The sequence below is a fragment of the Xenopus laevis genome, chromosome 4S (assembly GCF_017654675.1).
Source record: "Xenopus laevis strain J_2021 chromosome 4S, Xenopus_laevis_v10.1, whole genome shotgun sequence".
Taxonomy (NCBI): domain Eukaryota; kingdom Metazoa; phylum Chordata; class Amphibia; order Anura; family Pipidae; genus Xenopus; species Xenopus laevis.
The window spans coordinates 60,714,210-60,786,298 of NC_054378.1; positions in this window are offsets into that span (position 1 = coordinate 60,714,210).

Genomic DNA, 72,089 nt, shown 5'->3' on the forward strand with positions numbered 1-72,089 from the left:
TATAAAAGTAGAAATGTAGCAACTCTGTCAGTGTTGTTGTAGAAACACTTTATATAGAAAACCTGCTTCTTATATAGAAGATTTCTCCTACTATACCAACAATGACCACTACTGGATTTTCAACAATAATTGTGATAAAGGTGATCTCTATGAATTGCTTCAAGCCCTTTTATTCTGAAGCATTACTCAAAGTTAAACCTTGCTATATTCTTTTCGCAAAGCATCCACGTGGGGCTCACTTATTGTCCTCGAAATCTTTTCTTCCTTTGAATAAAATCATTTTTGTTCACGCTCTGTATGTGGCACATTAACGTAAAGGCCTGGGAAGCACATAAAAGTTTTCCATAGAGCAGAAAGTAATCATCTCAACCTAGGTTCTACAGTAAGTGTTCGCTTTTACAGGACAAAATAAAAGTTGGACTGGGTGAAGGCTCTGAACTGCATCTTTTTATATCCAAGGAATGCTTGATCTGAAGACGTCACTGAAAAAAAATGAAGCACTATTGAACTTGTTTCTTGAGGCTGAATTATCTATAATGAGGATTCAGAATAAAAAGATTTTTGCAGAAATCTTACCTAAAAAAGGCACTGTATAAAAAGAAATGAAATGACTCTGGTGACTCTACACTACACATGTGCATTAGGTAACTGTTGTTGCTTCAACCTTGAAATTGCTATGAACTGTTTTATGAAGAAACTTTATTATATATACTGCATGTGGGGCTCTGATGTATTGACGTGACTTTTTATAGCCTGGAACATTTGGGGAGCTGAATAAAACCATTGCTATCTGACATGAGGTGAGCACTTTCATTTTAAGGACAACACTGCCCTCTGCCTGATATATCATATTTTGTATTATAAATATAGTTATAATATAAAACATACGCAGAAATGGTTAGCTCCGATTAGATACAGCAATTTCATATTCCTCATTAAAATATTTCGTTGTTTATATTCCCATTCTATGTGTATGTATAAAAAGAGGTTAGTCAAATTGCTGGACATGATATTTATTATTAGGATCCAGTTGTACTAAAAACAAACACTGATTACCTCAATTTTCCAATTTTTTTTTGACTCCCTTTAACGTTTCCTATTATTTTATTTGAGCAATAAAGACATGGCAATAGATAAATTCAAGAAAAATGTAAGCAAAATTCCTATGCCCAGAAAAGGGTTTTAAGACGTTAATTTACATCCATGTACTGTATATTGTACTTGTGCATTAAGGCAGATTTTTCACGGTCCCCAAAGGAAGTGTGGCGCTATTAGTGTGTATACAGTACTGCTTATTTTTTCTTTGTTAATTCCTAAAGAATGTGAGTTTTGTGAGTCAGCTTTCAAAAATGTGATTGTGGCTGGCAGGACGTTTTTACCTGAAACTGTGCATGTATACATTTACGTAAAGATGTTACTGCTAAAACATTTTTATAGCGAAAAAAAAAGACACTTACAAAAAGTATACAAACCACATTATTCATCCAAACAAACAAAGGATATAGATTATATTGGCAATTACAAATCCAACAGAATTCTCTTCAAACCTGGGAGCTTTATAGATATGATACAGAGTTGAGGACACCCTTTTGATCCAGCTCTGAATGGATTATAAATCAGGAAGACCAGAGACAAAACTTTAGGGGTCTAGGCCCCCTTCACAAAATCGTGGGCGATCTACAATGCACGCAAAATTGTGGGTTGTCCACAATTTCATAGGTAATATGCAGCTAAGGTTGCCACATGGCCAGTATTTGGCCAGACTAGCCAGTAAATATCAGCCGAGACCAGTATTACAAATATTCCAGGAATGTATTACAAATCTCTGCTTTCCCTGACCTTGACCACTCCCTGATCAACTGTTATATGCAATCAGCTCCTGGCCTCCAGACAGATGCTCCTGTGCCCTGCCTATTTCCCTGCACCTACCCAGTCATGTCACCACCCCCAAAGACATCACTGCCTTGACCATCAGCTGCAGGGTAGTAGTTGACAGTGAAAAAGGTAACAATCCCATCTGCACACTTTCCTTCACCACATCTTACCGGCCCTCCTGCTCCTCAGGGCTTCCTGGGGATCCTCTAAATTCTGGAGAAGTTTTCATTTTTGTTATAAATCCACTTGTATGGGGAAAAAATAACACTTGTTTTATTAAATGTAATTTTGCAGCAAGCCAGAGCAGTAGATTGCTGAAAAACTGGATCAGCAACTCACGCGCCAATCTGACTGAAATAACGAAGCATAATAGCATAGAATAGCATAAAAACAAAGCTTTAGTAGACATTTAAATTAATATAAAAATATGATATTTCAATTACTAGGGGTTTTTATTATATAATATTTTGCTGGAGAAGGAAGTAGTTAAGGGACTGGACTCTAACCCAGAAAAGCATTGGTTACATTTTGCATAGCCTTGGTTACTCTCTTAAAATGTATCACTGGGCACAAATATAAATAAATAATTAACACGTTAACTATACAATCAGTACTTCTTCAATCTTCACATATTTGTTCAAGAATTGATGTATCTAACAAAGTAATATTAACGTGAAAAATATTTATTTTTATTTCCACCTTCCTGTTGGTTATGTCACAGGCCACGTGTCAGATCCTACTGTACTGTATATAGTGGCAGATCAGTACAGTTTCCTCTTGAGCCACTGGAGGCTTTTTGAGCATGTCCTTGTGAACAGCTTTGATAAGCTTCTCAGTACAGACTTTGTTGGCTACACCTCCTCATTAGACCAGCTGCTGTTAGTTGCTTAAAGGGGTTGTTCCCCTCTGAGATAACTTTTAGTATGATGTAGAGCAGTGATTCCCAACCAGTAGCTCGCGAGCAACATGTTGCTCTCCAACCCCTTGGATGTTGCTCTCTGTGTCCTCAGAGCAGATGCTTATTTTTGAATTCCAGGCTTGGAAGCAAGTTTTAATTGCATAAAAACTAAGTATAGTACCAAGTAGAGCCTCTTGTAGCCTGCCAGTCCACATAGGGGCAACCAAATAGCCAATCACAGCCCTTATTTGGCACCCAAGGGACTATTTTATGCTTGTGTTGCTCTCCAATTCTTTTTACATTTGAATGTGGCTCACGGGTAAAAAAAGGTTGGGGACCCCTGATGTAGAGAGTGATATTCTGAGACAATTTGCAATTGTTTTCATTTTTTATTATTGAAGGTTTTTGAGTTATTTAGATTTTTATTCAGCAGCTCTTCAATTTGCATGTTAAGCAATCTGGTAACTAGGGTCCAAGTTACCCTAACAACCATGCATTGATTTGAATAAGAAACTAGACTATAAATAGAAGAGGGCCTGAAAAAAATGATTACTAATAAAAGTATCAATAACAATAGAAAAAAAAACAATTGAAAAGTTGCTTAGAATTGAACATAATAAATGTTACCTTAAAGGTGAACCACCCCTTTAAAGGCCTGTATCAGCCTTCATTGTGTTATTACCAGCTGCTTTGTCTTTAAGCTCTCCTGCTTTAATCCAGTCAACTGGTATCATCTGAAGCTCCTGAAAATCTTGCTTTGGCTCCTGAAGCCTCTGTTGTGGATTTCCATGGTCTTAAATAACAATTTGCTTTGTGATTGCCCTGGCTTGGGAGGTTGTTGACATAGGATAGGAATAAAAAAAAAGTCATTTTAGCAGAAATGAGACTATTTATTGAAGCATGGCTACACAAACTTTACAGGATTTCTACAATTGTAGGATAGCAAGCTTGCCCTTAGCTGTTTTGTCTGTGAAGGATGCCATGGTTGGGTACTGCTACTTCTAGTCACTGGTTTTCCTTGTGGCAGAGCACAGCTTGGACTAATGCCCTCTATCATCTATACCAAGACTAGCAATTGTCAGGAGCTCCCTATTGTGCTCCCGTCTCCAGCGGCACAGCATTCAAAATGGCGGCATCCAAGACTGATGTGGATAACCCCGCCGGCGCTTGGACACCGACACAATGACATCACGTGCTTGGGGTGAAAATTCAAAATAAGAGGACGCCGAGGTCCTGGGTGCAATGCCCGATTATAGGAAATTGCTGCTTGTGTTCCTGGGTATTCCTTAATTCATACCTGATTGATTCCTGGACTTTTGACCTTGCCTGAAATTATTGACTTTGATTTTTTCCACCTGCCTATTGATCTACTGCCTGAATTCTGACTATGATTACTCCTGATCCCTATTAGTTATCGCAAACTTGAACTTTGTCCTGAAGATTCCTCCTTGGTCTGGACTTCTCCACTAGGAGCCAATAGGTCCCTGACAGCAATATAGGTTTCTTGCCACCTATTTATGTGCAAAAAAAAAGCATCAGCCCTAGCTCTAAATGCAGGATGGGGTGGGTTGGTTTCTTTTTTGGAAATCACACAGGTAGTTTCCAGAGAGAACCAATCATGTTGCATTCCAAGTGGGGCATCACAGATACCGCTCTGGCTCTGAACTGTGATGGGGCCTATCAGAACTAATATTGCTGGGCCTATACATCTATTGTGGAGGGCTAACCTTACAGAGGGGCTTGGCTTTATTTGCTCTCAAAGCAGGAGTCAATGATTTCATTTTGTACATAGAGAAGGCCTGCAGAGTGAAAGTGTAAGAAGGTAACGAATGATTTAACTGCATCTGGTTGCCAGTTTGTGACCAAGAAGTCTTTTCATCCTTTTAGGCTCAATTAGCAGCATGCCTGCTGTGGATTTTTTCTAACTTCGCTTTGGATCAACTTGTGGAGAATTGTATAAATAATAATAACGTGATGCTGCCTGCATAAATATATGGAATAGAGAGCTTAGTCAAGTAACATACAGCACTTGAAGGCATTAAAAGGTGATTGAACAAGTGATAAATATTTATTTTAGACCCTTTTAAAGCAATTTACTTTACTTAAGCTATGAAATGAACTAGCTTTTCTGTATCTAAATATATTGCTAAAACCATAAAGCAAGACCAGGCAGAAGAAAAAAAGTCATCATGATAACATCTGATAGAGTGGTATAGTTGGCAATTGTCACACAAGCCACATACTATACTACAGAAGAATAGAAAAGCACATCAGTTCTAGGTAACCAAAATCAAAATATCTAAATAACTGTGAAGACAAAACATGATTACTGGAAAAGCTTTGATTCCCACATATGCAGCAATGTGAAAAGGCAGTTGAAGTGTAATATCACTTAATAAATCAGTGTGTACTGAACAGAACTTGTATTACAGAAATAGATAATATTATCTAACATGAAGGTTTATGCTAAAGTTCTGCTGTACGATAGTTACACTGGTTTCACTGGTATGATAACCCAGGGTACAGAGATATCATAAGGCATACAATAGTATCAAAAGACCAGAAATCATAAAGTAATACAAAACATATGATACCGTAGATATCTAGAATACAGGCACTTGAAATCACAAAGAACAGCATCACAGTTCACATAAGATAAAGAGATGGCACAAAAGGGCCCTTTTTTAAAGGTCAGAGAAACAAAGCAAGAAGGCTGCAATGGACACAGCACCAAAAGTAATTTTTTTTCAGGCTGTTATATATATTTAGTGCTTGCTTTAGTGTAAAGCTTAAACCTTGACTTTAGGACCACATACCAGTATGCCCAGGCCATGGCCAGTTTTGTCCTGCCACAAGATACACTTGTTTCCAGCAAACCACATATATTTACACAGTCATCATTTGAGACTGTCCTTAAATGAGCAATATGACAATGTGATAAAATTAGATCAAATGTATTTCTGCTGCAGCTTTGTTTAGGAAGCAAAATGCTGCTCCCATAATCCTCAAAGCATATACAACAAAATAAACTCAAAGGTAAATACTAGCATATAACCATCTGACTTGCCTGCATACTGCAGTGCAAAGGCAAGCCACAGCTGAGGCAAGCAGCAGTGCAAAAGAAATGGGATCTTACACATGGGGTAGGCAATATATGATTGACAGCAGTGACTTGTAAATATGAATGTGTTTATAACCCTAATTTGGTTACTGCCTCTTTAAATAGAAATTAACCACTTGCAATCCAGGGCCCTGAATCCCTTTTCCGTTTGAAAAGTACTGGGAACTGGTATTTACAGCACAAGGCCTCCACCTAATGAACACTGAGGAGCATACCTCATGGAGGGGTTTCATTAGGAAAAATAAAACACACACAAAGTTTGCAATGAAACATTTATAACTTTATGTAAAACTGAAATGAAATTAAATGAAAATGAAAGAGCTAATACACAATGCGCTCCTGTACTGCGGACATGTGGGACCTACGTAATTCACTATTAGGCATCACTCTAGGTATGACTGTCTCTCCAACACAGTCCTTTTTGTTATTACAGTCCCAATTCTTAGTTGATGACCAATCCTTAGTTAATGACCACACGGTTCAGTTCAAATGGAATGTCCCTTCCCAAGAGCTCTTGTACCCCAGGTAGTGCTTCCTTTACCAAAAGTACCTCTCCTTTTGGAACTTAGCAGCTGCTCCCACCTAGCAGGTGAATGTACAAGACCTGTCCTCAAACTGGGGCCCCACGCTTGTTTTCTTTCCAGTATACTCCCTTGGGTAGCTCACTCACCAGGGTTCTCTCAAAGGCAGTCACACTGGAGATTACAGGCAGCTCTGCAGCAGGGTCAATCTCCACAGTGGCACTTTTCACTTCCTGAGTCTCTAGCAGCTTGGCAGGGAACAGGATGGGCTCTCTCTGTACATCAAGAGATGCAGAACTCACAACTAAAACTGCTCAGTATGAAACAGCAGCCTATCTACACTCATGGACAGTCACACACACACACACACACACACACACACACACTGGTTCTGGCTGGATGCTGCAGCAGGGGCACTTTTATAACCTCACTCTCACAATCCCTTGCAATTGGCTCCAAACCCAGGCTTTTTCTGTATCCTACTCTTTTTCCCAGATGACCTCTGGGACTTCCAACCACTCAGTCACTCCCCTGCCTGTAACCAGGCTTAGTGATGTCACAGGCAGAACAGGGGGAAATTGTGTCTGATCCCCATGTTCATAAAAAAATTGGGGTTTCATGTGTAATTTAAAAAGGACTCCAATTATATAGCTTTTTATGCCAGGGTAACAGGCCCCCTTTAAATGTCATTTAGGACTGTTTACATACCTATTCAATAAAATACTGAATGAGTGAACACATTTTCTCACCCAGTACTGCATCTAGAAACTTAATATAAGCTGTGTAAAATGCATGTTCAAAATTCTATACATTTGCCCTTGTACCTATGTTTTCAACCACCCATTGCAGCTATTACTGTGAGTGAGGTCCCTGGCACAGTGATCAGTATATTGCTTATTCTCTTTAAATAAAAACATACCCCATCCAGGGCTATGCTGAATCCTATACAGCACAAAGGGGTTGCCAAACTGTGTAGAAACCAATTCAGCCCTGTGTAGCTATATAGAAATCATAGCAGTTTACAGCACACATCTGAATTAATAGCTAGTAACCCGCTCAGAATGTGGATGGAATGAATGATCTAGAAACCATCATTTTGCATACAATGTAATACTCTCCTATATGAAAAATGCATTGTGCAGGGGTATGTTAAAATACACAAATAGCACTACACAAAAGTCCTATATATATGTACCTCTTTCAATATTCTGGATTAACATTTTCATATAATGGAAATCAAATTATATAATTTAAGTGTCTGTACAAAAACAGCAGCTATTTAAATATAAAAGTCCCTTTGCATACACTTAAGTGTTTGTAAAATTACATGCAATTAAAAAGTCAGTTTCTGTACATCTTGTTCACAACTAGCAGTGCTCATGAAATCTATGGGCAAATTTCAACAGATGCAATGACCCTACAAAGCCTATTTATCAAAATTCAAATTTTGAGGTTAAAAGTTTTTTCCTCACAATTTAAACCAATTTTTGCTTATTTATGAGAAATCATGCATACAGTTGTGAAAATGAGTTTATAGGCTTCAAAAACTTGAATTTGTGAGTTTACAAACTCAAATTTACTGATAGGTCTTTCCAGCTGACACACGGTCACCCGTTTCAATTAGAAGAAAGGAGGTTCCATCTAAATAAAAGTGTTTTTACAGTGAGAGCTGTGAAGATGTGGAATTCTCTCCCTGAATCAGTTGTACAGGCTGATACATTAGATAGCTTTAAGAAGGGATTGGATGGCTTTTAAGCAAGTGAAGGAATACAGGGTTACGGAAAATCGCTCATCGTACAAGTTGATCCAGGGACTAGTCCAATTCTTGGAGTCAGGAAGGAATTTTACCCCAAATTGGAGAGGCTTCAGAAGGGGTGTTTTGCCTTCCTCTGAATCAACTAGCAGTTAGGCAGGTATATTTGGATTTAAAAGGTTGAACGTGATGGATGTGTCTTTTTTCAACCTAACTTACTATGTTACTATGAATAAAAACTCAAATTTAAAAGAAAATGGCTTGAATTTTGCCTAGGATAACTCCCATTGACTTCTACATGAATTCACCAGCTTTTAGATGCTGATTTTTTACATTCAAGTTCTCAAGTGTTTTTTTTTTTTTTGCTTAATAAATTAGATTTTTGACATTTGAGTTTTTTCAAATATAATTCAAATTTGTGAGTTTTTGTGAAAAACAAATTCAAAAATTCAGAAATATCTCCTCATATTTCTGGAAAAAAGATGCACTGAGGAAAAATAAACCATGGAAGGATGCAGCACTTTTTTTGCACTTGAAACTTATGAAATTCCAGTTATTACATAGTTACATAGTTACATAGTTACATAGTTAAGTGGAAGCCAGGGTGCAAAAATGGCAGCTCAGTGTATTCTGCATCAGAATTTTATAATCAATCATGTAGTATCTACACTTAAATAAACAAATAATAATTTTAATACTGGAGGGGTTATAATTTACTATAGTTTCTCTATCATTTTAATGATTTAAAATGGATGGATGTATATTTTTAATTGTATAGTGCTACCTGAAAGTGAAGCACTGTACAGCCGAACAATAAATGATTAAACACATTGGGAGTCATTACAATAATAAATACAAATAAGTACAAATACAAACTAATACAAAATAAAGTTACAGAAAAGTTACAAAAAAGATTTAGAGCTAAATGTCAATGAGGCAAGAGGATGGAGGTCCCTGCCCATAGAATTTACAATTTAAATGGAAGGGTACCTTATAGATGCATATAGGAAGATATTAAGTGCTGCAGGATACAGTAGGTGACACTACCATATAACTAATGTGTAAAAGAAAACGGATCCGCACACACACCGATTAGTGCAGTCGGGGATTATCCCCTTTTATTCAGCCACCAAACATCAACGTTTCTAACTGCCAGTCCCAGTTCAGGTGTTATAAGAGTGCTTGAATGGCTCTTTGAAATACAAAATGAAAATGCAAAGAGTGAAGAACTGAAAAATTAACATGCTATTAGCATCATAGCATAAAGCATTTTGCACTCATTGGCAGCAAATATGCCTTGAAGAGATATCTGTTTTAAAGTTGGCAAGAACTGCTTGGTGACCTAAGAGACATACAGAGTATACAATTTTAGAAGTTTGAAAGGAAGTAAAAGAGCATCTGGAAAAAAATGAAAACAAATATAAAGCTCTAGTCTGTACCATATGATTACCAGCAAAAGTGACGTTGAAATGTTGGATATGCACCCTAGCTATTAGCTGGTTATTTGCAGCAGCCACATACCAGTGTCTCTGTATTTCAAAAGCGGAATAGGAGATGGAATCTGAAAGACGTTGAAGAAATCCTTTGTTGGCATAATCATTTTCTGGGGTCAGATGCAATTGTGGTTGAATTGCTACTAATAATAGTGTCTGTCTGGAAAAGAAAAATGTCATTTTAAATTCTAACAAATTATAGAAAGTACAGTATGTAGCGCTATAGTAAACTGACTTGTGCTAGGGCAGTTTAGCTACTTTCCTTTGTGGGCTGAGACCACAGATGAGTTCTCTTTCTCAGGGGTAAGCCCTCGCAACGGTGTGGAGGCAAGGGTATAGTGTAACTTTAACCTGGTGCGATAGCACAATGATGAGCGCCAATAGTTCTTTAACGGTTGAACAAAGAACGGTATTTATTGAACAATAGCACATAGATCAATTAGCACATTGATCCACAATGGAGCATAGAACATACACAGCAGCATAAAGGAAGCATATACTCACAGCACGTATAGGCTGAATCCCCACAGGCTAGGGAATATACAGCAGAGAGTCAGTTGACAGCATGTGATGGGTATTGCCCAGTTTTCAAGATATCTTCTAGTGGCAGACTAGGGGAACTCCTATCATCCCTATCTCAACACTTGGTTCCTTACTCTGGGTCAGTAATACCCTGGGATCTTAATCCCTCTAATCTCCTCGGCGGAGCCTTGAGCTGCTCAACTAAATAACCTCTCTATCACTCCTAGATTGATCTATAAAATGAGTATAGCTGTCTAATTCCTATGCCAAGGTGCCTAGAGTCAGCACTACCCATTCCCTTCCAGCCTGCTTGGTTGTGCTAAAGCAATGGACCCAGAGCACATGGTTCCTAAACCTTTTATACTCTGGCACAGTGCCATCTGGTGTAAACTGTGTGAACCGCAGGGGTTACATAAGTACAAGGTCCCCATAAGGACCTACTGAGGTGTCCATATTACTGTCTGTAAAGTGTAAGGGTGTCTAAGATTTTCACATCCCTACAAGTACATAATATAAAATATGTCACTGAACACAAAAAACTTTATTTTAACTTAAGTATAAACTAAGCAATTTTTGTTCTCTAGTTGTATTCCTTAATATAGGTATGGGATCCATAATACGGAAGCCCATTACACAGAAAGCTTTTAATTATAGAAAGACTGCCTCCTATAAACTAGATTTTATCCAAATAATTACATTTTTTTTAATTATTTCCTTTTTCTCTGTGTTAATAAAATAGTACATTGTACTTGATCCAATCTAAGATATAATTTATCAGCCTATTGGCTTTATTTCATGTTTACATGATATTTTAGTAGACTTAAGGTACGGAGATCCAAATTACGGAAAGATCTGTAGTCCAAAAAACCCCAGGTATCTATCATTCTAGATGACAGGTCCCATGCCTGTAGTTCTGTTACTCTCTGTGTTAAACATAAAAACTTAAAATATCCTTTAGAATACACTAGAGTCATTAATCCTCTTTAAATTATAACCTAGTAAATGGTACTTACTGATGTCATCAGTTATAATTGGTGCTTAGTGATGTAATTTGTGTCACATGGCTCATTGAAACTTGTGTTTTATAATAATGTACCCCCTACATGAGTTCCATGACCTGTATTACTTGCTCTTTAGTCTTGTTCCTTTATATCATCAGAGAATAACTTGGTGACCTATATCTTCATGCTGTAGGGCACATGGATTGCATAAAAAGCAACAATTATTTCCTGAAATCAATGAGGAATATAATGTGGTGGTGAGAGCATTGATTGAGGGAGTTTTTCCAGTAGCCTGAAGATTAATATAGTGGGGGAGATGTGTTTATTGCTAATAACTTATAGGGCTACTTAATTATAAAATTCACTACAAAAGTTTAATGACACCAACACCACTTGAGTTTAATTAATTTCAAACGGCAAATTCAAGCTTAATTCCTTGAACATGGTATGATGTACTTTATTAGCTGTTCTTTGTAAAGCATAGTAAACAAAGTAATATAAAACTACAACCATATAAAATTAAAACTATTTTAATTTGCGTCAGCCATGCGATTCTAATCTTTGGGGTTTAATTATAGTATTTCTATAGTTTTCATTTTAATAATTAATAATTAATTCCTTTAATAGTCTAGCCATTATTAAGTCTCATCAAGGTTCTCTACTTGTCTATGGATCGCTCATGCAAAATAGTTGCCAAATAAGTGAACGTTGCTCAGAAAAAGGCACTACAGGTAATTATTTTTTTGTACTGTTACTGGGGCTTTCCTTTATTCTTTTTCATTCTCTAGCAGATATAATATAAACTGTATCTACTTTAGAACATAAAGTATATATTTATAAAAGAACATTTCTATAGTATTTTAGTTAGTACTATTAGTTGAAATGACATGCTCTGTAACAACCTCTGAAGAGTTACTGTACGTTAAAAATTCAAATCTAATCAGACTTTTTTCTTTTCTAAATGAAAAAACGATGTTACTAATGTTGAATGAAATTTTTGATTCAAAATCAAACGTATTTCTTGTTTACTGCACTTTTATTAATTAATTAATTAAAATTAATTAAAATCCCCTCCTCTAGTGTTTCTGTCTTAGGCTAGTACTGCACTGTTTAACATTTAAAAAGCAAAAATGAACTTGTGCTGGTTTGAGAAAGTAATGGTCAGCTACCACCTGGGGGACAGTCATGGACAATGTGTAGCTAGTTAAATTTGCAGAAACCAAAAATCACATCTTTGTTTTACTCTCTGGATATAATAATAATAATCTAAGAATGCTGAAGTACTGTGAAAGCAGTTAAGTGAAAACCAGGAGCACATAACTTTTCTTCAGTCCTGCAGGGCAAACAGCTTATTTTTTATATATAGAAATCAATTATGTTTACCCTCAGTCACAGGACTGATTTGCATTGTGCTATGGCTAGATCCTCAAAAGGGATTTGCACATATTCAAATTATTTGCCTTTCTTCTTCATTCTGATGTACTTCTCACAGCTGTGCTCTTCAGCTCAGCACAGAGTTGGTAAAAATAATTCTTCTTTCATTTTTTAAGGCTATTCATTTTATTTGAATATACATGTATTTACATAAATGTTTGATGAGATGGATTAACATATTCAAATACAGTGTTGTTTCTCACACAATCTGTCATTCCATGAATTATAAAGTCACTTTTATTAATCCAAAACAGCAAGAAAGTAAATCTCCTTTGAATCCAGTGGTCAATATATGACATTAAGCTCTTCCTATTTTTGCCTTACTTTCAATAGAATAACACCCATCATATGCAGGTTATCAAATTCACTGCCATGTAACTGAAGAGAAAGTTTAAGTACCACTCAATTATTGTGCCCTTTCTGGATTTTGTAATTAGTACAGAAAAATGAATGAAGTGCAATATGTATTAACTATTTGCCTGTGCGTCTTCGAAGTTCATGTACCAAACACAAAAGGGGGTTATGTATTAAGCTTCAAATTTTTCTGGTTGGACTTTTAAAGGGGAAAATAAAAAATTTTCGGAGAAAAGAAAACTCGTTTTTTTGGGATTCATTAAAGTCTGGTGGTGTTAAATGTCTGAATGAAAAAGTACTCCAACTCGGACCTGCTGAGAACATGTAAAAGTCAATGGCAGATGTCCCGTTGATATCCTGATCTGCTATGAGTTTCGTTCAATAATCCTAATTTTGTGGTTTTCAGGCGTCAAATCCAAAAACGTCGCAGTTTTCTGTGACAAACGTGAACATTTTGTACGATTCAGATTTTTTTTCACGATTTTATCAAGTTTTATTCATGCACAAGAAATCTTTGGAAAAAAATTATTGATAAATAGGGGGAGGAAAGTCCGTGCGAAGTTGTTTTCATAAAATTGTGAGAACTTTTCAGATTTGATAAATAACTTATCTTAATGTATGCCTTACTTAACAGATACCTTATGGTACCTTATGTAGGCCTATATAAAGAATATTTAGTTGCCCCAAGCTCAACTTTTCACAGTAATCAGAATTGATAATAATGATCATTTATAAATAATACCACAATAATATTTCAAATCCTTTGCAGAGTAATGGTAAATATCCACAAAAAGATATTTCTTGGAAAGATCTGACATCAGAGATATACAATTGTTCTTTGTGTATCAACTCTTCAGTTTCTGTAATTAATTGGACACCTATTGGGGTGTAAATAAGGTGATTATGTGAAGGGATGGTGAGTGCTTATTTATAGTTATTTGAAAGACTCCAAAATGTATCCTCATGCAGGTATGTAATAATTTAAAAGTACTGAAAAATCCTCTTAAAAACCCTAAGGGCTCCATTTATTATGCAGTGTAAGACAAAATTCGCCAGAAAAACGGTGTATCAAGCTGTGTAAAATAAATGTTGAATTTATAAAGGTGTGTGTTATTTTACCCATTGCAAACGCCAGATTTGCTGCTGTTATTTTACATTGCTTCAGACCTTTGTAAGTTCCGAGCAGAAGTTGCTCAAAGAAAAAGTGCATAAAAAAATGATGCCATTTTTATGCCGTTTTTTTACACAGCAACGCCCGGTTATGTGTGGTTCATTATTCACAATTTTTTATATCACATGTCAATATGTCCCCAAATGTACACAGATCTACTCAAAATGGCAGTTATATTCAAACACTATAGGGCCCATTCACTAAGTTCGAGTGAAGGAATAGAGGAAAAAAAAATTCGAATTTCAAAGTGTTTTTTTGGCTACTTCGACCATCGAATGGGCTACTTCGACCTTCGACTACAACTTCAACTTTGAATCGAAAGATTCGAACTAAAAAACGTTCGACTATTCGACCATTCGATGGTCGAAATACTGTCTTTTTAAGAAAAAACTTCGACCTCCTGGTTCGCCACCTAAAAGCCACCGAAGTCCATGTTAGCCTATGGGGAAGGTTCCCATAGGCTTTCCAAGTTTTTTCTGATCAAAGGATTTAATCGTTAATCGAACGAACGATTATTCCTTTGATCGCTCGATCGAACAAATTGCGCAAAATCCTTCGACTTCGATATTCGAAGTCGAAGGATTTTAATTCGCCAGCCGAATATCGAGGGTTAATTAACCTTCGATATTCGACCCTTAATACATCTGCCCCTATGTGAAATAAGAACCTTATGATAAGACGTGCTGTTACTAATAGGCAAAATAACAGTTCTCATTTTACAAACTGAATTGGAAAACCTTCTATTCATGTGACTATATACAAGCTATTATAGACTATATGTTCATGTGTGGTGGTGTAGTGGTCTGTATAATGATTTGATAAAAATTGTAATGTGTTTGTACAGTATTGGTAAACTTTGAATTTTAATAATTCTAGGCGATATGAAGATGAATCAAACTCATAAACAGTGCACAGAATTCACTGTACACCTAGGAACACATGCTACAGCAAAAGTTCATGTAAAACATAAATTAAAAGCTGCAACTACAAAATGTAAGCCTTTTCTGGACCTGCTGAACTGACTAACAAGTTATAATATAACCAATTTATAACTACAGTATAAACTTGCACAATGAACTGCCCCTCTGGAGTTAGGAATAATGGAATGGTGTATTTAGATAAATGTAAAACTACAACTTCCTTCTGTTTTGACCTTTAGGTTTTGTGATGTTTTATTATGTAAGCGGAAGAAGGTGTTAATATTATATGCTAGAAAATGTTACTTTTAGACATCTAATTGCTAAAATATATCTACTTATTTACCATTTCTTTTCATCTTGAGCCATTCCTCATGTAGAGTAATATTGTTAAAGTGTTATTCCTTCTGGCTGGAGTAAGCAGCCATCTACAAAGTTATGAAAATAGGTTAATAAATGGGATAATTAGGATATTTTTTTTATTTCATATTTATGTCACAAATAAAACAGGGGATGCATTTAGTGCAGGACAGGGTGCAAAGTGCAAAAAAATAGACATAATCGACTATGTACTCTGTGCTCTGCCATGTATTTAAAAAAATTGCCATAGGTCCAATGGTGGACCCATCACAATCTAACCAGAATAAATTCAATCTTAACTCTCAGGGGCCCCTACACCATTAACACCCTATGTGAAAACTTCCAACTCCCTGAGTCAGAGTTGTATCCGGCATTGCAAATCATACATTTTGCCAACTCGCCCTGGAATCGCTCTAAGTCTCAATCACAAAGTACTACCTTCTTTGAGTGCTGGTGCCTTTCTGGGAAACCTTTACACAGAGCAATTTCAGTCTAATACTTACACCTTACCTCCCCCAAACAGCTTGGACTAATGAATTAAGAAATGGTATGGAGGAGGAAAAATGGAATAAGTTTTGGCTAAATAAAACACAGTACTATCAATAAAATACTGCTTGAAGCAGGATATAAAGTATTTTTTAGGTAGTATTTAACCCCGGCCAGGATAGTGAAATTTGCCCCATCAGCATCTGGAAACTGTTTCCGATGTTGTTCTGAATTGGGAACAATAGGACACATATGGTGGACCTGCCCCAGGCATTCAGGTTCTGGATGCGAGTATATAACCTAATATTTTCAGTACTACATATGAACTTAAGGAAAAATTGATTGGATTTTTGTTAATGAAAAACTCACCAACATACTCTGTTCAAAAAAATCTGGCAACCTTGACTACAGGTATGGGGATATGCTTTCACCCAATCTTCTGTCATTATAGAGAGAGATAGGCCACTTCTTCACATATAACACTGGCATTTTCATTATTTCTCTTATTGTGTCGTTTTTATTTTTCATTTATAATTGTTTATTTTTGATATTAGTGTTGATTTTATATATGCTTTGCACACAACTACAGATCAATGATTTACAATAGACATAAAATTGCTCTGAATGTACCCATTGCCTCATGATATAACATATAGCATACCCGTACACACCATATATGTAAAAACAATCAATAAAAATGTATTGAGGAAAAAAAATGCCATAGGTGCCTGTGCTCTAAAAGAAATGCAGAAATCTACATATCCACCCAAAATAGGGCTCATTTTGCAGCACTGTATTCATAAGAGGAGTGGGGAGGCATGCAGGCACTCCCTTCTACATTCTAACTTGAGCATCATATTGACGGGTAAGTTAGGGATGACAGTGGCACAGGTAACAAATGACCACTGTACTTATCCATGCCCTATGGACAGGGCTGCTTTGCACTGACTGGTGGATTTTTTATTTTTGCCCTGGTGTCTTAGTAAATAACTAGCTATCCTTATACTTTACTATTAAATAAACCAGTATATCTGTTGAGTCTCAACTATTCTGCTTAAATCTGGAAGCCACAGCAATTAATATGTGACAAAAAAAATAGTTTCATTAATTTAGAGAAAAAAACATGTTATATGTTTAGACAATAAGATTGCTAGCTCCATATATTTTTTTTTAATATCCATTATGTATATTTTTTAGGACACCATTAATGTTTTCTTCATTTGTTAAGCACTTGTTTAAGGTTCTCTCATAATAGATAGCTTTATGCTCTTTTTAAATGCATTAATACAAGATCTCCTTAACATTAACTCATAAGACACTACACTGTTGTACTTCTATTTACTAAGTTTAAAGAATATGCTCAAATGGAAAAATGGGGTTATATTTTTATTCGGTTTTCTCTTATTAGTATCTTTGCTATAGTGATATACAGTATTTCTGCCTGGATCTGCACTTTCTTTGTGGAAATAAATAAAGCAATTTTGCTCCTACTCCAGTAGCATGGCCAGGCACAAAGCTTACTTTATTGTATTTTTATTAGTGATGAGCAGATTTTTTTGGCAGACATGGATTGGCGGTGAAATCTTGCACTTCACCACCTGCAATTGTATTTGCTAAAACTGTGGTAAAAATCTACCGCAATAAATTTTCCTGCAACAAAAAATGTCGCCATGACAAAATTGTTAGAGACAGAAAGGTCGCCATAAGAAAAAATGCATTTGGACAAAAAATTTGAAGAGAGAAAAAAGTCACCACAAGAAAAATGCCCATTGACTTTAATGTATTTTGGAGTGAGAAAAAATTGTTGCGCATGTAAAAAAAATTGTCTTGCATAAAAACATTGACACCTATTGACTTCAATGCATTTCCCTCATCAATAATTTGTGTATGTGTAGGCTATTTAATCTCCATACAAACAGCCATGATTGTATTTTTTGGTTATGCGTTTTTTACATTTTACTAACTTCAGATTTGGTTTTATACTAAGGGAATTGACAATATATTAATGATAAGGCATTAACAGTCTACTTACTTGAACAATACTTTTAAAAAAAATGTGATTTGAGGAATATTCTAGTTGCCTAAGAAGCAAATTAAAAGGCTTGGTAAACTTTCTGTAGATGCACCATGGGAGTCAACTACAGGATTGTTTCACTGCTGGTAGTTTATGGAGAAAACATTTTTACACGCACCACTCTTTTATCCAAATGCATTATAGTCAATGGGCATCAAAATAATTCTGATGTGCGACAATTTTGATGCGCGCCAATTTTTGTTTTTGCTGCATCTAATTTTTCCACTGCGAATTTTCGCATTGGTTTCGTTATAACATTTGCAGTTGGCAAAGTGCGGAAATTCGCCATTAATCCATGCCTGGTGAATAAATTCGCCCATCACTAATCTCAATATGTACAAAAGGGATAGCCAAGAAAATACTATAATGCTATATACATTGCCAAGATTCCACCTGTTAGTAATGCAACTGCTGTAACTAGAAATGAACGATAAGATTTGTTTCAAATTTCTATGAAGTTTTGCAAGAGTTTTGTGAAACACTCTGAAGAACACACCAAAGGGTGCCAAAATTAATCAGCTCAAACTTCAAAATGTTTTCTAAGTGATAGTCTTTAAAACGAATGATCAACAAAAGTAATTTTATCCTAAGTCAGACATCAAATCCTAATGTCAAGTAGTTTTCAATGTGTTAATTGCTTGATAATTTAGCCAAGCAAGTTGTCTTGTACAGTCTGATGTTTGAGTTTGTTATAGGTCTGTATGTTTACTGGTGTTGAGGTACATTAAGCCCAATTTATAATGTAGTTGTTTTATGTTATTCCTCACAGCACAAGTCCAAATAAGACCTTCATCTGATATAGAGATTCGCATTCAATGGTCAGTTTAATTTAACTTTCCATGTGTACACATTGATTAAATCACATAAATCCTTTAAGTCTGTACAGACAGGACAGCATTTGTGAATACATTGTTCTGCCTCAAGCAGAACAGATGAATCGCTATTTTCCCCACCTTATCTACTTTTCATGATTTTTCAATCCTACCTGGAAGAGGAGGTAGCAGCAACAGAAGGTTTTGTACTGAAGAGGCAATTTAGTATGAAAGGAGCTCACCACATAATTAGATCAAACCTGTCCACGGGTATCCTGTGTCCGATAACCCAAATCAATATGTAGAACTGTAGTATGGATGTGGAACAGATCCAAAACGGCAGTCGAACTGCAGAAAATCCGTTTATCACTCCCCAATAAACGGATTTTCTGCAGTTCGACTGCCGTTTTGGATCTGTTCCACATCCATACTACAGTTCTACATATTGTACTGAAGAGGGACTAGATCCTATGGGACTTGAAGGTCACATGATGATCAGTCTGTCAAGCATAGGGCCTCCTTTGGAAGGCAGTGTATTACGTAGAGTAGAATGCCAAACCATGGGGCAGAGTCACATGATCAGAAGTTCCAGAGGATGCAAGGACTGGTGCAACTAGGACAGAAGAAGAGGCATACCTAAACAATACTCATCCAAAAAACTCATGACAACACAAATAATGGAGAATGAGAAGAATCTCAGCTCACAAGACCAATACTCTGCCTTACAAAGAATATTTCAGACAAAAGGGCATATTTATCAAAGAGTAAAAATAGAGTTCTCCAAAGCTTACCAGAGTGAAATTCTGCCACTCTCTATTGACTACTACAGGATTTTCAGAAACATATTTATTAGAGAGAGGGTGAGAAGTAATTAATTTGCAACCAGCTGAATAGAGAGCAGCATTTTACTGTTCAGCAGTAATTCCTTTATGTTACCACTTTTGTATCTGCACAGGTAGATTTGAAATCTCTTTCATTATCCAGACGTGGAGGCTTATTTATCAACATTCTCATTTTAGAGGTTTTTGAAACCACTACTAAACTCACTTTCTCTAAAACTATGTTTGTCATGGAATTTATCAAAAGATCCTCTGAACGAACCAAAAAAAATACAAATGCCTCTTACACCTCTATAAATTTTAGTTTTTTCAGACAATTCCTAGCAAAAAAAATCAGAAAAACCTCTCAAAGTCCAAATGGATTAAAATCAGTCCAATAAGGTCAGTGCAGTTGCCACTGACTTCTATAGAATTTCAACAACTTTAATTTTTGCATTAGGGGTTTTTGTGGCTTTTACACTTATACTGATAAAACCTTTCATCTCAATCTCAGATTACCACACTCTCTGGATTGGCGGCCTAGTGTTTGCTGGTGTTCTCTTTATCCTGGGGATCCTTACCTTTCTAAGTATCCTGAGATAATGCTGGCTTCCATGTGGCAGAGAACCAAGGTAATATCAGCTAGACAGAGACTCATACCCTCTGTTCATCTCTATGTTCCTCTCCTGCTCCTCAAGCTCAGACCTGTCCAACAGTCCAGTTATCTTTTAGTTGACATGTTCAAACAAAGATTCATTGCACAAAGGGCAGGCTGTGCACCATAGGGATTTCTGATGTATCCGGACTTCATTTGGACTCTGCCCTACGCTTTACTTAAAATCTCAAATGTTTCTTGAGGAGGGGTAGTTTCCACAATAGAAGAGTTAGCATGTCTTTGTACAATAACTACACCCCGGTGTTTACTAACTAAACTTAAATGTAAGTACAGTAACTATAAATACATATTTTATTTTTCATTTACAGGCAGAAAATTTAAATTCAACCAGCATCAAAGGTAATACAAAAAATGAATATCAAATATTCTGAGTTTTTAAGAAATATAGAAAAAACACCCATTTTTCAAGATTCATTGAAAAATGTAATGGACCCCTAATGTCTTTTTACCATCATAATCACAACCAGGGGATGATGCAGAAGTTAAATTTCATAATCTTTTTGTGTACCACCTTCCCTCATCCTTAAAGGAAAACTATACCCCCAAAATGAACACTTAAGCAACAGATAGTTCATATCATATTAAGTGGCATATTAAAGAATCTTACCAAACTGGATAATATATTTAAGTAAATATTGCCCTTTTACATCTCTTGCCTTGAGCCACCATTTCGTGATGGTCTGTGTGCTGCCTCAGAGATCACCTGACCAGAAATACTACAACTCTAACTGTAACAGGAAGAAGTGTGGAAGCAAAAGACATAACTCTGTCTGTTAATTGGCTCATGTGACCTAACGTGTGGTTTGTTTGTGTGCACCCTGAATCCTACGAAAATGGTAATTTTCTATTTATGGTTACCCAATGGCACATACTACTAAAAAAGTATATTATTATGAAAATGGTTTATTTACACGAAGCAGAGTTTTACATATGAGCTGTTTTACTCAATATCTTTTTATAGAGACCTACATTTTTCAGGGGGTATAGTTTTCCTTTAACTTACAGACCAGAATCTTTTAGAGGTTTTAATCCACTGGAAGGCCTAAAAGCACAGTCTAACAATAGTAGCATCCACTTCACAAAGGAAAAAAAACTCAGCAGTATCAGTATAAGATATATGAAGAGCATCTACATGGTCAAGTTTACATACATTTGCAGAAAGTTGGGCACCATCCTACAAAGATGTATTCGGCAGCAATATTCTTCAAACAGCTAATCCATAAATGTATTTTTATTTGTTTGTTTTTATCCAACCCTTATGTACTTGCTATATTCTTTTTCTGTGCTGCTTGTTAAATAATTTAAAAAAAAAATGATTCTTGATTCTTTTGATCAAACATTTTCATTTCATTTAGTTCCAAATGCAGCACAATACTACACTGTACTACTACTAAAACAATGTCATCATTTATCATCATAGTACGCAGTGCTTTACCTTAGTTTTTAACAAAATAAAATGGGAATAACAAACAAGGGTTTACAGAGTACAATATGATCAGAGGGCCCTACACTGGAGTGTTTACAAACTAAAGGTTAGGGTACAATTGTTAGAGAGAGTTACAGTTGTTAGAGAGAGTTGTCAATGGGAATGTTGAAGTCACCTAAAATGAGAGCAAGTGTCTCGCTGGAGAGAAAGTATGGAAGCCAAGCAGCAAAATGATCCAAGAAAGTAGAGTAGGGACCAGTGGTATGATATATGACAGCTACACGCAAAGAGATTGGAAAAAAAACAAACGTATGTTGTGGACTTCAAAAGAAGTGAAGGAAAGAGAAGTTGGCGTGGTTAGATTTTGAAAGCTACATTTCAGGGAAAGAAAGAATCCAAACCTAATGCTGTGACGATCTCCTGGCCTAGGGGTATGACTAAATGAGAAGGATTTTATTGTTTGATGGGTTGAGAGGGGATAAGTGAGTTAACAATGCATGACAGGGCGATGGGAGCAGTGAAGAGGAGATAAGAATTTCAGGATTGTTAGATGGATGTTGGAGTGCAGAGGATGTATGCAGAAGTATTGAGGAGAGAAAAAGAAGGCAAATGAAACAGTAACATGGTATAACCAGGCTTATCTTGTTTACAGAAGTTATGATAAGCACTGATATCTCAATGGGATGTCCAATGTTAGCAGAAGTTTCCAATCCAGCTACTGAACCACCTGTTGTCCAACTCTGTCTAACGCTATACATTGTACTTAAAATTTCTGTACTTTAAATTTCTGTACTGTAAGTTGTTAAATGTCCCATAGCTCTCCTGCCATGCCCACCCCTGCCATGCTTCCCCTTATGGTCTACATTTGACTATTAATCTGCATGCTAGTCTGAACAAACTTTGAAGATACTGTATCTCAGTGTGTGGGTCTCTCCTGCACACTTTTTGGATTGAATCAAAACTGTGTGAGGTAGGCACACAGCTCAAGTAAATTCATCACCTTTTGCATGTGCCTTTCTAGATGCATTAATAGATGACGCTCAATAAAGTTTAACTCTTGTGACAGAAATGGTATTTTTCCTGATTGAGCAATTTAATTTGCAATAATATGGTATTCCATTTGTTTGTTTTAATTTATACTGGGATAGAGACCCAAGCAAACATGTATTACTCCCAGGCAACATTGATAAAACAGTTACCATCAGACAGATTCTGTATGTTAAGGTGATTTTGTCTGTAAGGTATATTTAATATTATAATTAGTTATAAGCAAATTTGTTTTGCCAGGTTTCACTGCGATAAAGACGCCCAATGGCTTCAATGGGTGGAAAAAAAATGATTGCCCATAGAGTTCAATGCATTTGGCAAATTTTTTGCCATTTGGCAAATTTTCGTTGAAGTGAAATGGGTCAGATTCACTCATAACTAATTAAGTAAAAATAAGCATATAAAATAAATGTGTTTTAAAAAAAATTAAATAATAATTATAGAGAATAATAATTGTATTCTATTTAAATTAATTTATATTAAATGTATATATTTTTTAATTTACAAAAAATATTTGTGTATGAAAAAGCATAGTACATAAGAACATGTATCATGGTATATAGAACCAGGGTCTGACTTGTTTACATTACAGAGACAAACTAATTGCACGCAGTATAACCCTAAAGTATATATGTGTTACAGTTTTATAAGCAGAGTGAAGATAAAATTGTAAGTAATCAGTCTCTTTATAAAAATGGAAAGAAACTAATACATTGAACACAAACATATAAAAAAGATGTTGTTTTGTGTAATGGCAATAACAAATGTTTCTTTAAAGCAATGCTTTATGTTGAGGTCAAAGGCATATGCTATAACAAGAAATGTTGACAACTTCACTAAAGAATAAGTGATTCCAGTTGTACTGGCTGGAACAGAACCAAATGTACTGAAGCAGGCCTTCAATCTGAGACACATGTCAGCAGGGAAGTTACAGAGAACAGAAGTAAAAGAGAATTCAAGATCAGCAGAGAAATATACTCATACCCACTGGGATTCTATGACTCACATAAATATATATACTCACCTTTAAACTTTCTTGTATTTAAACATATGCATATTCTACTTACACCATGATCAAGACACAGGGGCAAATTCACTAAGATTCGTAGTTGCGCCAGGTGCAACTTCGCCACGATTCGCCGCACTTCGACCACACTTCGCCAGGCGTAGTTTCGCAAGCGCTCCGCAAATTCACTAAAATCCGAAGTTGCGCACAGGGGTAGCGTAAGGTTGCGAAGTTGCGCTAGCGTTGATTCGCTAAGTGAAGCGAAGTTACGCTAGCGAAGGTTAGTTTGCATAAGGCGCCAAATTCAAATTTCAATGGAGGAATACGTAGAATCACTACAAATGCCTGGGAAACCTTCAAAACATCAAATCAATTTTTTTTTTGCCCTACACATGTGCCCACTGTATAGTTAAGTTGCCATGAGTTAGGAAATGTAGGGGGGAAGGAGGGGAGCCCCAAAAAAAATTTCGATCTTTTTCAGCCTATCACCCATAATATAGAAAACACGCCAGCGTTTTTTGGGACTTAGAAAAAATTTGAACTTTTTTGGAAGCAATCCCTATCTACTCTATTGCGCTTCGCCTGGTCTGAGGTGGCGAAGGAAGTCTAGTGTAAAAGGTAGCGTTCAGTACACTGCACGCGTTAGTGAATTTGCGTAGTTACGTCCGTAGCGAAAATTCGCCAGGCGTAAGGGTGCGAAGTAACACTAGCGAATCTACGCCAGCGTTCGTTAGCGTTCAGTACACTGCGCGCGTTAGTGAATTTAAGTAGTTATGTCCGTAGCAAAAATTCGCCAGGCGTAAGGGTGCGAAGTAACACTAGCAAATCTACTCCAGCGTTCGTTAGTGAATTTGCGAAGTAACGAAAATGCTCAACGCTAGCGAATTGACGCTAGCGTTTGGCGCTTCGGCGCTTAGTGAATTTGCCCCACAGGGTTTTATGTTTCAGCTAAAAAATTAAATGTTATTTAATTTTAATATTCTAAATATTATTTCAAATGCTCAAGAACTGAGCAAACACTATTTTGTAGTGGTTAAAAATATAACACCTAACAACAGATTTGGAGTTAAGATGGTTAACAAAAACTGTTGATTTACTATAAGAAATATGTGTTTGCCTTTCATGACTAAAATGTGGCTAATGTAGAAGGTTCACCACACACCTGTCATTTAACCTACACTGGTGGTGGCCCCATTTAATCAACCACCATCAAACTGTCAATGTTTCAGAGGGGAACTGTCACATCTGGTATCCCATACCCAGAACAGACATCAAGGTTCCGGTCACAGTTCAGTCCAAAAGAATAGTCAGACAAAGGTTGGTACAAGTAGCAAATCAGCAGAGGTCAGGGACAGACAAGGTTCGAGAACAGTAAAAACAGACAATAATCACACTCAGGAACTATCTGACAATAGACCTATGTTGGACGGTGAGCAAAAGCTTTTGGCCTCTTCTCACCTTACCACCTGCCCGCTTGATCCATTTCCCTCAAAACTTCTCCGCAATACCAATCCTTGTCTAATCAAAGCCTTAACTCACCTATTTAATCTTTCACTCTCAACTGGACTGTTTCCTTCTCAACTAAAACATGCTCTTGTCACCCCCATTCTGATAAAACCCTCTCTTGATCTCTCCAATTTTGACAACCTCCGGCCTATCTCTCTGCTACCTTTCATCTCTAAACTACTTGAGCGCCTAGTCTACAACCTAACCTAACCTCATTCCTCTCTGATGATAACCTGCTGGACCCCCTACAATCTGTTTTTAAGCCACAACAATCATTTCTCACTACTAATACTGCTTGATCTCTCAGCCGCATTTGACACTGTAGATCACCCTCTCCTCCTCCAGTCCCTCCGTTCGCTTGGCCTTCGTGACACAGCCCTGTCCTGGTTCTCTTCTTACATCACCAATTGTTCCTTCAGTGTCTCCTACAATGGAGTATCATCTTCTCCCCTACCTCTTTCTGTTGGAGTTCCTCAAGGCTCTGTCCTGGGACCATTACTATTCTCCTCTATACTTCCTCCCTTGGCAAATTAATAAATTCGTATGGTTTCCACTACCACCTCTATGCTGACGATACTCAGATCTATCTTTCATTTCCTGATCTCAACCCAGAACTCCTAACTCGTGTCTCCTCCTGCCTGTCCGCTATCTCTACCTGGATGTCGCAACGCTACCTTAACTTAAACCTCTCTAAAACTGAAATGGTTCTCTTTCCTCCAACTAACATCAGTAACATCCCGGAAGTATCCATCATAGTTAACAATTCCACTATCACCCCCTCTCCCCAGGCCCGGTGCCTTGGGGTTATCCTAGATTCTGCCCTGTCATTCACTCCTCATATCCAGTCACTTATTAAATCATGTCACTTCCACCTAAGGAACATATCCAAAATACGATCATTTATCACCCAAGATGCTGCCAAAATCCTTATTCACTCTCTCAACATATCACGTCTAGACTACTGTAATTCTCTATTAATTGGCCTTCCCCCCCAGAGACTGTCACCTCTCCAGTCCATAATGAACACTGCTGCGAGGCTCATATACCACTGCAACCACTCCTCCTCTGCCTCGCCATTCTGATAATCCCTGCACTGGCTTCCGTTACCTTTCAGAATCAAATTCGAATTAATGACGCTGGCTTTCAAAGCACTTCATAACTCTGCCCCACCCTACATCTCTGAAGTCATCTCTATGTACTCACGCAACCGCTTACTACGCTCCTCTACTGACCTGCTACTCAACTCTTCTCTCATAACCTCCTCACATGCCTGCATTCAAGACTTTGCAAGGGCTGCAGCCCTCCTCTGGAACTCTCTCCCACGGTCTATCCGACTTTCTCCCAACCTTTCTGCTTTCAAGAAATCTCTTAAAATGCACTTCTTCCAAGAAGCCTACCCTCACTCTGCTTAACTACCAAATGCAACACCACATACAGTACCACATTTCTCACCCACTTAATTCGATCTTGCCCACTCCCACACCTTGTGTATTACTCCTCTCCCTTTAGAGTGTATGCCTATGCATAGGGCCTTTCCTCACCTTTTGTACCAGTATTGATTGTGATGTATGTAACTCCATATGTTCTATGTATATAATTCATGTGATTTAGTTGTATAATCACATTTACTTTACAGTGCTACGCAATATGTTGGCGCTTTATAAATACATGTTAATAATAATAATAATAAGGATGAGACACCTTCAAATATTAGAATGTTGTGACATGTATGATGATGTCAGACCTGGCATGCCGAATAAGCCATCAAACCCAGAAGAACACACGCAAGTGCACAAACCTAATATAAAGGCTGCGGGCGTCCCCCTGCCCTAATTGACCACCAGGTACCCTTAAAGGTACACCCTCCCTTCAATAGAATAAGTCTAGTGCACAACCACCTATAAGACAAAAGGAGTCCACCTCCCTATCCCAGTGTCTCTTAAAGGGATACTGTCATGGGAATTTTTTTTTTTTTTTTCAAAATGAATCAGTTAATAGTGCTGCTCCAGCAGAATTCTGCACTGAAATCAATTTCTCAAAAGAGCAAACAGATTTTTTTATATTCAATTTTGAAATCTGACATGGGGCTAGACATTTTGTCGATTTCCCAGCTGCCCCATGTCATGTGACTTGTGCTCTGATAAACTTCAATCACTCTTTACTGCTGTACTGCAAGTTGGAATGATTATCACCCCCTCCCTTTTCCCCCCCAGCAGCCAAATAAAAGAACAATGGGAAGGTAACCAGTTAGCAGCTCCCTAACACAAGATAAGAGCTGCCTGGTAGATCAGTGAGAACAACACTCAATACTAAAAACCCATGTCCTACTGAGACACATTCAGTTACATTGAGAAGGAAAAACAGCAGCCTGCCAGAAAGCATTTCTCTCCTGAAGTGCAGGCACAAGTCACATGACATGGGGCAGCTGGGAAATTGACAAAATGTCTAGCCCCATGTCAGATTTCAAAATTGAATATAAAAAAATCTGTTTGCTCTTTTGAGAAATGGATTTCAGTGCAGAATTCTGCTGGAGCAGCACTATTAACTGATGTGTTTTGAAAAAGACATGTTTTCCCATGACAGTATCCCTTTAATGTCCAATCAGTCCTTAAGTAAATTAATATTACAAAATAAACCTCTAGTAATATGTATAGAGAATATCCTCATCTTGCCTTGCCAACAACCAAAACTAAATTAAATTAGAAGAGATGCAAAAACAAAACCTGAATTATCAGAAAATATATAGATATTCATATACTCACTGTCAGTTGGATATTAACTTTACCTTTAACGGCATATTATCCCCACCAGTGGTGTAACTAGATATTACTGGGCCCATAGCAAATTATTTTTCAGGCCCCCAAACTATCTAGAGGTTGACCTGTTTTACATATATATTTATTGAAACTGTATATGCATTAGGGCCTCGTCGGGCCCCTATACCTCCTGGGCCCCCCTGCAGTCACAGGGTCTGCTTACTCTGTAGTTACAGCTCTGATTCCCGCCTGCATTTCTTATATGTGAAAGGAAAGGAAAAAGTCATCATGTTAAATAAAAGCATAATTACTATTAAAAAAAATTGAGACTAACATTTTCATACGCCATTTTGGAAATAGCATCTCTAATCTCCAATTCCAATATTAAAATCATTACCTGCATTTTTTTGTTTATCACCTCAAGAATCTGCCATCTGATTTACGACACACCATGTTTATTTATTATTTTCCTTACTGTCTTTTGTACTCACTTATTTCCTTCCGGTTTATAATTTCTTATTACATTTTTATGCTCATTAAGTCTAAATTCTGAATGCCCTGGATGTTTGGGCTATGTATCCCAGCCCACATGGGCATTGACAAGGGGATTCATCAATTGACCCTTCACTTTCAGCCATCCCACTGAACGCATTGTAACATACCTTAATGACACACCAGGAGTCAGAAATGGTGTACAATGGCCATAGTATTTATTCACATTTTATCAAATAAATAGGAGTCCAAAACTGCACTGCATACTCCAGATGAGGCCTTACCAGGGACCTATAAAGAGGCATAATTATGTTTTCATCCCTTGAGTTAATGCCCTTTTTTATGCAAGACAGAACTTTATTTGCTTTAGTAGCCAAGAATGCCACTGCCCAGAATTAGAGAACTTGTTATCTACAAAAACCCCTAGATCCTTCTCATTTAAGGAAACTCCCAACACACTGCCATTTAGTGTATAACTTGCATTTATATTATTTTTGCCAAAGTGAATAACCTTGCTGTCACGGTCGGCACCCAACACCAGAACAAATGCCAAGCACCCTGGTTTTGGCTTGTGCTTCACCTGTAGTGTGATCGCTGTTGCCCTCGGGAGGAGCCCACAGCTACTTGGATGCCACCAGGACTTAAATGAGAGGTGCAAGGCTAGAGGTTCTGGATAAGCAGAGGGGCACGACTGTTAGCAAAGTCTTTGGGCAGAAGGTCTTTGTACAAGGTGTTAAATGGAATCGTAGCCGGAACTGGACGGGTCGAGGCAGGTAGAAAGTGAGCGTAAACAAATCAGGCCAGGTCTGGGCAGGCAGCGTTCAAAGCGAGGTCAGGCAGGCAAGGGTCAAAACCGGGAGATCAATCAGAGGGATAAAGCAGAAGAGGTAGTCGAAATTCAGGCAATAGTTCAGGAAACAGAGGTCAGAATCGTCAGGAACAGGCAGGGGTCACAACAGATAATCAGGAACAAGCTCAGGATCAAAATAGCAAAAGCTAAAGGAACCAGGAACAAACCTCTAACGGGCAATGAGAATCTGCAAAATGGCCCTTTAAATATTTTCAAAATTCGCGCCATTGCACGCTGACGTCATCACACCAGCGCGCATGCGCCAATTTACACTGCAGAGGCGCATCACGCGTGCCCATAACAAACCGGCGCAGAAGGGCGTCCCCGCTGACAGGGCACCAGTCGTCCCTGCCGTCCCCCCACTAGCACACCAGGGTAAGCTATTACACTTGCATTTCTCAACATTGAACCTCATTTTCTAGTTTGCTGCCCAGTTTCCCAACTTAGAGAAATCACTCTGCAAAGTGGCAGCATCATGCATGGAACCTATAGTTCTGCACAATTTAGTATCATCTGCAAAAATAGAAACAGAACTTTCAATGCCCACCTCCAGGTCATTAATAAACAAGTTGAAAAGCAAGGGACCTAGTACAGAGCCCTGCGGCACTCCACTAACAACACTAGTCCAATTAGAAAATGTTCCATTTACCACAACTCTTTGTAGTCTATCTTTTAGCCAGTTCTCTATCCAGGTACAAATACTATGTTCCAGGCCAACATTCCTTAATTTAACCAGTAACCTTCTGTGTGGCACTGTATCAAATGCTTTAGCAAAGTCTAAGTAAATCACATCTACTGCCATCCCAGAATCGAAGTCTCTACCTACCTTCTCATAAAAAGAAATTAAGTTAGTCTAGCAAGATCTATTACGCATAAAACCATATTGGCACAAACTCATAGATAATAGATAATATGAAAACTTAAAGAAGAAAAACTCCTGATATTTCACAAAATAGGCAAAAAGAGGGGAGAGAGGGTGGGATGTTTCTACCTGCTCAGATAATAAGGAAGTGAACTGCTTCTTCCCCTGACATGACAAGCCTCTCTATCTCCACCCTCAGCCCAGATTTCCCCTGCCTTAACTCATTCCTTCTCACCCAATCACAGCTACATCTGATTCTGCCAATCTTTAAACATAAACCAGTGTAATCTGGCTGTTGGTCATTCAGATCCCTTGTCATGCAGCCCCTCCACTTATAGCTCCAGGGCTTTTCGTTCAGAAGACAAACTACTACCATCAGTGTAACAGGTTGCAAAATGTCTTAATGAGATATTGTAACCTTTATTTGGATGCTTACAAATGTTCCCTTTATCTTGCCCTGGGGACAGGAACTCTGAGTCCTCTGAATTTCCTGCTGAAGAACTGGTAAAGCTTATAGTGAACCTTTTCTATTACATGTTAGATATATTTACAGAGACTTGTTTGTTACAGCTTCTGTTGTTTAGAAGCAAATATTGCATATATTGACACCGTAACTTACTTGCGCCTAAAAATTTTCATCGCAACAAACTTAAGGACAAAGAATAACACATAACCAGCATTTTTTACTCCTGGATATGAAGTAATCCCACCCAGTTAATGGAAAACACAGCATTGTGTGTAAAAAAGCAATGTAAAACAAACCACTGATGTACTCCTTTATGTTCACTTTAGTAAAATAGATGCAAATCACATTTGCATTTTCCTTGCATCAGTAGTGATATGAATAATGTGTTCAGTGCTAGGAGTTCACTGGATCAAAAAATGTCCATTAGGCAGTTTTAGCTATGTAAAATATGATGCGGAATATCCAAATAAATTATTTTGTAGTGCTTAGGATATTGGCTTTTACAACTTATCCAGACAACTCCAGGTCCTGAGAATTCTGGATAATAGGTTCTATACCTGTGAAAATAAAGACTTAAAATATCTTATGTTCTTGAATAATGAATAGTGATGGGCGAATTTGCGCGATTTGGCGCCAGCAAATAAATTTGCGAAACGTCCACGAAAATTCGCCCAAAAAATTTGCCGGCGTCAAAAACGTCTGCCAGCGTTACATGAGGTTGCGTTTTAGAAAAGTATAGGGAAGAACACTCTATGAAGCTAGCGGGTCATTCAAAGAAAAGCCAAAGGTAGATAATTGTTTTCTATTAATAACTGTAATTTTTACATAAGGGCAATGGTTTGCTATTTCTGCTGTAATATTTGATACTCTGTAATGCAGCCAGTTGTGTATTGCTGGCAACAACATGTCAGGCTGAACCTTTGGGGTTAAAATGTTACTAACATGTTCCTAACTATGATAGGAATGTCAGGATTACTTTCAAAGGATGCCTAAATTATTATTATTTTTCAAAATCCCCCCAAGCCACCCCCAGCCTAGCTTTTCAACAACATGATTTCATTCAGATGTGCATGTATATCCCTGACAAGCAGAAATGATATCATTATTACTTCCACATTATTCATTTTTTTCAAAATCCATCATGCTGTGCTATTATATTGCATTCCTAGGTACATGGTCCAATATAGAGTATATATATAAATCACACTGCTCCCCACACCCATCATTAAACATTTTGAAAAATGAATAGGACAAGTCTATTTTGGAAATTTATACTTATATATATAATGTTTTGTATCACTTTAAACTGCAGAAGTGTGATATATTTTAGCTATCTATATGTTGCAACAAGGTGTAATCTTTTTTTTTTTTTTTAAATAAAAACGACATCAATATTTTAAATTGATGATGTTTAACCCACAGAAGGCAATGAACACAATTTTTGATGTGCTACAGAAATTTGCAGTACAGGTATGGGATCTCATTTCCAAAAAAAAATGTAATCCAGAAAGCTCAGAATTATGGAAAGGACATCTGCTATGGACTCCAATGTAAGCGAATAATTCGAATTTTTTTTTCTAATTTCCTATTTCTCTGTAATAATAAATTGTAGCTTGTACTTGAACCTAACAAGGCTGAATTAATCCCTATTGGTGGCAAAACAATCCAATTTGGTTTGTTTAAATGATTTTAGCAGACTAATATGGATTTTCAAAGTTTGAAAAGACCCCTCATTAGGAAAACCCCAGGCCCAAAGCATTATGCATAATGCACACACCTGAGCTCCAGAACAACCTGTCACAAAGGCTTAACACAGACTCCCAATGATTTCATAGGGCAACTTCCAGACTGCCCTATGCTGACACCATGTGATCAGCATCTACCCTATAAATATTCATTAAGAGAGGCTGCCCAACCCTGTAAGAAGTGGCTTCTCTGGGAGCTCTAGGTAAGTACTTCATGAAACTTTGTACAATCAATTGCACTATTGTATATAAAAGTAAAGTTTTCCATGTATACTCTTGTGTAGTAACATGTAACAAACATAGCTTTCAATAAACAATTGTTTTAGCACCATTTACATATACTGACAGCGCAGCTGAGCCACAAAGTTGGCCGCAGTTTGTTAATCAAACTAGTTTACACCTAAACACAGTATTTACATAAATTATACACATAGCTATTTACACAGTTTACTGGTCAGCAAAGTTAATTAACATAAAAAAAAAAATTAAATCCAACCCATGACACAGACCCTTTATTTTAATGGCAAATTAAAGTCCTCCTAACAGGACCTAACAACTCTCTTAGTATATTGTATTTGTACATTACATTTTTTTTTCTTAATTCATAATCGCCTTTGTATTTTCCCTTTCGTTTCTAGTTCATATGAGTATTATAGCTATATAATATAAATACTATAGGAAAAGAAAGGGGCAATCTTTCAACCTCATATAGGGCATTGATCATGAATATGTGCATTTGCCTAACAAAGGTAGTATTTCTTTTATTACAGCTCTTAATGCTCTGCATGCATTGCATACAGCCATGAGGCTGACATCTTATGTTATAAAGTGTCCCCCAGGGGCAGATTTATCAAGGGTCGAAGTGAATTCGAGGGAATTTTTGAAGTAAAAAAAATTAGAAATTCTAAGTAATTTTTTGGATACTTCGACCATCAAATAGGATACTACGACTTCATATTTACTTCGATTCGAAGTAAAAATCGTTCGAATATTCGACCATTCGATAATCGAAGTACTGTTTCTTTAAAAAATTAAACCTGCCAAAGTGCTATGTTAGCCTATGGGGACCTTCTAGACCATTTTTCTTCACACATCAAAATAAAATCGTTCGACCATAGACTAAAATCGTTCGATTCGAGCGGTGTAATCGTACGAACGTTTTTACTTCGATCGTTCCATGGCCAAATTCAGTGAAAAATTCTTTAACTTCGATATTTGAAGAACTCGAAGTATTTTAATTCGATGGTCGAATTTCGAAGTATTTGACACTTCGAAATTCGACCCTTGATAAATCTGCCCCTTAATGTTTAAAAAAAGTATATATTTTTAAAATTCCTGAAATCTTTATTTGAGGAATTAAGTGAACTGAAATCTAAAGGACAAAAAAAGCCTCAAATCAAGCATTGGTAAGCAGTGTAAAGAAAAAATGGATAGCCATCAATTCCAGCATAAAGACAAAGCAAAAACTTTTTAACCTTTGTACAGACACAAAGGACTGGTGTCATGATGAGTATGATCATTCTGGTGTTAAAAGAAACACTTTGGATCTTGCCACTGCTATAAACTGGGCAAACCGCAGCAAATGCCAAAGCTGCAATTTTCAAAGCAACAGTAACAGTGAGAGTGCCCATATTGGTGGCAAAAGTCCTTCAGACTGTAAAAGCAGCAAATGTGAATATAGTAATAATCAAAATACCAACTATAATGCTTGAAATTAAAAATAACCCTTTCTCCTCATTCCTGTGAAAAGTCTAAGAAGAAGCTTCCATTATTGTCCCAGACACAAGGTCATGAAGCAGTTTGTGGTATTCTTCCAACTACCATGTAAAGTTAATAATGACATATAATATACACTATCTTGCAAAAGTATTCATCTTGCCCATTCATTTGACTGAAATACAAATCCTACATTGGAATGTTGCTATCATTTGTAGGAATTGCATTTCAGAGAAAACTGGAAGAGGAACAATTCCTACAATTGTGTATTATTGTACCATGTAATAAAGCTATTTTCACATAAGAAAATGATTTCACTTGCGTCCCCTCTGTGTGCTGCGTACTGCGCAGAGGTACACTGTGGGTTCACTGTAATGTAGGTCGAGCAAATAAAGCCCTTTAAACAGGACGACACAAAGACATCCAACAGCAAGGTCATGTAACTGGTGATCAAAAAACAAATGCATGTATCTACAGTATATGCAGTCTGTGTCGAAATATCCGACATTTACAGCTTCCCCAAACAAGTAAAGTCACATCTTTGTACATGGCAGCACTGTTACCACTGTGACTAACCAGCATAAGATCACTGCAGTGTACATATATATCTGAGAGAATCTTTCTATCTAACATTATCAGTGCCATAGACGTATTGGGCACATGTGTGTCCACAAGTAATGCACAATTTTGATCACCAACATTCTTTTCCCAAATTCATTGTTTTTACCAGAATCCTAGCGTCATTACTGATGCAGGTGGGCCTGAGCTTGACACAATTGCTCTGCACCTACTGCAGTTGCTTCCAATTCACCAAATTAGTGACGTCTGTGCCTGATTCTTGAGGCTCGAATGTGCTATGCCTATTGCCTCTTGTGCGAAGGGATCCCTGAAGCTACTATGTGGTCAGAAGATAGTGGTATCTGCAAGGTTCCTCTGCAACATTAGGTGCAATAGCATTTGAAACGGAAGGCAGGAAGGACTAAGCGGCGCCTAGCACAACGATATGGAAGTGTAAGTATCTTTAATGAAAATGGTGCAGCTGCACTTGTGGATGTACAAGTGCACTTCAGTAAAGTGAAATGTATCAATCTTAATCAAGTGAGAAACTGAACTTGAGGTTTAATGCTGCCCCTTCCACTTAAATAAATATTCCCTAATGGGTTTTACTAAAGCACATAAAAAAATTTTTTTTTTGGTTTATGCAATTATATTCCCTACCCCAAACCCTTCCCTTTCTTGCCTTTTGTACCCCCTTTCCCTTTTAATGTTGTTCAAAATAATATAAATAAAGAATTGTAAAAAAAAAAAAAAGCACATTCTCTGAGGTAAGTAAGATCATCAAGGCTACTGTATGTCACACAGCTGACAGGGCCACATAAATAGGGTTATAGAAAACTGGACAGGGCTACAGAGAACACTTACCATCCCTCTCCTCCATATGCCAAGCTGCAGATCCCATAATGTTTAAGCTTTTTCACAAGTGAGGCATTGGAAATTACAAGAGTCTTTATTCTTCTTCTGACAAACAACAGTAATAGTAGTATGAAGAATAAAACAATAATACTAGTATAAAGAATAACACCAATGTTAAACACAAATGTACACGGTACCTGCCTACTGCTAAGCACACTTAAGGATCAGGATAGTATTCATTTCAGATTCTAATCAGGAACTCTGTACCACACCAGAGAATAAATGTGAGAAAATAATGGGTACGTGATGGGTAAAATGCAGAGTAATAATCTCTCACCAGTACAAACCTTTTATTCTCCAATCCATTACAATCAATAATCATGATCTTTGCAGAACCATTATGAAGCTGAAATCACAGTAAATTCCCTGGCAGGTTCTGAAACCTACATGGCGTATACATTCCCTTTATGCTCATACAGAATTTTGCCAAGCGGTGTCTAGGAAAATGTTATGTTCTCCCCTCAGGATGATAATTATATAAAAGATCAGTAAAAGTGCAAAGCATTAGGCTTCTACTATTCTTTGTCAGGCACTTAAATATAGGGCATAATGTTCTTCTACAATTTTAAAGGACACTTCAAGTCAATAACTGTAGGCTTTGTGCATTAATACAGATCACAAAACTCCAAGGTGATTTCAAATATCTTTTAGCAGAAATTATATTATTCTGGTTAAAAAGAAAATAAATTCCATTATTCAGTATAATGTACAAACTAAATTAGAATAAAAAATACCCTTTAACTTCCCTATCCTGAGATGAAATTGTTATAAAGATTTCTCTTCAACTGACATCTGCTACTACTACTGTATATAAATATTTTAGCTAAAAGTTTCAATCACATAATAGGACATTTTATGTAAACCGTTTGCATTTGAAAACAGGTTTATTTAGATACACAATTGATACTTATAGTAGATACATGCTGGCTATTTAGTCTTCATATACTGTACACTTGTCATAGCGGAGACGGAATGTAAAGAAGCGACAATGTAGGGGGTGATTTATGATTTAACACAAGGAACATTTATACCTGTGTAGAAATAAATGGCAATGAATCAAACATTGGCTTCCATTGTTCTGCTTGCTCTGTGTTTATAAATGAGCACCCTGAGTCTATATCACTCACACATATCTTGTCCCTTCCCTTTTCCTGTTTTTCTAAATAAAATATGCAATGTTTTTTTTAATTTAATAACCAATGCAAAGAAGATTCAAATAATATTATATGGGGGTTATGTAATAAAAGGCACTAAGTTTGCCCAGGAGCAGTAACCCATAGCGACCAATCAGCAAGTAGAATTTACTGGACACCTGTTCAAAAGAAAACATCTTATTGGTTGCTATGGCTTACTGCTTCTGGGCAAACTTAGGGGTAGATTTACTAAAGAATGAAGTGGCTAACGCTAGCGACTTTTCGCTAACGTTGCCACCTGCAGGGACATCGCCAATTTACTAACAGGCACCAATTCGCTAGCGAACAGGACCATCGCTTTCACACTCTATCGCCAGGCAGCTTTTGGCTCTGGCGAACGGACGTTACTCTGCAAATCCACAAAAATACAGATTTTAATGAACGTTACCTCTTTCACCAGAGTTGCCTTCACCACCTCAGACCAGGCGAAGTGCTATAAAGCAGCTAGATCTTCCTCAATCTTCTGTCACTTACATCATATCGTGTGAGCTGAAAATGCATCAAAGTTCAAAAAACGATGGTGTCTTTTCCTTTTTTCATCGTGATTGTCTGCTAAACTCCTAACAAACTTTTTTTGGGCGGAACCGTTTTTTTCCAAACATTTGTTTTTATTAAGGTTCCCTGGACATGTATTTAAAAAGTGAAAAGTGAAGTATTTGCACCAACATTTAACATAAAAGTGTCCATACAACTTTAAATTTCCTGCCCTATGCAAATTGACCTGAGTGCAAGATCCCGAGCAAATTTTCACTAGGCAGAAATAAACGCTAGCGCATCTTCAGTTTGAAATGTTCGCTCTGCCGAAATAACGCTAGTGAAAAGTCACCATCGTTCAGTGCCCAGGATGAAACGCGTATTAGTGAACTGGCGTAGTCTGAGCGCATTGGACTTGGGGTTTTCCGGATAACCGATCTTTCCGTAATTTGGATCTTCATACCTTAAGTCTACTAGAAAATCATGTAAACATTAAATAAACCCAATAGGCTGGTTTTGCTTCCAATAAGGATTAATTATATCTTAGTTTGGATCAAGTACAATGTACTATTTTATTATTACAGAGAAAAAGGAATCACTTTTTAAAATGATAAAATGAGTCTATGGAAAATGGGCTTTTTGTAATTCGGAGCTTTCTGGATAATGGGTTTCTGGATAACGGATCCTATACCTGCACTGTATTTTACTCATATTATTATTCTTCTAATTTCTTCTATTCTATAATATTCTTCTATTCCCAGGACTGATATACTGTATATGTTAGAATCTTCAGAAATACATCATAAAAATCCATCACATCAACATGTCCTATGTGTGGCTGCCATCTCTCCACAAACGAGTGATACAATATTTAAAGCTCCAGAGGTATTTAGCACTTTACATTCAGCTCCTAAAATGTTTCATGCTTGTGTGTAGAAAGAACATAAATAATGCTACATAATTGGTAAAACAGAATTTATTTTTATGTGGAACATTAATAATAACCTTTCCACACTGACTCCTGGGAATAATACATTCCTGACATATGTGAAATGCTGCAACTTTACGAGCCTTTAGAATCCTAATAATTTAAACTAATACTGTCAGTAAAGTTTAATTAAAAATGATCCAGCGACTGGCTTCTGTGAAATTGAATTGACTGTGCGAGTTGGCTGCCCCAAAATGAACAATTTTGCCACTCTACAGAAAAAGCTGACAATATAAGTTTATCACTTTTAAAAACGGAGTTCATAAATATAATAGTAGTTTGCAATTATCTTAAATTTAACAGTGAAACTGTCAATTGCTACATCACGAAAATCATTTGCTGCCGAAATTATTCATAATGGGCTAGATGTAGCAATACATTCACACAGATTGTATGGATTTTTTTTCATGTGTGGTATTTTGGGAACATTTTCATGATAAAAATGGACCTCATGCATGAAACTACACACAAAGAAAAGCCAGCTGTTGCATTGTTTAATGGTAAAACCACATTCCTGAATTTCAGAAATTCAGCATTAATGAGTTTCAACATTTCTATCTCCATTCTACATGTAAGATGACTTACTGCTGTTTTGGGAAAATGTAGTACCCATAGGTTTAATATCCCTTTTAATACCCCCTTTATCTAGTAATCTAATTTACATATTTGTATCATTGGCCCTAAGGCCACTTCATGCCACACTTTAATATAGTGTTTGTCAAGGGTGGACCTTTTTTGGCCTTCAGTTGCTGACCCAGATGGATGTGTCCCTGGGATCAACAAGGCCCAGTAAGGGACCCAACCTCTAGTGAAGTTAAGGAGCAGGGACCCTGTAGATGCAGGATAGTTTATGTAATAGCACTTTCTAGGGAAGTGAAACAGATAGATCTAGTAAGTAAGAACAGTCTATTCTTCAACCAGTAGAGATAGCAGGTAGCTCTCCCCTAGGATCTGCTTGCCCAATGAAAGGACTGCAGTACTGAAGAGAGAATTAGGTTATATCTTCTTCGTGATCCACTTCTGCTCTAGGGGACCTGGATTGCACAAGACATTGAAAGCCTAGAAGGTGAACATTTTTTGAACACTGTGGTGCTTTAAGGGAGTAACATCCTTCTTTCATGACACCCCTGGATTGGAAAATACAAGGAAAAATGGTCTGTTAATCAAACTCCAGCTCATATGGTTCAGATCTATATCTAATATCCAGAAGTGTTCTCTATACCTAAAGTGTTGAGCGCTATTCTGTGTATTAAGCTATAGTTCCGATTTAACCAAATCCACATATCATTAGAAATAAAAAAAGAAATAAAAAAGAAATGCTTTGTACTGACTCCATGTTAAGCAAAATATTAGGATCAGGTTGTAACTTTTTGTCTATTCATTCAAAAACCATTAGAGGCACCGTATCACCTAGCTTTATACTTGCAATTATATACAATAGACCTAAAATATTTGAAACAAACTACAAAATAAAACAATATATAAACTCTAACTGTAACAATGTTATGTATTTGAAGAGTTGCAAAAAGTGTCTAAATCAATATGTTGGACAAACTAGTCATACCCCAAAGGAGAGAATAAGGGAACATATTCTCATTACTAAAAAATATTAATGGTGTAACCACTGAAGCTAAACAATTTGTGAAATAGAACCCTTGACCACTTTTTAATAGCATTGAAAGAAGTATTCACCATCAAAGAGGAGGGAATATCTTTGATATGCTTCTTAAAAAAAATAAAGTTGATCTTCTATTTGGGAACTAAAAAGCCTGTGGGAATATATCTGTCATACAGTACGTTTCCTGTTTCCAATGTTTCCTAATGAAAATAAATTATTTACTTTGCACAAGAGTATTCTTTCTACAATAATTGAAACCGTCTCAAATTATGTGGTCTTTGTAATACAAATGTACTTTTTAAAGAACTAGGTTATACAATCTGATACACTAATGAATCTTAACAATGGGGTTTATACACAAGGCAAGGTGCAGCTGGTCCTATTACTGTCCCACTCCTGCTCCGTCCTGGCACCCAATAAGCCAATATAAAAGTTTAGAGTGTAGGACAGAAGGACAAAATCACAGATTTACTGCTAATGTGCAAATATATTGTAGTCCATTCAACATTTTTCGGGTACCATCTGCCCTTTTTCAAGTGAAAAAGGGCAGATGGTGCCCAGGGCTGGATTTACATAGTGGGCGCCCCTAGGTCCACTGCCTTTCATCGCTCCTGTCCCCTCTACTCTCCTATATTTATTTGTTATTTTCATCATTTGGACTGGAGCAATGGTAATTGGTGCATGGGAAATTTAAAAATAATTTTATCTCCAACGCATCCTCAATGTTTTTGAACCAATGTGGGTGTGGTTGGGCAGCATGCCATCCCCCTACAATCCTGCCGCCCTAGGCCCGGGCCTAGGTGGCCTTTCCACAAATCCAGGCCTGATGGTGCCCGAAACATGTTGTGTGGACTACAATAAATTAGCACATTAGCAGTAAATCGCCAATTTTGTCCTTCTGTCCTACACTCTGAACTTTTACACTAATGAATCTGTAATGCTCCCTCTGATTGGTAATTAAAAAGTGTTCTATCATTGGTGCTTTTAGCTTTAAATACTCAGATATGTTTTGTATTCCTTTAGCCGATGATTAAATGCCCTCCAAGTCAAACATGGAAGGTTTTTTGTATTGTTTATCAGTTAACTGCATCATTTAATTATGATGGCCTGGTTTTTGTGTCAGCCTGCTAATTAAAGACAAGTGGATGGTCACTTCCAATCAGTGGCATGAGGCACAGCCATTATTTAGTATTCTTCCACTGGCACAAAAATAACCTTGGACCATAGCTTAAAAAGGGTGTTAGTGGCCACAAAGGATTGATCCAAATGTACAATATAATCCAAAAAGTGGCCAACACATCCTAGAAAACATAAATGGAAGTATTTTAGGATGTATAATTCACTAATGTAGTTAGACGTATTTCTCAAGATGTTACATTGATAATTCACAGCCATGAATGAAAATTGATCAGCAATATCTTAAGCTAAGGGACTTTTACACTGGGGTTGTAAATTGTTCTCTTTTTATATATTGACTCTCATTTACTACAAAGCCTTAAATGTCCCTTCTTTCGGGATACACATATCCACAGGAACATGACACATACTGCTTATGAAATGTTCCGCCTCAAGTATAACATTATGGGGCCGATTCACTAAGCTCGAGTGAAGGATTTGAATGAAAAAAATTCGAATTTCGAAGTATTTTTTGGGTACTTCGACCATCGAATTGGTTAAATTCGTTCGAATTCGAACGAAATCGAACGAATCGAACGAAAAATCGTTCGACTATTCGACCATTCGATAGTCGAAGTACTTTCCCTTTAAAAAAACTTCGGTCCCCATAGGTTTGCTAACCTTTTTTTGATCTAAGGATTTTCCTTCGATCGTTGGATTAAAATCTTCGAATCGTTCGATGAGAAGGATTTAATCGTTCGATCGAACGAAAAATCCTTCGATCGATCGATCGTAGGATTAGCGCTAAATCCTTCGACTTCGATATTCGAAGTCGAAGGATTTCAATTCGAGGGTCGAATTTCGAAGTATTTTTAACTTCGAAATTCGACCCTTAATGAATCTGCCCCTATAACTTTTCATTACATGCCTGTCTTTACTTCTAAGGCTAACACTTTACAGACAATCTAGTTCTGTTACAGTGGATTTTACTTCTGAACCATCTTCATTCAACTGTATTAATCAGAACAGCTGGAGCAGCATTTAGGAATTAACAGGAAAGAAATGGGTGAGCAGCATTAGTCTTATTCTTGGAATGATACTAAGTAATCTAAAGTAGTGGTCCACCATTGGAAATCTCAAATGCCTTTAATGTAAATAAATCTCTCAAACCCATTTTCTATAAAACAAAAAAAAACAATACAAAAATAAGTAAATCTGCATGTGTATAACCTACTCATTTTCAGTCTTTTGATATGCAGGTATCTCCAAAAAGCTAGTAGGATGAGCATCAATTACATCAGGAGTGTAGGTCACATGGTGGAAGGATGATTGCAGAATTCTCATTGCCCTTATTAGAATCTAATTGGATTGTAGATGACTAGTCCAAGTTGGTAAATAATTAGCCCATGTTAGTCTAAAATCACAAAGTTGCACAAATAGAGGACCTTTGATAGAAAGGGACACTAGTTTTCCAGGTATTTATCTTACGCATAATTAACAGTTTTGATAAAACTAGCTTCTATCACTCTCTGATAGTTAGGATGGATTGATATGATGAAAAACAACTACTTTAAATGCCAGATTTTCCTATTTTCTGTGGACACACTTTTAGATATCTCCTTAAAGTAAACATTTCATTTTTCTTGATATTCAATCTAAAAAGGCTCCATGATCATATACATTTTTACTATGAATTTACCTGGTTTCAATAGGATCAGAATCCAAGTTTTTATAAACTTTTCAGAAAGTATTCCTAGTTATTATAAAAAAAAGTTTACTGGCTAGGTATTCATATTTGAACTTCATGTACCAATTTGACAGAAGTAGAAGAGAAAGAATCCTTTGGCCTTATGTTCACTTACAGAAAGTCTGGCATCTTATTTATTTACAGGTCAGCTCATCTCTGAGTCTCTGGTTCTTAAAAAAAACAAATATAAGAGTAAATAAGATCTTTAAATTATGCATTAACAACAACCTCATGCACAGAAATCTATGTTTTACAACATGGAAATCTTTAAAAGAACCTTGATGACTAAAGTCATCTACAGAAATGGTCAGTCTGATCTGGCTCATACATTGCAATACAGCAGTCTCTTTAAAGAATATGTGGCTATGTTTCATGCTGGCATTTTAAAAAAATATTGATGACTAAAATAAAATGACAATCCCATGGGCCTGTCCTAGGGGATGTGACATGAAGGGATTCCAGAAACATCAAAGTAAATGGATATTCTGAAGACTAGAAGGATGTGTAGAACTATCATGGGGACAAAAACGTATTTATTTTTGAGCAAGGCTACACAGCATGCAGAGAATACATATATGTCAAAAATTACAAATCATAGCACCATCTTAAGCAGGTAAAACTCCATTATTTAATTGTATTGAGTAACAAAACATTGTTCCCCTAAAATAAATACCAAATGATTCCTAATGTTTCTTAACTTTTACCACCCATGTCACAGGTCATCAGGTCTCCTAACAGCAGCTTTCCAAGGTTAATGTTATGTCTCCAGCATAAACTTTCACCATGTTGTTGTTATGTCAACGCTCACTTGTGGTGAACATAAGGCCATTTTCATTTTGACATTTGACCCTTTTGAACCACCATCCTCCTAACAAGATGTGACCCAACACAGTGCCTTGTGAGAGCCAACACTCCATTTCCAGCTCATGATGTAGGAGAAGCACACAGGTTTCCATGCTCTGCTCATGGTAGCATCACTGGTAAGCTAATGGACTTAAATCTTTACTGAGCCACCACTACAGCTCCCAGTAGTGCAGGACATTGCTGCATCTATGATTTGTGCAAGCATTTATATGTTGTATTGCAGTTTCTTAATCCATATAGCTATGTGAATGTTCATTATGGTATTTACTGTACATTAGCTGAGTTGTTTGATGTCTGTTCATTGCAAATCATTCCACATTCCTCCTATAATCCAGTAAACTCTACAGACTTCAACTCTCAGTCTCTTTTATTGGAGTTTGGGGAGGTTTAGCTGCATGTCAAACTACACACTGCCTCGGGGGAATACGTAATGGAGACAGTTAATACTCATTGGGGGGAATGAAATATGTTTCGCTGGTGCAAAGATGTTTGCAAATGTTAGCGACCATGTTTGCACCATTTTTGACGGATTGAAGACCTTACCGACGGCCTCTCAAAGTTTGTGACCAAATTGTTTTTGCGAATGTTCGCAGTGGATGTAATAAAAATTTGCAATCACAAAACCTTTTTTGTGACCAAATATTTAACGAAACTCCAGAGCAGGTGTTAAAGGTTCACAATGCTCAACTAAGATTCACAATGCAAAAAAAACCTAATGAAGTATATTAAATTTTGTCAGGTGAATTTTTATTCGCAAAGTTTTGCTCTTTGTGAATTTTATTACATTTCCCCCATTGACTTTTTTCTCAATATTCTAGAAAATATACAGTATGCACAATAAACTGCTGTTTTGTTCACAGTAAATAGCCTGTTATTCAGGCATCCATCCAGATTTTGAACTCTTTATAATATTTTATAATTATGGACGTAATGCTTTTTTTTTGGAACTTTTCAGAAGGCCTATTTGGTCAGAATTGACAATGCAATGTTATATAACCTTGTTTCCTAACACAGTGAAAAGATACAGGTATAGTATGCAAGTCTCAGTGATATCTAGCTTTTTTAAATAAAGGTGTATATCTTTTGCAGTGGCACACAAAGTGAATGAAGAAAGTTTTTCAACATTTGATACATTTTTTTTATAATCAAAATATTTTATTACACATTTTCAAAGAATATACAAAAAAAAAATACAGAAGAAACACAATTTTCGCACGGAAAGAAAAAAAAGGAAGAATTTTTTTTTTAAATTAATAAAAATACAAAAAAAGGCAAAAAGGGGTTCTCTACCCTATTCAGCGGCTGGGCGTAAACTCATTTATACATGCAAAGATGGAGATAATAGTGCATCATTCTCATATAGTAGCCAGAGCATCCAGATTTTATCGTATGTCTCCATGTTATTCTGTAGCTTGTAGTTCAATTTCTCATTAGTTGCTATATATATTATTCTAGTTTTCATAAGCTCCAAAGATATATTAGGTTTCTTCCAATTACTAGCAATCACCAAATCTGGCAGCCATTTAGATGAATTGAACATTTGATAAATTTTAACTTTCCTTCCTCAAATTGTTATACTGTGCTTTAACAAGACTGTGGATGACTAAAATGTTTCTACCCATAAAAAGCCATGAATTACCATCCATAAATTGAATGCAAAACTACTTGTAAGTTGTAAGTCCCTTTACTAATAATGCAAAACAATTTGAAAATGTTAGAATACCAATCATTTTAACTTAGTAGTGTTATATAATAAATGCACAAATGAATTCTGCACCATACACATGTTTTTAATCTACTTACCATTTGAAATTGGGGAAATAAATAAAGGACAGCAAGAGCTTCATGTTTTCATAAATATTGGAAAATTAAGGTTACATCAGTTCACTTCCAACTTAGGCATAAAGGGCATTATTTATATTATGTTCAGATACATTTCTCAGGGCTGCACAAAGTAAATTGAGACAAGAGAACCATTTTTTTCTGAAATGTTAATTTCAGTGGATGGAACTTTAGACAAAATCAATGAGATTTCTGGGCCCTGTGAGCATTATCAAGTGTTGGCTTAGTCCACTGTAGTGAAAATATTTGTTGCAATAAAAAGTTTTCTAAATTTCAGAAGATGACTTTTATTCTATTTATAGTGTTATGCATTCTGAGATAAGACATAATGATTACTGTGCTAGAAAGGGTGTTATCAAATAATATAATTGTCGACTGATTGATAAATATGTGCAGCTATTTAGTCTTCAAGACTGTAAACACATGTTTGAGACAATTTCTTAAAGGTTTGATGTCAATACCAACATTTACAGGTCCTGTTGATTTGTGCCTATAAACTTGAAGCCAGGCTTCTCTCCAACTCAGTATTTACTTTAGTTGATGATATTGGGTACAAGTCCTTACTTGTTTCCAAGATTTTCATATACTTGAGTTGAGTGCAAATAAAATACTGAAGAAAATAGTTTGAGTTCAGAATTATTCCTGTAGAAATCACTAGGGGATGGTTATGTAATAATTTGCACAACATTTGTCCTGCTCAAGTCATATAAAGTTAGAATAGTGTAAGCAAATATCTATTTTACTTGTTACTTTTAAACCACTTTAAAGGGACATTGTAATGGTAAGTTGTAAATTCAAAGGAATACATATTTTGCCTGGTTAGTTTTGTAGTCAAACGAACCCAAATATGTTACGGATGCTTAGCTGTTTTCCTGATAATATTAGCACATAACTATTTCAATTGAGTTTTATATGAGGTTTTTTCATCAGAGCAAATATGGATGGTCCACGTCAACCTCTCTCCACTGCTCCTATAGCTTCAATGGGGACACTCTTTTAAATTTCCCTCCTTTGGCTGACAAATCAAGGGATAGCTGTCATCTGTACAGTGAACTATAAGGGATACTGCAATAATAACTCCTTAGCCTAAATTCCTATTTACTACCCTTTGGGACGCATCCAAAGCAGTCTCAAGGGAAACACTGATGACCTCTATTAAGGGTTCTAGGGATTCTGATAGGGAGGAATTATTGGAAAAGGTGCTTGCTCTTCAACAGGAGAATCACCAGCAGCTACTGCAGACCAATAGAGACCTAAAGTTGAAACTTGTTACCACGACCAGGAAGAACCTCCTTTATTATATTCAAAACACATTTGAGTCAGAAATAAAAATTACAAGATCCTGGCTTAATTAGCAAAAAACCTCAAGACTGGTATAAGCATTATTAAAGACAAAGTAGGAACTACACACACAGGCCCATATGAAATATCTCTAATATTTGCAGACTACTTCTGGGAAGAGCATGTACAATTGGACCATGCGGATGAAGTGGAATTGTAACATTATTTAATTTACCACTTTCTCAACTGCTTAAAAAAGTGATTTTTAGATAATCCTAATACCCAGCAACTTCAAGACTGCTCTTTAACAAAACCCCCCTTGGTAAGTGGCTCCTAAGCTTCTCATGCTACCCTTTTGTACCCATGTGTGACATCTGAACAGAATACCTCCTAAGCAGCATAGCAAAGGCTTGCAGGCCACTTACTTGGTAACCCTTGGATACTGGAACATATCCCCAGGAGGGTTTTCTAATACCGAGGGGGGTAATTTCTAGTGATGGGTAAATAAAATCGGCAGACACTAATTTGAGATGAACTTTTTTAATTTAAAGTGAATTAATTCGCAAAACTATGGTGACAATTTGTCAGCAAAAAATCCGCCACGTCAAAGAAAATTGACTTTAGTGCATTTGGACAAAATAGTCGCACATCTAAAAATTGACATCAAAATTTACGCTATCAAAATTATTTTGACACCCCTTGACTTCAATGCATTTCGTGAATTTCTCTGTCAATTTGCTATTTTTTTGGTGAATCAGCACAGGAGGCCCGTCACTAGTAATTTCTAGGATTATTTTATATGTGGTGATTTGCAAAAATAATTTTAGTGTATATTATTTATACTGCAATTTATGATCTGATATTGGGGTTGTGTGTTTATGTGAGCACAAATAAAGGAATTTACCACTTTCTGAAATGCGTGACTAGAGTGACTGTATTTTAAAGGTGAAACATTCCTTTTATTGGTGGTAACTAGTGATGGGTGAATTTATTCGGCAGGCACATCGAATAAATTCGCGAATTTGGCACGAAAAATCGCCGGCATCAATTTCTTTTGACGCCAGCGACAGTTTTGATGACGGTGACAGTACCGACGATGGCAACCATTAAACAGGTGCCCATTAAATTTAATATGCGTCAACTGTTGCCAGTGTCGAAATTGTCACCGGCGTCATTATTGGCGTTTCGCAAATTGTTTTCCCATTTCACGAATTTCGCCTAGAAGCGAAATTCACCAATCACTTATATTGGATGACCTGTGTCAACAGTGCTATTTAAACCTTGCATTATTCCCAAGCTAAAGGTTGTTGTTATGCAGACACAAGTTGAATGGCCCTGTTCTAAGCTATTTTTACTTCTAAGGTAATGCAGAAGGGAAATTAGTGTATTCATGTTAGCTCATCAGTATGTAATATACATTAATCTTATTTTATGTTGGCTGTACTCAGAACTAGCAGTTCAATATGATATAGAACAAACTGATTGGTGAGCAAGTTTCTACCTGCTGTTCCTTAGAACTAATATTAAACTGGGTTAAATAATGTAACCCAACTGAAAATGTTCCTGTTAATGTTTCCTCAGCACAAAAGAGAAATAGGACTTGAATACACACACACATACACACATACAGTATATATATATATATATATATATATATATATATATATAGCTTTACATCATTCTTATTGTATACTAATTTTCACAGAAAAGAAAAGGCTATTTATAATTACCAGGTTGGAGAACTGGGGCACACCTAATGAAACCAGCACCTGGAATGTACTGTGAAATGATTTATTGCTTTCGGGAGCATTGCATTTCTTTGAAAAATGTTCTGCTTAGTTTCCCAAGAACAATGCATTAAATAGCAGTATTAAAGAAGAAAGACAATTATATTAAAACATTGCATGATATCTTATGGACTCTTTGTTATATGAAATCCTAACCATCAGCTTTTGTGTTTACATTCATGATCGATTTCATTCTTAGTAAGGCAATTTAAACTTGTCTTTATAAGCCACCCTGACATAAAAACATTCCTGAATGACAACTTTGAGTTCTTTAGAGGTATAGCAAAGATTGTCAGAGAACATCTGTTACCCCATCACCATTCATGTACACGATCCATATAGACCCTTGTAACTTCTATTCATACTTCCCTTGGTATATTAGTCAACTACTGGTAAGCATAGTCCCTTTTATGGATATCATTGCTGACTCAACTGACTCAAAGATGCACTTAAAAAGCCTATGGGGGGAAATTTACTAAAGGGCGAAGTGACTAACGCTGGTGAAATTTCGCCAGCATGACGGCATTTCGGAACTTCGCAGATTTACTAACGGCGATGGAGTAACTTCGCTAGTGAAGGAGATAGACTCTAATGGTACTTCGCACCCTAACGCTAGCCGAAGTTGCGCTTTGGTGAACGAATGAAACTACGCTAATTCACTAAGATTGAGATTTGACTGAACTTTACCTCTTGACCAGACTTGCCTTCACCAGCTCAGACAAGGTGAAATTTTTTCTAAGTCCCAAAAAACTCTGGCGTCTTTTACTTTTTACAGGGTGATAGGCTGCAAAAGATCGTAATTTATTTTTTTTTGGAGGGGTACCCGGCTTCCCCCCTACATTTTTTAACATATGGCACATAAACTATACAGTGGGCACATGTGTAGGGCAATATAACAACTCTAGTTTATTTTATTAAGGGCTTGTATAATGTATTGGCTGCAACATATAAGTTCATTTAACTTTAACTTCCCGTCGTATGCAAATTAGCCAACGCTAGCGTAACTTCGCTTTGCCAACATTCGGTGCCCTGGATGCAACTTCGGATTTTCAGGAATTAGCGTTGTCCTGGCGAATCTACGCCTGTCGAAGTGCGATGTCAGCGAAGCCCTCGCTGGCGCAATTTCGGAGGTAAGTAAATTTGCCTCTTTGTATGGCCATATCATGTCATCCAATCTGTTTACTCATTGTCTGGGCATTCCTTGCAATGGTATCGGCACCCTTCTGTTTAAACTATTTAGGAAAAAAAAAATTGCATAATGTGTGGAGAGAGCAAGGAAAAAACGCACAAAACTACAGAACTATAAAAATTTTAATAGGTGCCTGACATTCAATTTACCAAGTGGCTTTGTCAAAGGCACATAGAGAGGCAATGCTGGCAGGTGTTTCTTTTTTAAGATTAACTGGATATGCTGTTTATCTAATTACACTAAGTCATTCATGGGGATAGTCTTGCTAGACAGACACTATTGTCTCCTCCCAAAACCTAAGGAACACATTTGCATATGTGGGAGCTCATGTTTCTTGGCTGTTTCCTAGCTTTGAAGGTACAAATGTATCATCAAGTTTAAAATTATTATGACATAGTATAATGTTACAAACACACTAGCAAGTTTTAGAGATTTCACCCAAAATTCACTGTCTCTGCACACAGGCAGACACAGAAAAGAACAGATCTGAGCAAAGCACAGACTGTGAAATAGCCCAGTGTGTAATTGGCCTAATGTAGAGAATAGTGTTCTATTTGCTGTTATAAAAGGGTTATCTAAATCACTCTTACAACTTTCCAAAAAAAGCAAAAAAGCAGGAGAAACTTAGTTCAAACTAAAGCTGACCTCTTGCTGTGCACGTTCACGTTACTTTCCAGTCACCACCTATGAAGATGTAGAGTAATAGTTGAATTTGCAAACGCAAAGACGTGTCTGGTTTTCAGGAGGGTGAGATGTAATAGGGTAAAATGTTGATGGTTTAGTATAAATGTTTAAGTAATGGTTAATACAAATATTTAGGTTGGCCAATAGGGGGAGGTAGAAATAAAAAGTTGTAAGGGAAAGTCCCCAGTGGGTGGAGAATAGTAGGTTATATAAGGGAAGGTTTCAGGAAGTGATTTTTTGAGATGCGTCATGGGAGGAAAACTGAGCAGTGGGTTCTGTAGCAGTAGAGTCATCTCCTGGAAGAGGTACTGAGCTTAGGTAGTGAGAGGCCTAGTGGTGTGACAGTACACTCTAGGAATTGTAAGAGAGCAATGTAACTAGCATAGGCAGATATGGCCTCAACTAGGAGTTAGTGGGCATAGCCGGCCAGTGCTTAAGTGGAGAGGCTGATCCGGATAGAGCCGGCCAGGGCCCAAGAGGGGTGCCTGTGAGCGTGAGTCCCCCCTGGCAGTGTGCAGTTATGGGAAGTGTCATAGGGAAAGCTGGGAGATTGAGCCCTGTGAATGTGCTGCTGCTTAATTAAAGGCTGTGACAATAAAGAGACTGTGATTAAACTACAACTCTCTGCATAGTGTGTTTTACTGAAGGGTTCCCACAGACAAAAGGTTGTGGTATATCAAGGGTTAACAGGTACTGCACAGGGGATATTTGCCCCCCATTACTCAGCTGCTGTCTGAAAACAGAATTACAACCTAAGAAGGCTTTTCTACCCCTGAGACTGTAGTGAGATGATGCAAGATATCACAAGCCCTGTCCTGTTTGTAACTAGTTTAGTTTTGGGATAACCGGCGCTTCATCTGTATTCATTAATAAAACAAATGGATGCCCAAATTAATTTAGATTGTGCCACAAAATATCTTATGGAGGCATTAAAAGTTATCTTAATCAGGGAACAATAATAATAATAATTATAATAATAATAATTATTACAGGGAACTGTAATAATTTGTTGTTACTTATTACAGTTAAGATAAAAATTAAATATAAGATCCAGTGAAAGTAATGTTGTCGTTTGTATGTTTGTCATATGTGTAGGGGATCAGACAAGTCCTTCCCCGTTTTTCTGTCTGTTACATCATCCAGCCCAGTAACAGGCTGTAGAGCCATCTGATTGGCTGGGTGCCCCAGTGCATCCCTTGGAGCGGCGAAAGACCAAGGGGAGTGTCTGAATTTGGAGCCAAATGCGCAGGGTTACAGACAACTGATAAAAAGAGCCCCTGCTGCTGCAGCAGCAAGCCAGAGTGAGGTTGAGAGAGATAGCAAAGAGGGTGCAAGTGCTGTCTGGTAAGAGTGCCGAAGGAAAGCTGAGAGAGGGCTACATTGTGCTCTGCTTTGAATAAGTATTTGAACTTCAGACATAAAGAAAGCCTAGTTTCTGTCTCCTGTGTATGGATACATTGGCCACTTGTGATTCCCAGGGGAGGACAGGTGTTGCCAATTGGGACCAGCTCCTAAGTCCAAAGGGATAGGTACTTTGGGGGCAGGTAGCACTACCTGGGGACATATGAGATCTTGGGAAAGGGACAAATTTCCAAGGACTGAACTGAGCGAATTGTCATTTTCCAGTGGAGTGTGAGATTGAGGCATGAAAAGACTGTGCCAGGGGTTGAGTAGTCCACACAGGTACCCCAGGGCAGTGTTTATATTGTTGCTGCTTGCAATAATATGCATTAATTCTTTGCTATATAAATGCTTTTTTCCTTTGTTTTCTTTTGGTTTTTGTATGATGCAGACTTTCTATGTACAGCACACAAAAAGACCCGGAACCTAATTTTTCCTTTGCTATAAGAACAAAAAACATCAGGTAAACATGAAATGCCTCCATGATTACTTAATATTTACCAGTAGGCTCTCTTCGCAAGTGAAACAAAATTTAAATTATGTAATGTTACAACTTTCTGAGCTGGAAGCTATTGCCTGCTGTCACTTGGTACAGTGAGTTTGTCATGGAACATTAGCATTACCATCAAAATAGCGTGAATGCTGGTTCCTTTTATTTTCACACATCTGTAGTTCACAGCAGGCTCACAGTTTGGTTACAGTTCAATTCTTACAACTGGCAGTTTACAAATGATTCTCATGTCAGTGACAAGTGTAACGTTTCTGTACATCTTGGAGGCAGAACTTAGAGTCAGCAGGGGGTGAGGATTATACCGCTGTCATATCTCAAAAATATACAGAATAACAAATGTATTACAATAGGGGTAAATCCTTAGGCTTCGCAGAGCCTTTATTTCATAGGGTTTTGTTGAGTTTTGTAGGCACATTTGTTTGAAATGAGACTGTTTTCATATATCTTTTTTTGGTAGCAAATATAAATTGTTTTTAACATCTGTTAGAAACTTGGCTTCCTTTTAATATAAATACTCTTCCATTTGAGAATCTTATAACCATATTTGCTTTTAAATATTTATATATTTCCTGGGAATCATGCTGCACTATATACTATATTTTGCAAACAAGCAAACTATATCGAAGTGGTGTCTTGGTAAAAGAAAAAACAAAACAAGGAAAAAAACCAATGCAAGATAGAAACTAAGTTTATTACTCCTGGGTTATTTTATTTTTCCTACTAAATAGGATCTTGGTAGGCAGGATGCAAAATATAGCATCCTAGAGCTTGCTATTATTTATACCAGAATATTACCTTTGCACCCTCTTAGTCATTTGACAGAGAAAAGTGTGAAATCAGAGAAGCAAATTTGATTGGTTACATGAGCTTCCTGTAATATAGAGAGGTGTGTTGTGTGTATATATATATATGTGTATATATATATATATATATATATAGCTCCCACCCCCTCCAACTATAGTCAGGTGATCCCACTGGTGTCTAATAAAAGGGCAGCCAAGTTTGGGAGTTTTACTTTGAAAGCAGCTAGTAAGTTGCAGGTAAAACGTATTCGTCCCTTTTATAAAATGTATAATTAAACCATAGAATTCTTAATGAATCAGATGAAAATTGAGCATAGGACTGGCCAGATATGGGATGATTTTTATGTAGTTGGCCAGCTTAAATATATTGCATTTTTCAGTAGCAGTATGCACAAAATGTCGCTGTCTTAAATATATTGATAATGAGTTGAGTGCAGAGGAATCTTGTATTTGTCTATATGTTTTTTGTGGTCACACCCTCATTGCACCCCCGCCTAATGATTTTAAAAACTAGTGGTGAGCACAACTTTCCCTTGTTATATATATATATATATATATATATATATATATATATATATATATATATATATATATATATATATATATATATATATATATATATATATATAGTCCATCGAATAGAAACCGCACTCACAGGTCTTAAGTATTTTGTTTGTGATAATAAAATATTTTTTTAACCTGTGAGTGCGGTTTATATTCAAAGGACTATTACTTTGATTTTTGATACTGCACCCAGGCAAGTTATTTCTATTTTTCGAGAGTGCCAACTTGGATGGATTATATATATAATATATAATATATATATATATATATATATATATATATATATATATATATATATATATATATATATATATATATATATATATATATATATATATATATAGTCCAATGAAAGCACTCATGGCATTGACCATCAAGCATGTATCAAAATAGGAAGGAAAAAGAATGGCTGTTATCGGTGTGAGGGATATAAGACCTGTGGATGTCTACTAACTGGTGAACCTTTTTCTCATCCACATAGTGGAAAACGTTATCAAATTCGCCACATGCTGACTTGTAACTCAGAGTTCGTTGTCTATTGGATAGTATGCCCGTGTGGCCTCTACTATGTTGGAAAATGTGTAACAACATTTTGGATGCGAATGAACAATCTTCGCTCTGTCATACGTGCGGCTTTAGCCACAGGCAAAGTGGATACCCCTCTGGCTAGACACTTTCTGGGGTGCAAACAACCACTGCCTACTTCACGGGCAATTCTAATTGACCATATCCCCCTCTATGTAGAGGGGGTGATAGATCCAAACTCCTATTGCAACGAGAAGCCAAGTGGATGCGGATTTTGGATACAGTAGCACCCAGAGGGCTCAACGAAATGTACTCTTTAGCCAGCTACCTTCGATTGATTTTGTGTGATAAAAGTTACTCCTAACCCAGAGAAATTTCAAAAATTATATGGCTCATTAAATAAACTTTGGCATACAATAGAGGGATTACGTAGTTTATAAAAGCCTGGAGTTAATTTAGGTTGATGGAATGATGTCTGTGTGAAACTGTTGCTATTTGGATACATAGTTTCCTTATCACAATGTTTTTAGCTTTTTAGATCGCCACATTTGATACACCAAAGTTATACATTTTATTGATTAATGTGTTTTGTATCTTTTTGCACGCATTTTAAAACCCTTTTTTTAGATGGCACGTGATTTTCTCTATAGGCCTTGGTATGGCCACATAACACACAGGTTTTTGTTTTACCAGCCACTTAATGGGTGCGAGTAGATTATCCCTAGTATATATTCTAATGGGAATAGGGTGTTACTTTTCAATTCACATATGTGGTGTTTTAAATATTGGCACGCTGATTGGATATGAGGATTATTTAATAATTTGTCTCATTACCTGTCATCATCCTGACGACAGCTCCATGGGAGCCGAAACGAGTTGATGCACTATGCACGAATAAAACTATTTTGAGACATGCTTGATGGTCAATGCCATGAGTGCTTTCATTGGACTATTATTGATGAATTTGGTTAGCACCCGGCAAACAATTTATTGACTGGTGAGTGCCATTTACTCTACATATACATATGTGTATATATATAAAATCACAGCACTCACGATAAATCCGTATACATTGCCTGGGTGCACGCATCAAATCTTGCATATAAATCTCCACCGAAGAAGCCGCACTCACAGGATTTATCTCAAAAATATAAATACTTTATTCAAAAACTAACGTTTCGGCTGCAACTCAGCCTTTGTCAAAGTTACATGTTAACAAACAGTCCACCCCTAAATACCCAGTCAATGGCACGAATCCATAGCCCCTCCCACTATGACGAGTTTCCCTCTATACAATTCAATTAGATGCATCCCCAAAATTTTATACATCTTTAATATTGTAACATAATTCAGGCTAATTCAATTTCTTATCAATATAAACATTGAGTTGTTTGCCAAACCTGTAACAAAAGTATCATACAGATACTAGGCAAGATCCAGAGCAGCATATCCGTCGCTTTGATCATATATTATTAACTATAGGCTTACCGGCCTGTGAAGTGTCCCCATCTTCTTATACCAATCAGCGTAACTTTTGATGCCGCCGCCTGACAAATACATTCACCCATCACTAATCCTTAATAAAGACTACAGAACTGAGTGCCTCATAGCAACAGTTGATGCAGGTATATAATGGAATTTACATTATCCATCTACATAGGGAGATTAAAGCAAATATCTATGTTATCTTAAGTGAACAGGAGCATCCACTGACATAAAAGAAGGATGCTAGAGGCAAAACCAGGTTACCATGAAATGTGCACAGGTGCTCACATCCTGGAAGACATAACACAAATACTCACTCTCGTAGTCATTGGAGGCAAAACAATCCTGTTGGGTTGGGTATAATGCCAGGTATGTCACATTTGCCAGGTATAACAATACTTACCCATACTGGGTGTTCAGTACAGTATTTTGATATAAAAAGGCCTTAAAAAACACATTATAACTTCTGTTCTCCAGATACACACATTTTCAGCAACTACAGAAAGGTATCAAGGAAACCAATATGCATCCAGTAATGGCTGTATTTCCTGGTCCTTCTAACCATTGGTGTTTATTAGTGAAACCTCCTACCCATACCACAAAATGTTTCCATCTTAGATGAAAGGAATCAAAGGGGAAAATCAGGCGCGGATGTAACGTAGAGTGTCCTAAAACCCAGAGCTAACACCAAGGTCTTGGTCACGGCACATGCTTCCGTCTATAACAACTGCATTTCCATTTGGGAGGAGCCCTCCACTACCCAGAAGCCGCCAGGTCTTATAGTGAAAGGACCTAGGGGAAAGTTCTTGGTAGGTAAGGGAACCCAACATGTACTAGTAGGAAGGGGAACAGGAAGCATTATCAATGGTCAGTCTAGGTCAGTAACAATCGGGCAGTGCCGTACAAAATCAGGAAACCGAGATGTAGTTGGGGTCACAGGCCGGGGTCAGAACCAACAGTAGCACAGTACAAAATCAGAATGCAAAGAATGGTCAGTAAATAGGCAGAGGTCAGTACAGGCAGCAAAACAGCAGTAGTCAGTGACAGGCAAGAGTCAAGGTTTAAGATCTGAACAGTATAAGCTCATCCAGGAATTATGGAGAGAGAACTAGGTGCTAGGCGCTTAGCACTCCAGTAAGGAAAGAATGCACATGTACGTGATCCTGTAGGAGGGAGGGGGATGCTGGAGGACGCTGGCCTCTGGGTGCCCTTGGGGGAAAACCGGCCCTGGGCATAATTCTCCAACTTTCTTTTGTTTTCTGCATTCTCCTACTAGTGTGACAACCCTAGCTGGAACTAATTCTTGTTAACTTAACTGCGTACCTGAAGACCAAGTTAAATATTCGATCACAGCAATTATCCAGCACACTTTATACACTTAGGGGCCGATTCACTAAGCTCGAGTGAAGGATTCGAATGAAAAAAATTCGAATTTCGAAGTATTTTTTTGGTACTTCGACCATTGAATTGGTTAAATTCGTTCGAATACGAACGAAATCGAACGAATCGAACGAAAAATCGTTCGACTATTCGACCATTCGATAGTCGAAGTACTTTCCCTTTAAAAAAAACTTCGACCCCCTACTTCGGCAGGTAAAACCTACCGAAGTCAATGTTAGCCTATGGGGAAGGTCCCCATAGGTTTGCTAACCTTTTTTTGATCGAAGGATTTTCCTTCGATCGTTGGATTAAAATCCTTCGAATCGTTCGATCGAACGAACGTTTAGCGCTAAATCCTTCGACTTCGATATTCGAAGTCGAAGGATTTCAATTCGAGGGTCGAATTTCGAAGTATTTTTACTTCGAAATTCGACCCTTAGTGAATCTGCCCCTTAAAGTCTTTTCTTCACATGTGCACGCAATAAAATATGTTCACCTCCACATACCTCCAATTCAAGTATACAAGGATTGCAGCACTCCAATTTTGCGTTAAAAGCGCCTTTATTTCAAATGTAGCATAGCTATATCTGAAGACCAAGTTAAATATTCTCAAGCAATCTATTATTTGCCCTTGACATAATTCGGTCTATGGGGTATATTTATATACAGGCTATAAATACCCCTATTTTTTTTTTTGTATATTCTGTTTTTATTTAAAGAAATTAGCATTTATACAATCATAGAACATCAGCAGTTGTATCATCAATAAGATTTTGTAACATCTTAAGTATATAAAATCAAGCGATTAGTATACAATAAAATGGTGTCCAAAATCAATTATCGCACAAAAAGATATATTGTTTCCAAATATATATGAAAAGCTATATTTAAACATTTTGATGCAAATAAACTCAATATTTATTATCTTCCTCATTACTTTGTATTGTTTATTAATTACTTGCAATCTAAAAGTCAGTTGTAACTGCATAATCTCCGTCCCTTGTAGAAGAAGATACATTAGAAACAAAGCATGTAGAGATACCTGCCTAAACTGTAAGTATGTTATATATAACAAAACAATAAAAAAAAAGAAAAAAAAAAAGGAAAGTGAAAGGAAGAAAGAAAAGATCAGAGAGAAATAGTCACTCAGCCGTGTTAGAAGTTGTATATATTATACAGTAATATCATAGTATATATTTACCAGATGACATTTATTCAATATTTTTAACTAAGCTCCTAATTCGAGGTTAATTGTTTATACTGGTCTGATTCCATGAAAGAAACCCAAGTTGACCAAGTCTTTATATAAGTCTCTGATTTCTCATATAGATAGCTAAGTATTTCTTCCATACGCCTAGTGTTTCCCATTTCCTCCAACCATTCCCGTATAGTAGGGGGAGACGGGGATTTCCAATGACGAGGAATCACAGTTCTAGCAGCACTTAAACAAAAACCCACCAAAGAACTTTTATATGTTGCCACTTTTCCCGGAAGCATAGATAATATTCCAATAGAAATTGTTGTGGGGATGTCCAAACCTGTCACTTTATTAATTATTTTAAATATTTCAACCCAAAATGGTTTCAGAGTTGTACAAGACCACCATATATGTGAGGGAGAACCAACATCTTTTTCACATCTCCAACAAATATTGGGGACATCTGTGTACATTTTATGTAAAAGTTCCGGGCACCTATACCATCTAGAGACAATTTTATAATTTGTTTCCTGCGCTTTACACGCAATAGAAAATTTATGAGTAAGGGAGAGACAGGATTTCCATTGCTCCTCTGTAAAGGTGATCTGCAATTCCTTTTCCCATTTTTCAGTATATTTAGGAAGTGAGAAGGTAGTTTTGGGATCTGTTATCTTATATAATAAGGAAATACCATGTCTAAGAGGTGACGTTCGGAGACACAGATCTTCAAAGAAAGTAGGGGGAGTAGAAATAGATTTCTGAATATTGGGTTTCCCCACCCAATGTTTAAGTTGAGCATACTTCAACTGTGACATAAATGATTCCGGGTCATCCATGCAAATATCCCTCAGTGGCAAAAGCTGATTATCTTTCAGAACCTGTTTATAAATAAAATTGTCATTAAAACGTCTACCTAAGAAAGTGCCTTTGGTCATGCCAGGTGGGAAGGCTGGATTTCCTATAATTGGAGTCATGAGACCATTCCGATTAATAAGATATGGAGCAGATTTCAAATAACGATCACCCTGTGAAAGCGTTTCAAAACATATTTTTGGCAAACTACTTAACTCTGGTCTAGAGGATGGTCGAAGCCACCATAAAGCCTGCAAAGGTCTATCAATTAATGACTGCTCAATCTGTATCCATTTTTTGTGATCCTTAAAGTGAAACCATTCAACAATTCTATTCAGCACTGTAGCTCTTAAATAACCTAATATATTTGGAAGGCCCAGTCCTCCTGTAGTTTTATGCCTCTGTAGAGTGTTCCTGTTTAATCTCGGATTTTTCTTGGCCCATACAAATTTAGTAAACGCTGATTGCAACATATCAAAAAATCTAACAGGTGGTCGAATCGGTATGGCTTGAAATTGATATAACAATCTTGGTAGTATGTTCATTTTAACTAAACTAATGCGGCCGAACCAAGATATATGTGGTATCTGCCACTGATTTAAATCCTTTACAACCTGGGTAAGGAGAACCATATGATTTAACTGAGATAACTTAGTGAGATCAGATGGTATGTTTATCCCCAAATATCTTATCGCCTCAGTTTTCCATTTGAATGGGAAATTTACTTGTAAAAGCTGTTGTATATGCAAAGGTATTGAAATATTTAATGCTTCAGATTTATCCATATTAATTTTGAAATTACTATATTTCCCATATTCTTTAAATTCCCTCATCAAAAGAGGCAAAGAGACATGTGGGTTAGTTATATAAGTTAAAAGATCGTCTGCATATAATGCTACTTTGTGACTTTTGCCTTGTATTGTGATCCCAGATATGTCAGGATTGGACCTGATAGCTATGGCTAAGTGCTCCATAACCAAAGCGTATAACAATGGGGATAAGGGACACCCCTGTCTCGTCCCGTTACTAATTCGTATTGGGTCCGAAAGATAACCATTTATTTTAATTCTAGCTTGGGGAGCGTTATATAACGCCATTATCCTTTGTTGAGCTTTAGGTCCTAAACCTATTTGGGAAAGCGTATGAGACAAGAAGGCCCAGCTGACCCTGTCGAACGCCTTCTCTGCGTCAGTCGACAGGGCCAGCAAGGGTACCCCGTGGCGTTTTGCATAATCAATAATAGTAATAGTTTTCAAGGTGTTATCTTTTGCTTCTCTACCCATCACAAAACCTACTTGATCCGAATCTATCAAATATGGTAAATGTATTTTAAGGCGTTCTGCCAGGATTTTAGAATATAATTTTAAATCAGTATTTAATAAGGAGATGGGTCTGTAGCTCTTACAGGACAGCGGGTCTTTACCCGTTTTATGAATAAGCGTTATGTGGGCTTCCAGAAGAGTAGATGAGGTAACATTTGGATTTGAATCTATATTATTAAAAGCTGAGAGTAAGGGTTCTGCTAAATCAGTTTGTAGCACTTTGTAAAAGAGTGGTGAAAAACCATCCGGGCCGGGAGCCTTGCCAGATGGAGAATTCTTAATTGCCTCAAATAATTCCTCGGGAGTTAAAGGCCCCTCTAGTGTCTCTCTATCAATTTGCGAGAGTGATGGAAGTGCCGTTCTATTAATATAGTTAACCAAATTTGCTGAAGAGCTAGTCTCGGTGTTTTCCTGTTTGTCAGAAATATTATACAGCTCTGTATAATAGTCAAACAACACTTTTGCTATATCTTGAGTTTTATATACTATCTGGCCTTTTTTTGATTTCATTGATGAGATAAAAGAAGCCCCCATTTTGGATTTAACAGCTCGAGCCAAGTATTTACCTGGTTTGTTGCTATGTTCATAAAAATAACTTTTACATTTCTGTAAAGCATATACAGATTTCCGATTAAGTTCCGATTTCAACAACTCTCTAGCGTTGGTAAGTTCTGCGAGGGTATCCCCACTCAATGAACATTTATGTAGTTGCTCTAGGTTCATTATTTTCTGAATTAAATCTGTAATACGTTGAGATTGTGCTTTCTTAATTCTAGTTCCATGCTTGATGAGAACACCCCGAAGAACTGCCTTAAGTGCTTCCCATTTTGTTACAGCATGAGTGTCATCCGAAATGTGAGCTTCTCTAAAGAAAACTATTTCTTTTTTTAATTCCTCCAAACATTCCTTCTCTCTCAAAAGGGATGCATTCAATCTCCATGACCAAGGCCTGTGTTTCAGCAGAGGTAAAGACAAATTGATATAAATAGGGGCATGATCAGAAAGCAACTGAATACCTATTTTACATTCTGACACCCAGGACAACGCCATATGAGAGATGAATAAGTAATCTATTCTACTATAAGTTTGATGCACTTGTGAGAAAAAAGTGTAATCTCGGTCCTTAGGATGTGAAGTTCGCCAGCTATCCATCAATTGATTATTATGCAGTTGTGTTTTAATATGCTTCAATGTTTTATATGGGACGCATGTTTTCCCAGAAGAGGAATCTAATCTTGGATCCAAAGCTACATTAAGATCACCTCCAAGAAGAATAACCCCCTGTGAGAACCCCTCAAGCTGGGTCATCAGTGATGACATAAAGTTATGTTGGTTTTGATTGGGGGCATAACAATTTACCAATGTTATGATATGTCCCGAAAAATTTATTTTGAGAAAGAGAAAACGGCCGTCTGTATCAGATTTAACATCTAACACCGACACATTAAGGTTCTTATGAAACGCAATGGCTACTCCTTTACTTTTGGAATCCGGAGTATCACTAAAATACCAGTTTTGATAATATTTATTTTTAAAATGTGGTCTATGACCCAGCTTGAAGTGAGTTTCCTGTAAAAGTAACACCATAGCATGTTGTTTATGCAAACCTGACAAAATCTGAGATCTCTTCGTAGGAGAATTGAAACCTCGAACATTATAGGAGCAAATCAAGAAGTCATCCATGGACAAATCTATGCGAACACAATCGCAGAGAGGTACGGCTGAGTGACTGAAAAGAAAGAACAGGCAATAACATCAAAAATAATGTTTTCCCAATCAAGAATAAAACGGCAGAAAGACAGTTCTGAACATTAACCCCCTCGTCAACCTGAATCAAAACATTAAGACAGGCTGTCAAAGAACGTTTCAGCTCAGTGGGCCTATGTGGGAGTGTGGGCCTAGACACAGTCATAACCTATGATTTATAGAAAAGGGGGGTAGAAAGGAACTCTAACAACCCAGCATTGTCAATGCAACAGAGGAATCAAAATTATATTTGCGCATTAGTATATCGGGTCCTGCTTAACTCTGGACTAAGATATTAATACGGAATTACTCTATTCAATAAGTAAGAATACTTAAGAACCAGTCCTCAGGTAGTAACCAGTCTTTTCTTGGTCGGTGTACTTTGGCCACTCCTTGGTGTCTGTTCTCTTGTCTGACGACTTTTGCCAGTAGGTGAACCTTTTTGGGAATAGGTAGATGCAGAGATCCAATCCCACGAATTCCAATTCGGAATCTGTACTTGTGGTAGATCAAGGCTGTCCAGGAAAGGGATGATGTCACGATGAGATTTTATTGTGACTGCTTTTTCTTCTTTCATGGCAATCAGCGCAAAAGGGAAGCCCCATTTATATCTGATTCCACGCTCTTTGAGTAAGTCCAAGATTGGTTTAAGGGTCCTGCGCAAACGTAGTGTATACTTAGACAAGTCTTGAAAGAGCTGCAATTTTCCATTTGCAAATTCTATTTCTCCTTTATTTCTAGCTTTAAGCATGATCATTTCTTTAACTTTGTAAAATGAATCCTGCATATGACATCTCTGGGATTATTGGAGGTTAAATCTTTAGGTCTTAATTCCCTGTGGGCTCTGTCAATGATTATGAGATTGTCAGGTTTTTCTCCAAGTAATTGGTTAAATATCTCAATTAGAGTCTTATTCAAGTCCGCCTGACTAATAGATTCTGGAAGACCTTTAATTCTAATGTTATTTCGCCTTGAGCGATTTTCTTGATCATCAAGGAGGCTCTGTAAATAAGAAAAGCGATTTTCATACTGCGTCATAATTTTTCCCACTTGTGATAACTTATCTGTATTCATGTTGACAGTTTTTTCCAGTTGCGTATGTTTTTCAACAATTTCAGACAGCTTATCATGTATAGTGGAAATTTCTGTTTTTAAAGTAATTTCTGTCTTAGTTACCAAGATTTCAATATCTTTGCGTGAGGGTAGTGACAGAATATGGGCCCTTAGGTCCGCATCCAATGTTGAGGCCTCGCAAGGTTTTTGAATATAATCCTGACCCTGCCCAGTGGTACCATGAGGGAAAGGATTATCTTTTGTCGGAGTAAAGTTTCCTTCATTCGGTAAAGGATTAAGTCCAGCATTAGATTGACTATCTTTATGGAGCAGAGGGATCGGGTTGTCCAGGCTATTGTCTGCTGCGCAGGTAAGCTTATCATATGATGATGAGGGAAGGGCCTGCCAATCATCCCCGCTCTCCCATTGCGGAGAATCCCGTGTTTGAGCTTTATGTGCGCTTATAATATGGGGAACTGAAATAATACTCGCCAGAGTGTCCTGATTATCCGTCCGGTCCGTCGGTTCCATTGCTACCTCAGTGCGATCTTCTGCTTCACACTCATCTGTGTCGCAGTCAAAATGCGGTGCGTTCCAAGATGGCGCCCGCGCCTCAGCCTGTACATCAGAGCATGAAACCGAACGGCGACGAAAGTACTTCGTAAGGTGTGTTTCTTGCAAGATATTTTGTTTATCTGGGCTCTTACGAGTTTTCTTTGTCCTCCCCATCTTAGTATCTCCTGGTAGCAGTCCGATAATCGCATAAAATATGCCTCTGTGCACGGAGCTCTGCAGATCAGCGTCCGCTCTCTCTCATGTCCAGGCCACGCCCCCATAAATACCCCTATTTTAACGGATTTCAAGTCACAAGAAGAGGATGCTCTCTAGTCCTTACTGCAATTCATTTTAAATTATTCATAAATGCAGTGGTCCCCTAGCTTCATGTTAAAGGGGAACAATCGCAAAAATGAAAATGTAAAAAATAAATATAATAAGCTTCATCATACTTAGAGGACAATGAAAGGGCAATCGAGTACTCTCTAAATGAAAATCCTATCTAAAAAAATAACTGGTAGAGCTTCTTTAATCCCTTAATTGGTTGCTTGTAGGCGCTATAGCACGGTGTATCCACAAATCCCGCTTTTTTACCCGGTTTTTACCAATACCAAGATTTGCCATATCGATGATGCGCCATATACTGTAGATGATGCTACTACAGCGCAGCAATTAAAAGTTAGAAGATTACAGCTCCTAAATGATGCACATTGCAGGGGGGAAAGTCTAGAGATTACGTTGTGCTAAAGGGTTTAACTTGTACAAAAAAGTTTTTTCTTGTCCTTTAAAGGACAAGGAAAGACAAAAAAAATCCCATTTTTACTTTCTTTAATGAAAAAGAAATCTCCAATATACTTTAATTAAAAAATGTGTACCATTTTTATAAGAAACCTAACTGTATGCAGTGAAATTCTCCCTTCATTTCCTGCTGTGTATAGGAATTGTCAGATGGTCCCTAACTGCTGAGCAGGGAAACATTCATACTTATGTACAGCAGGGGGAGCCCCCGTCTTACTTACCAGCCATGCCGAATTCAAGCAGCTTTATTTATGACGATCCCTAAGCAGCCCAGACCACACTGAGCATGTGCAGTGTCAGGCAAAGATGTTTAACAAAGTTACAATATGGTGACCCCCTGTGGCCAACTTTGAAAGCATAAATCATTTGTTTGATTAGGCTTTGTGGTGCAGTAAGTTCATGTTTGTTTAGTATACAAAATACAGCATTTCTAGCCTTATTCTATTTTAGACTTTCCTTGTCCTTTAAGAATTTTTTCAATTATAATCAATGAATCGAATTACAATCAATTTAAAATTCTGTAATGTCTCTGCCATAATTGGTTTTATCTACACTATCCTCCTGTGAATCCAGCATCTTTTTATGCTCTCTTCATGAAGGACTTTGAGGGGCAGATTTATCAAATTTAGAATTTATCAAATTTAGAACTCGCCACAGAAAAATTCACTCACTTTCTATTCATTCCTATGGGATTTATAAAAGGGTATTTATCAATGGAATTTACCATTTGAAATATGTGAGTTTTTCTGTGGCAAACAATCTCATATTTTGATAAATATGCCCCTGAATGTCAGAATTCGATTGTTCATGATTTTTTTAATAAAATCACTGCAAAAAAGTAATTAAAAAAAAAATATCACTTTTTAAGCTTTGTGAAATTAAACTACCCATTTAACATCAGAGTGAAATCTGAGGTGCCTTGTAGCACTTACTTTACAGACTTTTGTCAAGCAATGCCCAGCAAGCTATTTTTCATGGTTGCTACATAGCTTAAGGCTGGTGCTATGATAAAAAGCATTAAAACTAGGAAAAAACTTTTTTTTAAAAAAACTTTCTAATACAGTAATTGTCACGTACGGCTCTCTAAATTCAGAACAAGTGCTAAGCTCCCTGGTCACGGCTCAATCTTCCGCCTGTAGCAGCTGCCTTTGGCCTTGGACAGAGCCATCAGCTACTCAGATGCTGCCAGGTCTTACCCTGAGAGGAGCAAAGTAGATGTTCTGAACGAGCAAAGGGGCACGTGTATTTCCAAGGTATTGAACGGAAGACAACAGTTCAGGGAATAGACTAAAAGTGTAGTCAGGCGGGTCGGTACAGGCAGAGTTCAAGCGGAGTCAGATAGGCAACAGCCGGTTCAGGCGGAGTTCAAGCAAAGGTCAATCAGGCCGGGTCAGTACAGGCAGCGTTCAAAGGATAGTCAGGCAGGCAAGGGTCAAAACTGTAATTAAACAAGACAGAAATTGCACCCAGGATACTAACAAGTTAGACCTAACAACGGGCAATGAGTTTGGATTCAAAGCCCCTTAAAATATTCAAAATTCACACCAAACGCAATGATGTCATGATGATCGCACGTGTAAAACCCAGAAGTGCGCGGCGCGGCATCCCCGCTGGCCCACTAGACCACCAGTGTGAGTCCTCACATTAATTTAGCAGAGTTATTTAGGGTGGTGGCAGACGGGGAGATCTCTACTGTGGGTGACTAATCTCCCAATATGTGTTTCCGCAGGCGATTAGTATTAGCCAGCAGAAAGCATTTGGGGAGATTAGTAGCCTGCAGTCGAGATTTGTGGCTGGGTGACTAAAATTCCCATCTGCCACCACCCTAAATAACTCTGCTAAATTACTGTATTAGACTGTTTTTTTAAAAAAAAAAATTACTTAGTTATTTAGGGTGGTGACAGACAGGGAGATTAGCGACAAATCTCTACTGCAGACGACTAATCTTCCCAAATGCCTTCCCGCTGGCAAGAATATGTTGGATGGCATACGAATCACTTCGGATTTCCGAATTGCCTGAAGTTGCCTCACGAGGAAACTTCAGGCTACTTTGGAAATCCGAAGAGATTTGTATGCTATAAAAAGGAAATCCACACAAAATTACTATCACAGTTGATATGCTGGCATAGACTTTTTGATTATTCAGTGTAATTTCAAAATAAACACTTTCACCACTAGAGTGCAGACTTGTTTTACTTAAAAATGCATCCACACATATTCCTAGCGCAGCACAAAAACTATGATTTGCAAGCTACAATCTTTGTTTTCATTCAATTACAGATAATCAGCGTTTTATTATAGTCATTATTTAATATAATAAAAATGTTTTAATTAAAATGGGGATATCAGTCAGTGTTATTTTACTCCTTTTCCAGTTTTCTCCTTCACTATGTCACTTTTGGATTTGCCTGTTTATGGCAAAGTCAGTTATACAGATTGGTTACCTTCCTTTATCGCTTCACCTCATCCTGAGAGTGTTAGAATTTAATCATCATTTGTATAAACTATTTCCCTAGTTCAGGTACATTTGTAAGACATTTTGCTGACATTTGTAAAAAAAAAAAAATGTTTTTTCACAAATTGTGATAACAATACTGTTAGAGTATTTACCTTTTTTTTTTCAATTTGCATATTTATTGTGCATTGATATAGATTAGGCAGAAACAAAACCAAAGTCATCATGCTTGCAGGTAAGATAGATCTAGGTCGAACGTAGTTATATTGCACAATAAAAATTTATAACATCATTATAAGTATGAGGAAAAATAAGGTGGGAGAAAGAAAATAGAAGAAACTTGTACATGGAATATACATTGATCATAAATCTGCTAAATCTTAATTAATCAGGAGGTGAAACTGGTAGTGTAGTTGAGTTACGTATGCATTGAGACAGTTCCATTAAGTGTCTTGAATAGGGTGCCATGGATCCCATATTAGTGCACACTAGCTTTGGTTTGTGGTGAATGAGGTGTTATACATTTGGGGTTATAGGTTGCTTCCATGTTTTTGCAATCATAGTGGCGGCTGAGTTGAATATGTGGAACAATAGTTTTTTGTTCAGGCCAAAGATGTTGTCTGGGTGTATTTGTAAAATAGCTAGTGTACAACAGGGTAGGGTAGTGTACAACTTAAACGTTGTTGAAGCAGGTCAAATATTTTAGTCCAGAATGGTTGTATTATGAGGCCACCACATGTGGGTAAGAGAACCAACTTGACCACACTGTCTCCAACACTGTGGGAAGTATTGGGGGTTCATGGTTGCTATACGCTTTGGCGTAAGGTACCATCTATGCATGATTTTAGTGTGTGTTTCTATATGATTCGTGCAACCAGTCGCTCCCTTAGGTGCTGATAGGATTTGTTGCCATTGACGTGGGGAAAATTGGAGCTGGAGGTCGTCTTCCCATTTCTGCATATATGGGAATTTAAAGTCATCTGGCAATTGGAGCTGTTGTTTGTAGCAGTCTGAGATAATGGCTTTACAATTCCATCCTTTACCACATAGACGTTACAGTGATCTACTAGTGTTTTCTTTATAGCTTCAGATTTCAAGAGATGGGTTATTTGGAGGTATGTATAAAGTTGTGAGTGTGGTAACTTGAAACGATCCACCAGGTCCTCAAATCGTCTCAGAGTATTTGTGAAATAAAGCTGTCCAATATTATGGGGCAGATTTATCAAGGGTCGAATCTCGAAGTAAAAAATACTTCGAAATTCGACCATCGAATTAAAATACTTTGACTTCGAATATCGAAGTCAAAGGATTTTTCACCGAATTTGGCCATCGAATGATCGAAGTAAAATCGTTCGATTGAACAATTAAATCATTCTAATCAAACAATTTTACTTTGATGTGCGAAGACTTAGAAAATGGTTGTAGAAGGTCCCCATAGGCTAACATAGCACTTCGGCAGGTTTACTTTGGCGAAGTATTGAAGTCAACGTTTTTTTAAATTGACAGTACTATCGAATATTCGAATATTTAAACGATTTTTACTTCGAATCGAAGTCAAAGTAAATTCGAAGTCGTAGTATCCTATTCGATGGTGGAAGTATCCAAAAAATTACTTTGAATTTCAAATTTTTTTACTTCGAAAATTCTCTTGAATTCACTTCGACCCTTGATAAATCTGCCCCTTAATATCCTTAATATCCAATCATGTAGATTAATGTTCGGGATTAAGTATTTCAGTGCTGAAATAGGAGTTAATGGTGAGGGGAAAGTTCTTACATTGAGCTTTTTAGCTAGAGTGTCCCATAGATGCAGTGAAAGTTGTGTTGTTGGTAACAAGGTTACATTTAAGGGTCTGCTACGCTTAGGAAGCCAAAATAGCTGAAACAGATTTCCATCTTTGGCAAAAGCTGTTTCAATATCAACCCAGTTTCTTATACCCGGGGGGGAATGTATACGAACTACCGTTTCTAGTATTGTTGCAAAATAATACATTTTTATTTTTGGGATTCCTAAGCCTCCAGAGTTTCTAGGGAATTGAAAACAATTAAAAGCTATCCGAGGGGGTTTGTTTGCCCAAATAAACCTATTGATGATACATTGTATAGCTGGGCAAACGTGTGGTGGGAGTGCTATATGAAGTCAATTAGAAAATTATCCACGGCACACAGGCTGAATCTAATTGAATGATTTGTGAGGTGGCCGAACCTCTACCATTGAGCACCAGACATCGCACTATACATTGGGTGTGCGAGAGCCAGCTATAGTTCTATATTAGTGCTATATGAAGTGTCCTAAACAGATACAGTATTTTGGGAAGAATATTCATTTTTATTTAAGCGGTTCTGCCCAGCCAAGAAATAGAATCTGATTTCCATCTGGCACAGTCTGTCTCTATCATTTTCAACAGTGGTTGTTATTCAACCTATAGATATTAGCCAGGTCTTTGGGCAGTTTTAGTAATAGATAGGTGATGTAAGATTCCCTCCAGTCAAAGTTGTATGCATGTTTATAGCCTTGTAGAGTTTGATGCGGGATATTGATTGGGAGCACTTGCGTTTTAGAGTGGTTTATATTAAACCATGAAACCGCTTGGAAAAGCTCTATTTCCTTGAACAATTTCGGTAGAGATATTGATGTGTTTCTGAGGGTTAGTAGTATGTCATCCGCAAACAGTCCTATTTTATGCTGGTTTGAAGGGATATTCCATGTCTGGATTTTCTCTAATTTTTAGGGCTAGAGGCTCTATTATTAGTGCAAATATTAAGGGGGAGAGTGGACATCCCTGTCTTGTACCATTTGAAATTTGAAAGGCGTTCGATAGGGCCCCTGCTGTGCAGACTTTTGCTGTAGGGTTAGTGTATAAGGGGTGTACAGCTTTAAGAAACGTAGGACCTAGTTGGTGCTGTTTAAGTGTTTCCTCCATGTACTCCCAATTGAGCCTATCGAACGCCTTTTCTGCGTCTAGTGACAAAATCAGTGCTGGGATTTGCTGTGTTTTCAGTATATGTGTAATGTCATGGATCCTCTGCGTGCTATCAGAGCCTTGTCTGTGAAGAATGAATCCTACTTTGTTAGGGTCTATTAGGGATGGAAGAATCTGATTGAGTCTCTGGGCCAGGAGTTTAGCATAGATCTTGCGGTCTGTGTTTAATAGTGCTATTGAACGGTAACTTTGGCGTTGGTCATGGGGTTTACCTGGTTTGGGAATTGTTACTATATTGGATTGGAGATATTCCTGATTGACAGACCCCATATCTATAATATTTTGGAACACTTTAAGCAAGTGGGGTGTGAGTGATTTGGAAAAAATGTTATAATAGGCATTGGAAAATCCATCAGGGCCTGGTGTTTTATTTATTTTCAGATTTTTAATAACCGTCTCAATCTCCTCTCCTGATGTTGGTCCATTTAACATTAGGGATGTAGCGAACTGTTCGCCGGCGAACTAGTTCGCGCGAACTTCGACTGTTCGCGTCCGCCGAATGTTCGCGAACGTCGCGCGACGTTCGCCAATAGGCGTTCGCGTCAAAAATCGTTCGACCATTCGACCATTCGATCGCTAAATCGAAGGATTTTCGTTCGAATCGAACGATCGAAGCCATTGGATTGAATGAAACCATTCGATCGAATAGCTTCAATCGTTCGATTCGAACGAAAATCGTTCGATCGAACGATTAAAATCCTTCGATCGTTCGAATCGAACGATTTTCGGATGTTCGAAGTTCGCGAACAGTTCGCGAACTGTTCGCATTTTTTGCCGGTGTTCGCGAACGGCGTTCGCGAACACATAAACGGCAGTTCGCTACATCCCTATTTAACATTTCAATTTGCGATTGAGTTTGGTGAGGGATGGCCAAGCTATTGATACATGTCTTGATAGTGTCTGGAGTTGGTTGCAATAACGTACCATCAGATTTTAAATTATATAGTTTAGAGAAGTAATTGTCAAATTCTTCTGCTATAGCTTTAGGGTCGGTGATTTTCCCTTTTGTGGATGATAGGTGGTTAATTCTGACCTGGGCCTGTTTTTTTTTTAATTGTGCTGCAAGTAGCTTATCAGCTTTATTGCCCTTAGTATAATATATTTTTTAAGCAATTTCAGCCTGTAGGCTGTTTTTGCTTTTAGAATTTCTTTTAAATCACGTTTTTTTAACCTCTTTTAAAGGAGGGGATTTATTTTGCTGAAATGCTTGTTTTTCTAAATCTCTTAATTTTGCTTCTAATTGTATTTGGGATTCTTCTCTATTTTTTTGAGATTTTTTGCTATAGATATAAGTTCACCTCGTAAAACTGCTTTATGTGGGAGCCAAACCGTCTGCGGATTGACTTCCCCATCAGCATTTTGATTAAAGTATTGTGTGATAATCTGTTCCACTTGAAGTTTGTTTTCCTCTCTGAGCAATAGGCTCTCATTTAATCTCCATGGTAATTTCTCTCTTAATGAATTAATGTTGGGGATTTTCATACCTATGGGGGCATGGTCTGACCACATTCTTAACCAGGTTTGTGTGGTTTGGGTAGTAGTTTGGGGTCCGTCAGAAATGCATCAATTCTCATATCGGTTTGAAATCTGGGAGAAAAGTAAGTGAAATCCTTGGCTAAGGGATTTTTAGCCCTCCATATATCTATGAGCCCATGAGAATGTAATAGGCTACTGAAAGTTCTAGCTTGAATCCTTTGTGTCTGTGAAATGGCTCCCTCTCTACCTTTCAAAACATCCATGCTGGGATCCGAAATCATGTTGAAATCCCAACTTTGTACTGGAGCAGTTTTGAGAGAGAATTTTTTAAAAAAGCATTCTGGTTTTCATTTGGGGCATATAAATTGATCAAAGAATATGTTGTGTTACCAAGCTCACATATTAACATCAAGTATCTGCATGCAGGGTCCAAGTGCATGCCCTTAAATTGAAATGGAACGTTAAATGATATAAGAATTGAGACACCTTTAGATTTATTTTTAGCATCAGCATGGTAGTTATGCAGAAATTGTTTGTTATGAAATTTAGGGGGGGGGGGCTTCAATGG